General features: G+C 42.3%; 1 protein-coding gene and 1 long non-coding RNA gene across 2 annotated transcripts; one reads left to right on the forward strand and one right to left on the reverse strand.

Moving 5' to 3' along the window:
* Nucleotides 1-2953: 2953 nt before the first annotated feature.
* Nucleotides 2954-13101, forward strand: LOC119842129 (1,25-dihydroxyvitamin D(3) 24-hydroxylase, mitochondrial). The gene is made up of 12 exons (XM_038370045.2): nucleotides 2954-4001; nucleotides 4205-4395; nucleotides 5109-5202; nucleotides 5686-5782; nucleotides 6406-6497; nucleotides 7285-7396; nucleotides 8963-9108; nucleotides 9660-9826; nucleotides 10034-10112; nucleotides 10910-11104; nucleotides 11226-11337; nucleotides 12320-13101. Exons 1-11 carry the CDS (start codon nucleotides 3726-3728, stop codon nucleotides 11334-11336), a joined length of 1560 nt encoding a protein of 519 aa, XP_038225973.1. The 5' UTR covers nucleotides 2954-3725; the 3' UTR covers nucleotide 11337; nucleotides 12320-13101.
* A 21313-nt stretch (nucleotides 13102-34414) lies between these two features.
* On the reverse strand, nucleotides 34415-45298 carry LOC122456429. The gene is made up of 3 exons (XR_006275353.1): nucleotides 45174-45298; nucleotides 43786-44006; nucleotides 34415-34453 (listed from the first exon to the last, which is right to left on the reverse strand). It is a non-coding gene; the product is annotated as an uncharacterized LOC122456429 (long non-coding RNA).
* Between the last annotated feature and the right edge of the window lie 15650 nt (nucleotides 45299-60948).

The following is a 60948-nucleotide window of genomic DNA, read 5'->3' on the forward strand; positions in this document are numbered from 1 at the left end:
GACCAAGTATCATATGTGGCACAGAGACTAAACTCCCCCACCATTTAGGCCTGGAGCAGCAGGTGTTTTGAGTGGAAATGGTTGAAAAACAACAACAAATCACACAAAATTATCCACTTTTGCCTCCTCCCCTTTTTGGGAACCCTTTGACCTTCTCTAATTCTGAGGCATCTTGGCAGGGCATGTCTTGGGCATACTCTGATTCTGTGGCTAGATCACTTCATTCACCAGGGTAACCCATCAAGTGTCTTTCCTCTGCAATAAATTCACTAAAGGTGGGGGTGAATGTGGTATTTTGCTTTAATGTTTTAAAGAATTCATAGTAAAACTCAGGGGCTATGTTCTGTGTCTTTGCTTAACACTGCCCTCGTTGTGTTGTTGCTGTTTTATTTCTGCAGCAATCACTGGTTTCCCCCTCTCCCCCCGCCCTTCTATTTTCTTCGCTGGTCTGATTATGAGACACACAAACAAACATTCTTTATACACTGATCTCCAGTGAGATCTCATAGGCAACCCCCTTGTCTCCAGCTATTTCTGTCTGGTTATCCCATGTACACTGTAGCCATCCCCAAACTCTTCCATTTCACAGTAAGATAGAAAGAGGCAGAAGGGGGAATAGACATTGACACATGAAATGCAACCGGAGATAAAGTGTGGTAAAAAAGGGATCAAGCCTCTATAGTGTAGCGTCTGCCTTTCACACAAAGCCTCTGGATTGCACGTGACTCCCTCACTCACAGCTGCAGTTGCAGCCTCCGTGGCTCTTGCCCTGTAAGAGGGAGAGAGAGGAGAGATGAGTGCACACACATATACGCACACTCTGAACTGCTTCACCTCTGCTCACCGTCTCCAGTGCCAGGCCCTGACTTGAACCGCTGCCTCAGGAGTGGGATAGCATAGTGTATTATCACAAACTGCTTCACATCAGATTTTGCTATAGCAGCAGTATCAGAAACAGCTTCTTATCAGGGAATTTTCTACTGGTAGAAAAACCTGACACTGCAGGTGCTCAATTTTTAATTGTCCTGGCTTGTTCATAGGCATTTTGGTAGCAAATTATGAAGGAGGCGGAGGAGGGTCTCTGTGTCAGAATTTGCTACTCACCTATATTCATTGCTTTTTTAATTTTAGACATTTTAAATCTGAATTTAAAATTTGGACATAAATAAAATATATTTGACAACATATAAACATTTTAATATAGTGATTCAACTTTAAGTTTTGCTTGGTTGCATGTATATTAAAATATAAATGTTACAATTGTTTTTAATGTGTATAATGTCAATATATTAATAAAATATGTATCAACAAAATAATTATTAAAATTTAAGACTGAGTTAGTCACAGAAGTATTACATATAAATTCCTATACATAGCATTAATCGGACTATTTCAAGCAGATATACTCTTTCATTATTAAATGACTTTGAAAAGTAACCAATCAATTTAAAAACGATGACAGAGAAATAGTTCAAAATATTATTGGGATAAACTCATACATTATTATATTTTTAAATTTTGCTAGAATTAATGCACGTGCTTTTGTTTTTCTCTATACATATGATCTGTAACCAAATTATGACTATTAGCTGCATTTCAAATGTTAGTATTAATTACTAATTGTCACTATTAATACACACCTGATCATTATCCTGATTTTTCCATGATGTCCAGGTGTATACATTACTTTCTGGATACTGGACTGTGACCTTTATTCTTATGCTCTGATAAATTATTTTCTGTTTCCTAATCTCTACAAGATGGTATGCATATACTTCATGTTTTTTCTCTTTCTCTCTTGACATCATCATCTGCCCTTAAGACAGTTGATATAGTTGCAATAGGTACAGCAGCTCTCCAAGCAAACAACACAATAAATATGATTGAATCTGGTTTTTTTTATAATGAGAAAAGTTATGGAAATAGAAATCCAACTTATTGGTAAGATGTGAAATTTATTTCAAAAATGAAATGTCATAGAATTCTTTTAATTTTGGACAGCATATTGAAAATCATAAATGATACATCTCTCCAGTTGTCTTAAACTGTTCCTTTCATGCTGGTAATTATCATTACTGTAGCCCATTATTTTGAATGCTTTTTCAAACACTGCAGGGAACATAAATCGATGAACTGCCATGAGGTTATATGCAGGTATGTCACACCTCCCTCAGCTGACTAGGACACCAAAACACCAAAGACAGCTATAGTAACCATGAACATGTTTAGGCTGGTGTATGTGTAAAATATTTTGCTGAATCGAGTCTCCTTAGGCAGCTCGGGGCAGACTCCAGATAGAGAAGATCTGTCTTCCCTGGGCAGTAGGCTATACTGTACCTTTACTAGCACAGCCCCCGGGGAGGGAGTGCTGAGATGCACCATCCATCCAGGAACACAAACCCCTCTGCCACCCATACTCAACCAGAGCAGTTTGGTAACTTATCTCCTGCCCCATCCCAGGTTTCGCCCACTCTTCCGGGCACCTCTTTTCCTCTCTTATCCCCCGCTCCTGCCTCTGACATTGTCTATCTGTCTGACTTTCTCCTTCCCCTTCCTTCACCTGTTGTACCGTCCTCTGGGGGCTTTGGGGGCTTTGGGGCCTCTGTCCCCTCCCCCCCCTTCTAGCAGCAAGCGGATTCTGGCAGAGTCAGGGCAGCGCCTGCAGCAGATGTTGCTGCGCGCTCAGCACCGGCGCGAGAGAGGCACCGTCTGACAAAACACTCCCTGCCCCGCAGTCAGCTGACCCCTCTAACGAACCGCCCGCTCCGCCGCACGGTCCCGGGGCCACCGGAGTCCCGCCCCGCCCCGCCCCGCCCCACCCAGCGCTCCTATTGGTCCCAGATTAAAGTCCAACAGACATCCCCAAGTGCTATATATACACATCCCCGCCAGGCTATGGGAAACCACAGAGCGGGAGAGAGGGCAGCAGCATCTCTGGGAGAGCAGCTTGCAGCCAGGGACCCTCCGCACCTGAGAGCCAGGGACCCTCGGCCACCTGCAGCCAGCGCCCCTCGGCCTCCTGCAGCCAGGGACCCTCGGCCACCTGCAGCCAGGGACCCTCGGCCTCCTGCAGCCAGGGACCCTCGGCCACCTGCAGCCACCGCCCCTCGGCCACCTGCAGCCAGGGACCCTCGGCCACCTGCAGCCAGCGCCCCTCGGCCTCCTGCAGCCAGGGACCCTCGGCCACCTGCAGCCACCGCCCCTCGGCCACCTGCAGCCACCGCCCCTCGGCCACCTGCAGCCAGGGACCCTCGGCCTCCTGCAGCCAGCGCCCCTCGGCCTCCTGCAGCCAGGGACCCTCGGCCACCTGCAGCCAGCGCCCCTCGGCCACCTGCAGCCAGCGCCCCTCGGCCACCTGCAGCCACCGCCCCTCGGCCTCCTGCAGCCACCGCCCCTCTGCCACCTGCAGCCAGCGGCCCTCTGCCTCCTGAGAGCCAGGGACCCTCGGCCACCTGCAGCCAGGGACCCTCGGCCACCTGCAGCCAGGGACCCTCTGCCTCCTGCAGCCACCGCCCCTCTGCCACCTGCAGCCAGCGGCCCTCTGCCTCCTGAGAGCCAGCGCCCCTCGGCCTCCTGCAGCCAGGGCCCCTCGGCCTCCTGCAGCCAGCGCCCCTCGGCCACCTGCAGCCAGCGCCCCTCGGCCACCTGCAGCCAGCGCCCCTCGGCCACCTGCCTGTCCCGGCCAGTTTCCTGCGACCAGCCCCTTTGCACCCACGCCGCTAGTCATGAGCTCCCCCTTGAAGAGAGCCCCGCTGCTCAGGCCCTTCCTGACGCTGCGAGATGCCAGCGCGCAGCAGCAGCATCCTCCGCAGCCCAGGCGCTCCGCATCCTCCGCCTGCGCCTTCCACCCTAAGGCGGAGGAGGTGGCGCCGAGCGTGCCGGCTCCTCACTGCAGGGGGCACCCCCTCTCCGCCCTGCCCGGCCCCACCAACTGGCCCCTGCTGGGCAGCCTGCCGGGCGTCCTCTGGAAAGGGGGGCTCAAGAAGCAGCACGAGACGCTGGTAAAAATAGCCATCAGCTGGGGCTGGCGGGGAGGCGGGGAGAGGGCTCCTGGGGTGGGCAGCCCGCGCGCCTGGGGTCTGCCTTGCTCCCGGTGTCCTTCGCCTGGGGCCAAGCATGCGGGAGCGGGGAGGGGATGGGATGGGCTGTTCCGTGCACCTGGGACTCCCCCTGGGACTCTCCCGCTGCTGTCTCCTCGCCCTAGGCTGATTACCACCGGAAATTTGGGAAGATTTTCCGCATGAAGCTGGGCGCCTTTGACTCCGTTCACATCGGAGCCCCCTGCTTGTTAGAAGCTCTGTACCGGAAAGAGAGCGCTCACCCCCAGAGGCTGGAGATCAAGCCCTGGAAAGCCTACCGGGACTACAGAGACGAGGGCTACGGGCTGCTGATCCTGTAAGCGGAGCCGGGGCTCGGAGCATCTCGGAGCGGGGGTGGTGGTGGGGGGGGGGGCAGGGAAGATCACCTGAGCCACAGCCCAGTGAAATCCGTGAGCGGGATGTGAGAAATAACTTGCTGCACCGCTTGAGCCCGTAACCTCCCTGCTTCACTGCAAAGATGAAGACAGAGACCGTGCGGGATTCGGTGAAATCTAGGACGCAAAGCCGCACAGCCGCACAACGCTGCCGGGCATGCTGTGTAAATAGAGCAAGGTGCCAGCAACGATGTCAAAGCCCCATTTCAGAGGCTGGAACATCGATCTTGTTTGCAATGACTCTGCCTTGCTCAAGGCACGTCCCTACCCCGGCAAAAGGCGATTTCCAGCCTGCTTACACTGCAGTGATGCTATAAACCTCCCGCTATCATTAAACGTGTAATATTTAGTTTCCATTCAGACTAGCTATTCTTTAGCTTCTCTTTGCATCCTTACCCACTGGAAGCTGAAGTGATGACATGATCATTAACCAGAGATAATTGTACTTAGTACACATTTTATCTGTTTCTTATTCTTTTTTCCCTACCTTTTGATGTGATGAAGTATTGATACCTTAATGCTGTTAGCAAATATGCTTCCAATTTGCAATCGTTTGATTAAGCTTGCAGCATGTTTTGTTGGACAGCTTTGCTTTGTTTTTAACTTTGCTCTTTTTTGCTGTTATTTAATCTAGAGAAGGAAAGGACTGGCAGAGAGTCAGAAGTGCCTTTCAAAAGAAGTTAATGAAGCCCACAGAAATCGTGAAACTGGATGCCACAGTCAATAAGGTACTTCATGCTGAAGGATGTGTGACCTGTCTTTTCCTCTTCAGTTTAATCTTTTTGTATGCAACTAACTCTTACAACAACATTAGGTAGTGCACTTTTTAATATCACTCAGGATAAAACTGTACACAAAGACTATGCAAGATTCTGATCCCAAAGCAGAACAAACTGAGAAGCTGATGGCTAAGGCCCTGGTCAACATCTAGATACCATAAGAAGCAGTGAGAACTACTGTGGCACTTTGCAGTAGTCTTCTCTTAAATGTGTTGCTTTAACTACTCTGTGCTTTGGTGATCTATTCTGATACAAATCCACCAGAATTTACAATTGTAACTCCCCTCTATAGAATAATCCTTTAAAAATATATATCCACTCCTTTGAGATTCTCTCTGTTGAACTTGAAGAGTACTAAATAAGCAGTTCAAACACTCTGCTTAGGATCAAGAAACTAAACTTGGCTCCAAATCTTTTTTTCCCATCATTTAGGTCCTGGTGGATTTCATGCATAGAATAGATGATCTTTGTAACCACAATGGTGAAATTGAAAACATATATTCAGAATTCAACAAATGGTCCTTTGAAAGTAAGTTTTCTTCTTTATAATTGAAAATTACATTCATATTAACACCTGTTAGGACATTTAAATTTGGACTAAATGTTAGTGACTATACTATAGGCAACAATCCTGTGCTAGTCCCAGAGGGTTGGATTGGATATGTCTAAAAGGTTTCCTCAATCTCTAACTTCTGATTTTATGTTGTTTGCTAACAATGGCAAAAAATTAGATTTTCATAGTAAAGCTCTGATGGAAAAAAAATACATATGCATCTTTAATAGGACATTCAAAATCCCCTTAGATGTGCATTAGGGAATCCCAATAGCTCATTTGGCAAATACGGTGATTGTGATGTGCACAGTAAGAGATGCCAGTTAAAGGGCAAGCCTTCACTGGAAAGAGCTCCAGTTCCCATGGGTGTCATGACTAGATTTCCCTGCTGCAATATTGGAGCCACACTGAGTCTGAGCCAGCCCGTACAGAGGGAATCTTGAACTACCCTGAAGTACCTAGGCTTTTGTTTGTGCATAAGAATGTATTTTAGGACTAAGAATATTTGTCAGAAAGGTAATTGATTAAGTGGTGGATACTAGTTTAGATGCTCTTGTGTAACTATATATATATATATATATATATATATTAAATGACAGGTATCTGCTTGGTATTGTATGGGAAGAGGTTTGGACTCCTGCAGCAGGATGTGGGAGAAGAAGGCCTGAACTTCATCAAGGCTGTAAAAACGGTATGAAGAAGGTTTAGGCCCAGATCCTCAAGGGCAATGAGGCACCTAACTCCTGTTGAAATCAATGGGCATTAGGTGTCTAAATGGCTTTGAGGAGCTGGACCTTAGTCCTTAAGCATGTTGCTCATCATCTGCTCTATGTACAAACACAGTTCCTGAAAGAGTACTGTTTTGTTTTTTTTAAATCAATGCAGTGAATTAGTGAGTTTTATTTTGTTGCTTCACTACGTAATTTCCAGGGCACATAATAAAACAAACATGAATTCCAGGCACATTTTTTCAAACACGGCCTATACACTTACAACTTTGCACTTGCAAAGTCATATATTTGTATGTCCAAAGCAGGTAACTGGACAACTAACTGCCAAATTTGCCTTCCGACTAAACTGTACCAAAAAAGGGTATAAAATAATAAACCAACCCTAGAAACATGTTTGGGCTACTGATTAAATCTTTTCTCTATAGAATAGGCACATATGATGCAACATCATTACCTTAGTTGGGGAGTCTCTGTGAGATTGTTAAAATTGCTCATTTGCATGTGCAGATATAGGGGATTTTGTGCATAACAGGTGCATGCTTACTCACTTTTTGCAGCACACTTGCTGTGGTCCTAGTTCAAATGTGAATCCTTTCTGTCCAAGATAGACACCCCATCAGAACTACAATTCTGAGTTACAGTGAGAATTTTTTTTCTTTTTGTCAATCCACTTTTTTTCACAAAGCATAATTGGTTGGTGATAACTCAGAGAGAACAAAGGTGTGTTTTTTTCCTTCTTCATTACAGATGATGGGTACTTTTGGGATGATGATGGTGACCCCAGTTGAACTTCATAAAAGTCTGAACACAAAAGTCTGGCAAGCTCATACCAATGCATGGGACAATATCTTCAAAACAGGTAATTTTTAAATACAAATCCCACATGTTTATGAATGCTGGGAATTCCTACTAGGAATTCACTCATTTATAATTGTTACTGGATTTCAGAGCTGCTGGTTGCTGACTGTCTCACAAAGTGCAACAGAAGACACTTTTGCTTCTTACTCCAAACCTCTTCTACTCAAAGTGTGGGAGCACTGTTTACACACTCCCACCAAATTTACTTGACTCTGACTTAGTTATGACTAACACTTTGCTTTGTCTGTAACCACATGACGCATAGAGAAACCCCATTAGTTTGGGAAAGGCCCAGCGTCTGGGAACAGCATAATCAGTGGTCCCACCTTAGTCTCTAAAGAAAGGTAAATAGACTGAAAGCAGGATATTGCATAAAACTCAGTACATTTGAGAGAGGTAGGTAGCAGAGTGTACTATGTTCTTAACGCTGTTCTTGAGAGACAAGAAGTTTGCATGCTACAGAGAGATGTATGTTAAGAGTTAAAGAATTATGATGGAGCTGAAATTCAATAACCTTATAAATGCAGGTTCTGAGACCCCCAAAGTGACAGAGCACTGTATGGTTCATTTGAACAGCTGTTCCTGTTGGTTTTGGTTCTATTGGCCTTTGAAATTAACAAAACATATTGTATCCTCAGATATTAAGATGGGGTTTTCCCCCTTTCAGACAGCCTGTGAATATTCAAGTTAAAAATTAAGCAAGGTTTTGTAGCTCAGATTATTGTAACACTGACCGGAATATTAATTCCCACAATTATACAGTGATTCATATTTAAGGTTCATATCTGTTATATGATAGAGGAAAATATACACCCCTTCACCATGTCCAGTTTGGTGCATGCTCATTTCATTGCTTTTTAATCTGTGTGTTTTAAAGAAACAAGCTATAAAAACTTGTTTAATTCATAAGGGGCAACTTCTGACACCCTGGCTTGTGTTCAATAATGTCTTTCTCAGAACTAGTCCCAATGAGGCTACTCATGGAACAAAAGTTCTACTCACTGTGAATAAGGATGGCAAAAACTGTCAAACTATGTTCAAAGAAAAATGACTTATCAGTTTGGGATCTGGTATTTACCGTCACAGGATAAACACATTGCAAAGTTTCCAGTAAAAAACAAAACAAAACAAAAAAACCACCTAGGATATTTTTATGCTAAAATGCCCAACTCTCAAATCCCATTGTCTTTCAAATCCCATTGTCCATTTTGAAAACCCAAGCCAATGAACTTTATATTTAAGTTAGCTACAACCCATGTATCCATAGCTGAATGTGTAGCTTACATCAAAGGTCATTGATTTCTTTCATAGTCTACAAGGCAGAATGCCTTCTAATATTCAGTAGTTTCTTCTGGCCATCCCTGATTTTTATTATGGAGAGAGTGTGGTTGTTTCAATGCAGGAAGGGATACTCACACAAAAACGGCAATATTAGTTTGGTGGTGGTGGTGGTGGTTCAATAAACATTGTCTCCTCTCTCATGATCAGTGATGTAAATACGTTTTTCCTTTAAGTTTTGATGAATTTTTAGTAACTTTCTGATCACTTCCTCCCCATCTATTCCCAGCCAAGTGTTCAATTGACAGCAGACTGGAGAAATATTCTGCCAATCCCAGTGAAGATTTCCTGTGCGACATTTACTTTGGGAGTCAACTCTCCAAGAAGGAACTGTATGCTGCTATCACAGAGTTCCAGATTGCAGGAGTTGAAACGGTAAAACTGGTTTGTTTTCAGCAAGTTTTTTGTTTTGCTGTAGTGCTGGCATTGTTGATAGCTATCACATACCAGACTGAGGGCCATTCTCTCCATTCAGTGCATATCAAGATTACACACATGGAGCTGTGAATGTTTGTTGTTAGTATCATTTTTAATATGGGCATCCTCACAATCACTGAAGTTAGTATCATAGCAGTTACCTAATTTTCCAGGTCAATCAAACCTTTCTGCCAGTAAGGGCAGGATATCAAATATCTAACAGTGAACTAATGTTGCATAGTCACTTAAACTGAGTTGCAAGTATGCATGCACAATTTTACCTAAAAGAACTACATGGCGATATTTTTTACATTCTCCTTTCTCCAGTTCTTGTTCTCTTTTAGAGAACAATGGGCAGAAGGATCACATTATCTTACGCTTAGGCAAGACTGAAGAGTTTTCCAGTGTAAGGCAGAAGTTTGGCCATACTATGCACATAATATAGATAGTCATGTTGCTTGATGTTCTGGTGTCTTAGTCATCAGTGTTCTCTTCTGGTCATGTTTCAGACTGCCAATAGTCTACTGTGGGCTCTGTATAACATTTCACGCAATCCACACGTTCAACAGAAGCTTTTCCAGGAAATACAGAGTGCAGTGTTTGCTAATGAGAGTCCAAATGCTGAGGACCTGAAGAAAATGCCTTACCTAAAAGCATGTCTGAAAGAATCTATGAGGTAGAACTCTTTAAATAACTTCTGAGTAAAGCAAAATGGGCTATGTTTGATCACAATGGCCATCTAATATGCCATAATGAGGACAGGTATTCTAGTGGGTATAATAACTTCAAAATGACCACTAAGGTATTCAGAGTAAAATATTGCCTATACCTATGAGGAGACAAAATCATGGTAGATTAATTCAATTTATGTATTTTACTGTAGGATAACACCATCTGTGCCATTTACCACTCGCACTCTTGACAAAGAAACAATGCTTGGGGACTATGTGTTACCTGAAAGGGTGAGTAGAATTTGTTACTGTAGGTAGCGTAAAATAAGTATTTTACAATATAATTATCAATACAGGGTAACCATTCCAGTCTGTAAACGACTCTTTGTCATTTGCTGGTTACAGACAAGTTCCCATTGCTGAAGGTGGTGATAAGCTTTTCTGAAGCATTCAGACAGCATAGTCATGAGCTCATACCTAAAAAGATGAAGGAACAGAATGCTGACTTAATGATAAAATATTAAGATTTCCCAGAAATTGAAAACTACTGAAATGTAGGATAAAATTAGATTAATGAAATTAATGCCTGAAATTATAAAGGGGATAATCTCAGACATTTATTTTTCACTGTTCTCAGTCTGCTCCTCCCTACATTCTGCTATTCCTTATTTTTCATCTTAAATTTGGTAGTTCTCAATAGACTAAAAAGCTAGCATGGAAGAAGTACAATAATTCTCCATCTAATCTCCTCTCTTAAAATCTGTCCTGATGCAACTTCACTGGCTTCAATGGAGTTGCACCTGCTTACATTGGAACTAAAGTTAGATCATATTTCCAAAGAATTTTAGTGTTGACTCCAAGACATTCTTCATATTTTCTGTTATTTCATATCTGCTGGGTGGCAGTGTCTGTCTGCTCTTTGAAGATTGTTTCATCCATCCAGAAAAGTCCTACAGTACATTACTTTTTTGAGAAAATAACTTTTGCTTCACTTTTTTTAATCAGCTTTTTCCATTAATACAAAATGACTCACTCAGTTATTCCGAAACTGTTCCAAACTGAACTTTTCCTACTACCTTTGTTTCCAGACAGTGTTGATGTTAAACAGTCATGCCTTGGGATCCAATGAAGAGTACTTTAGTGACTGGACTACGTTTAAACCAGAGCGTTGGCTTGAGAAGAATATAATAAATCCTTTTGCTCATATTCCTTTTGGCATTGGGAGGAGGATGTGCATTGGGCGTCGCTTAGCTGAACTACAACTTCATTTAGCCCTTTGCTGGGTAAATATTACATCACAACATTCTTTAAACAAGTAACTGGTCTGATTATATGATTAAAAAATTAGGCTAGTGAGCCAAAGTCATGCTTGGCATTCTGTAACTCATGTTTTTGTCTTTACAGCTTGTTCGCAAATATCAGATTGTTGCAACTGACAATAAGACAGTAGAAACTCTGCATTCAGGAATACTAATCCCCAGCCGAGAACTTCCCATTGCATTTAGAAGACGATGAGGTAAAGTGAATAAGTGCCTTTGGAACATAGTAGACTCCATTCTGCTCTAAGTAGTTGTATGCACTACTAAATTCAGTGCGGCTGTTCAGGCATAACAGAGCAGATTTTGACCTGTACAATCTAACATCATTGCATGAAGAATCATATTTCTTAGAGATCATTATGCTTCATTGCCTTTAAATAACTCTTGTAAGCTACAAAAGAAGCTAGGAATTGCATAATATTGATATAGCTTTCCAGCCTTTGATTGTATTAAGTACAATGGGCCACAACAGTCTGCTTCTGTCCTCCAGACTGATAACGAAAACCCCCCCTTCCCTCCCCCCCCAAGTAAACATTCATTAGCTGGAATCCAATAGATGTTTTTCTTCTGAATTTCAAGAAGGCATTATCCTGAAAATAACATTAGATTTTTCCAATGTACTAAATCAGAGAGTTGGCCCATCTAGTTTCACCAATGGCAAACAATTGATCCCGACAATAAAGGCAAAACACACCAAGACAAGCAATAGAACTGCTTGATCTTCACTTGTATAGCACTTGAATTATTAAAAAAGGTGGGCCAGCCCAGGAGGCTGGATTCAAATTAGAGTTTCAGATTCAAGGTCAAATAAGGCTACTCTTTGATTTTGACAGTGCCAAAGTATCATTAATTTATGTGAGACTTCAGCTCCAAATAGCCAAGATACTATAAAATCAGCTGTACACAGGCCTGATTTAGCTTGTACTAAAGCCAAATGTAAATTGGAAAATTAGGTTTCTTGTGGATTTAGATCTGAGCCAGAACCAAGCGCTCAAAATAAGGTTTAAATGGAACTTAAGTGGCATATAGGCTGTTTACTATAGGCTGTCTACTGAACAAGAGCAAAATTCACCCTATGTGAATTAAGTAGGGATATTAACCATATTCTAAGCTGTGCTTAACATACAGTTAGATTGTACAAAACTGTTCATTGTATGAATGGACTCTCTGTTTATCCAGATTGTCTTCTGTGGACTAAGGACCATGCTATTGCTGCCTTTTCTGGTGACAGTACATGTGAATCTGGAATGCCAAAGCCAATAGGCACTAACCACTGGGGAAATCTCCATGGACATGCCTTCAGCAATGCACTGATGAGAAGGACAGAAATACAGTCAATAAAAGTCATGTAGTCCTTACACTGTATGACAATGTGTCAGTTAGCAGGTTTTTCTAAATGCATTTCACAATCCTAAAATGAAAGAACAAAAATATTGTGAATCTTTGCTTCTGTGGGCCCATAGACCAGCAAAGTTGAGGGAAATTCATTGTTTGTTTGAGAGTTTTATAGTGGGCTGTGGAACTCAATATTGGGCGCCAGTCAGTACTGAGTGAAGTGTGTTACCAGCCGGAAATTGTTCAGTGTTTGAGAAAGGAATTAGGCTCAATCCTGTGTGTGTCATAAAGGGTACCTGGGAATAATCAGGCATGAGTGAGATGGTCCTGCTAGGTTGGGGGTGAGATGGGACAGTGTGAAGAAATCTTGCCTTAGTCTTTCCCAGGCTGTTCCAGTTTTGTGGATTCAGTTGAGGATTTCCATCTGCAGGGCTGTCAATTTGTGACCTTTTAACAAAAGAACTAAAGAGGAAAATAATAAAAGTACATTTCCCCCTTAAAAGATTTTCCTTTTATAAAGCATAGAATAAGATCAAAGCCATTTAGATGGACTTGTCCATGTATTTGAATCCTGCTTCTCTGTGATGCCTACACAAGGGGTCCTCAACCTTCATTGCACAGCGCCCCCTTCTGACAACAAAAATTACTACATGACCCCAGGAGCAGGGACCGAAGCCCAAGCCCCACCACCGGGCCTTGAGGGCATGTAATCTGATCTCCATCACTCAGGGCTGAAGCCAAAGCCTGAGCCCCACCACACACGGCTGAAGCCCTTGGGCTTTGGCTTTGGCCCAGGTGGTTGGGCTCAGGCTTTTGCTTCAGCCCTGGGCCCCAGCAAGTCTAACATCAGTCCTGGTGACCCCATTACAATGGGGTCCTGAACCACTTTGGGGTCCCAACCCACAGTTTGAGAACCTCTGCCCTACACAATACTTGAAAATGGCTAGGCAGCTAATGTGCTGTGACTGCTGCTTATTACACTAGTCATAATCTCTCACGGTTTCTTATGCTTCTGTTCCCTCACCTGCCCCCATCCCTTCCAATTTGTGTCTCATTACATCCTTAGATTGTAAGCTCTCTGAGCCTGTGACTTTCTTTTTGTTGCATGTGTAAACAGTACAAAGCACTTAACTAGGGCCTTGAGGAGTTACTGCAATACAAATTAAGATCTTAACAGGGGCAGCATTTTGTCAGATGAGCAATATAGAATACATGCATTTTTCAGATCTTAAAGCACCACAAACAATAAAGAACCTAAATATTTCAAAGGGGGGTTGTTTATTGTGGCGATCATAGTTTGTAAAATTACACATGGATTTCAATATCTGTACCAATTGATCTGAAGTGGTAATTGCCCTGCATGTGATGCAACACCTAGTAACTTTCATGGCTCACTAGCATATTTCCCCTTATGTCATTAAGGTGTACCTCATTTCTAATACAGAGTTTGTATATTATATAAATTGCTTTTTTTAAAAAAAAGGAAGCCTATTTTGTAATTTGTATACTTTGAAAAGATGTAAAGTCTTAATATCTGTTTGCCTCCTAGAAAGGCTTGTTTCCCTTTCTTTAGGAGCTGGTTATGTTCATATTTCAAAGAATGTATTATAGTATATAAAGAAACTTGTGAACATCCTGCTCTTCCCATGCAATTTTGTAATAAAATAGTGGGTTTTTTCCAGAAATAAAGTCTTCCATTCTTATTAAACATTTGTATTAATATAATAAATATGGTGATTCTTTCATTGTATTTTTATATAAAACAGTTTCTCTAGCTTATTGAATAATTATTTTCCTCCACTCTGGAAATCACTAATTATCAGTGGTGGGGTCCTATTTATTCCCACAGAATGTGATAAAATCTGATTCCACTATATCACACACAGAGCTCTGGTTGAGCTCCCTCTGGCTTCACACTCAGCAGGCTGTTGTGTTTGAGGCCCACCTTACCGGGCATTCTGTGCTTTAAGCTTTCTGAGTCTGAAAAATCCAAGGTCTGCCTCTGTCAGGAGTATCTAGGCACACGCCTGGGGTGCGGATCCTCTGTCTACCATTCTCTTCTGAGAGCTGAGACACACACATGCCAAGGCCCTGAGACTAGTTCTGTGCCCTCACACTTCCCTTTAGCTTAAGCATATCCTCTGCCAGAACGCCAACTGTGTGGTCACTCTGGTTAACAGTTCACCTCTTCAGGGGTATGTGATAGCAAAACAAACAGACACATGACCTTTGCACAGGATTCTAAAACAAATTACTTTTTACTTAGATAGCACAAGACAGACAAAATAATAAACAGACCAATATGCATTATTCTGCCTCAGTTTCTTCACGACTCTGGAGACTTCTTTGGTCTTAGGACAGAGACCTCTGAGGTGGCCAGGATCCTTCTCCTGCAGTGCATAACTTCTCTTCAGAATCACGGAGTCTCTCTCTCTCCCTCCCTGGTCCCTCAGTTAAATCAGACCCTCTTGATACTAACACATATTCATCTCTTCCTCTCTCCAGCCCAAAGCTTTCTGAGAATCTCAAGTTCATGTCCCACCATTGACACCTGGATCATTTATTCTTTTTCTGGGGAATTTCCACTAATCATTTCCCCTTCATTGCAGAGAAGTTGGAGGAACTAGTCTAGCTTCAGCCAACTCATTTTTCCAAGAGTACATAAATGACTCTTGTCTTTGGTCTAGCAGAAACATGCTAAACAGACAGCCCCCACACACTGAGGCATTCCGCGGTATAACAATTTCATATCAGCTCAAATTCATAAGTTGTACATAAACTGATTCCCCAAATCATTACACAGTGCATGTAGAATATCAAATGCAGATCAGCTGTCACATAAACCCCCAATCAATTAATTTTCTGTCTCTTCCCAAGTTATTAAAAATGAGGGAATGTATACCTTTCATGGGCAGTTGCCCATGTTATGGGCCTTTCACCAAGACTACATTGGAGCTAGTTACAAGTTAATCCCCTAAAAGGATTTTGGTTCTCACATGTGCAACATTAAATCCCTGACAAAGCAGAAGTGATGAGGCATATGCCCTTAAAAGCCTTGCAATAAGTTGCTGCTCTTGATGTTCACACTAGCAAGGAATGCTTGTTTCTAGAACTGTAACTTTCACTCATGCAGTGATATTTTTATCATACAAATTCATAGCATTCCCTTTGGGCTTGATCCTGACAATCTACATCTTCCACTGACCAAAATTCCAGCTTTGGAAGTTCAAAAATTTAATGATAGCTCTAAACTTTTTAGTGCCTTTGATCTTAGAGTGGCTACATTCTAAAGGGTTCCTGTTAGTATAATTGTGTAAATTACATAATTTTCTGGGCCAGATCAGTTGCTGTAAATTGGTGCAATTCCACTCAAGTCATGGACTTCAAGAGTAATGGGAACCTCTATCACTCCTATTACATTACCTCCTCTGATAGAAATAAATCATATCACCAGAGTATACCCTTGAATTACAATGCATGAACAATTAAACAGTATTGCCCTGAAAGTACTGGACTTACCTCTACTAGCTGTAGAGATATACTATAAGCTTGAATAACAATTTCTAAAGATATTGGGAAATAAACGGAGCAATCCATCCTTCAGTCTCTTAACCTTCACTCCATTCACAAAACCTGTACTAGCCTACAGCTTAGGCCTTTGCATGTTTTGGAACTTGTCAAATTACCCCCTGCAATCTCTTTCACTATTTGCATTCTTATCAGGCCTCACTGCATACCAAGTCAATCATCTGACTCTCTGACTCTTACATCTACAGCAGATATTTCAGTCTGAACACTGTGGTTCTCCCCAATACACACACTAGTGCAACCTCCCTCACTAGATTGGACCTGTTCACTCTCTCCAAAATTAGCTAACATCATTTTAAAGCCTTGCAGGAAGGCATGGAATAGTTTGAGTTCTTGCAAGAGCAGAAGATATAATCCTACGTAAAACAACATGTCCATCCTACTGATATAGACAGTCTGAGGGTTACTTTCAGAACAAGCAGCACATTTGCCAAAATTGATCCATGTTTGCTGAGTCAAGGATGTCTCTGGCTGAATGAACTATGGAGTTAAAACTCCACCTGTTCTGTTTCAAAATCTCTCTTTTCTGATAAACACATTCAGACTTAATATGCTCTTGCTTACACTGTTGTAAACCAGTTGTTACTTCATTAATGTCAAGGAAGTTTCACCAGTGTACTAGTTAATGTTAATGGGAACGGAATCAGGATTATTGTTTCATTTCTGAGAATACTTTAGCTGATCACATATGTTCCTGCTTAACTTTTAAAAGCAATCACATGAGCTCTTATCTATCTATCTATCTGCTTTGAAAGACCCAGAGTGCCCACCAACCAACTCTCTCTAAGGCTCTTTAACACTTCTGCATTATCAGTTATTATCCACATTTACTGAGTCAAAAAGTTTAAAAGACAATGGATCAAATTCTGCTCTCGGCTGCATTGGTGTAAATCAAGAATAATTCAGTGGGGGTCACTCCAGATTGATACCGTTGTACCAGAATGTTTGAGCTATGATGATCATACATGTCCTGTCCCCCAGATTTCTCAACGATATAATAATTATTGACCTGGAAATTTTCATTCCTAGAGCTTTGCGATTTTTCAAGTTTCTGAACAGTTAATTAATCTGCTAACTCCAAGTGACCTTAGCATCAGTTTACCCAGAATGTTCCTCAGTTGGTCAAAGACAGGAATACTTTGCAAAGAAGAGACAAAAATATATCAGGCATCAACATTACAAGGAACTAGGAAAATGTCAAACTAGGCAGATAATGAATGACCAGCCTAGACATTCATATTAAGAAATCTCTGAGGAATTCAGGGCAGCTAATTCTCATATTACCCCCCTCCCCCCAAAAAAAAACAAAATAAAAAAATGGGATGGTTACAAGGATTAACAGTTGGCTCTCGAACCTTTCACTTTTAGGGCACCTGTTTAAACATAATTGACCCAGTTAACTGTTTGAGATGATTCACTGTGTGTGGATACTTATTAACTGAAAGTCAATAACATCTCCTGGCAGCTTGGTATCCTTTTCCTCAAAGGAGTTAATGGTGCCATGCCCTTATCAAGGGGAAAAGGTATTTAGATTCTAAAATAAACGGTGTTATTTGGCACTCCGGTTAACATTCCCAGAGATGAGAGTGTAAAGGAGGCTGAGTTAACTTTTGGGACCCAGAGGTGGTTTTTCCAGGTAGGTTTCAGGTGCACTTGTGTGGTGATTTGGAAGAAGCTAGAGCTATTGTTAATTAAGCTGTATGGGTGCTGTATGGGTATATGAAGGTATTTAGACACTTTTTAGGCTCCACTGTGATCCACAAAACTCCCACCTCAGCTGCCACCTAACCCTGTAGGTGCCTAAGTTTTGCCTCTGAGCATGAGCGCTACAACTGGGGCACTATCTCCCGGCTGAGCATGCACACTGCTACCTCCTGATGGGGTCCAAATGCCTAAGCTCAGATTGATTCACAAACCGGGAAAGATAGGTGTTTGGCCGCCTAACTTGCAAGATTTCAAAGTAGCAGCCATGTTAGTCTGTATTCACAAAAAGAAAAGGAGTACTTATGGCACCTTAGAGACTAACAAATTTATTTGAGCATAAGCTTTCGTGAGCTACAGCTAACTTCATCCGATGCATTCAGTGGAAAATACAGCGGAGAGATGATTTATATACACAGAGAACATGAAAGAATGGGTGTTATCATACACACTATAAGGAGAGTGATCACTTAAGATGAGCTATTACCAGCAGGAGGGGGTGGGGAGGAAGAAAACCTTTTGTAGTGATAATCAAGGTGGGCCATTTCCAGCAGTTGACAAGAAGGTCTGAGGAACAGTGGGCGGTGGGGGGAGAGGGAAATAAACATGGGGAAATAGTTTTACTTTGTGTAATGACCCATCCACTCCCAGTCTCTATTCAAGCCTAAGTTAATTGTATTCAGTTTGCAAATTAATTCCAATTCAACAGTCTCTCGCTGGAGTCTGTTTTTGAAGTTTTTTTGTTGAAGAATAGCCACTCTTAGGTCTGTAATCGAGTGACCGGAGAGATTGAAGTTTTCTCCAACTGGTTTTTGAATGTTATAATTCTTGATGTTTGATTTGTGTCCATTCATTCTTTTACGTAGAGACTGTCCAGTTTGACCAATGTACATGGCAGAGGGGCATTGCTGGCACATGATGGCATATATCACATTGGTAGATGTACAGATGAACAAGCCTCTGATAGTGTGGCTGATGTGATTAGGCCCTATGATGGTATCCCCTGAATAGATATGTGGACAGAGTTGGCAACGGGCTTTGTTGCAAGGATAGGTTCCTGGGTTAGTGGTTCTGTTGTGTGGTGTGTGGTTGCTGGTGACTATTTGCTTCAGGTTGGGGGGCTGTCTGTAAGCAAGGACTGGCCTGACTCCCAAGACCTGTGAGAGTGATGGGTTGTCCTTCAGGATAGGTTGTAGATCCTTGATGATGCCTTGGAGAGGTTTTAGTTGGGGGCTGAAGGTGATGGCTAGTGGCATTCTGTTATTTTCTTTGTTGAGCTTGTCCTGTAGTAGGTGACTTCTGGGTACTCTTCTTGCTCTGTCCATCTGTTTCTTCACTTCAGCAGATGGGTATTGTAGTTTTAAGAATGCTTTATAGAGACCTTGTAGGTGTTTGTCTTTGTCTGAGGGGTTGGAGCAAATGCGGTTGTATTGTAGAACTTGGCTGTAGACAACGGATCGTGTAGTGTGATCAGGGTGAAAACTGGAGGCATGTAGGTAGGAATAGCGGTCAGTAGGTTTCCGATATAGGGTGGTGTTTATGTGACCATCGCGTATTAGCACCGTAGTGTCCAGGAAGTGGATCTCTTGTGTGGACTGGTCCAGGCTGAGGTTGATGGTGGGATGGAAATTGTTGAAATCCTGGTGGAATTCCTCAAGGGCTTCTTTTCCATGGATCCAGATGATGAAGATATCATCAATGTAGCGCAAGTAGAGTAGGGGCATTAGAGCTGAGGAATGAGAGCTGAGGAAGCGTTGTTCTAAGTCAGCAATAAAAAGGTTGGCATACTGTGGGGCCATAGTGGGTACCCATCGCAATGCCGCTGATTTGAAGGTAAACATTGTCCCCAAATGTGAAATAGTTATGGGTGAGGACAAAGTCACAAAGTTCAGCCACCAGGTTAGCCGTGACATTATCGGGGATACTGTTCCTGACGGCTTGTAGTCCATCTTTGGGTGGAATGTTGGTGTAGAGGGCTTCTACATCCATAGTGGCCAGGATGGTGTTTTCAGGAAGATCACCGATGGATTGTAGTTTCCTCAGGAAGTCAGTAGGGTCTCCAGGAGAGGGGCAGGTTTAGCACAACCCCCTCTCATCAACATCTCTCATTGGCTAATTTAGGTTGCTCCCTGCCAAGCATGCTCGCATTGTGGATTGCAGTTTAAGGTGCCTATCTCTCCCATTCATTGTATAGAGAACCTAGGCACCTCACAGAAGTTTTGTGGATTGCAGTGTTGTTCCTGTGATTTTTCTAGGTGCCTAAAGTTAGGTGCCACAAGACTTCACATTGCAAGGCCTGAATTTCTTCAAGGATCCCATCCTACCTGTTTGTAGGCAAATAAAGAAGTTCAGTTTTCAGGGCCACCAATCTGGTGCTTTTAATGATTATGTTTATTTTAAATCAGGTATTATACACTATTTTACATTTTTAGTGCAGCAGTCACACCCTTAGTACTTTGTACTAGCCTAAATTTTTCGTACTAGAAAGTATATTAATTCCTTATTCCTTTGAAATAAACTCCCATCTATGTTAATGTTGATTTTAATGGAAGTATGATGAAGCTCATGTTGTATTTGACTGCCAAATAATCCAAGTTATTTCTTGAAAATTCTTCAAAGAAATGTTAAATGGCTAAAGTTTGCTTCAGGTCAAAGACCCTGATGCAGCAAAGCACTTAAACACGTTTAATTTTCAAAGTGAGTAGTCCCATTGGCCGCAATTGGACAATTCATGTTCTTAAAATTGAGCATATGCTTAAGTGCTTTGTTGGACTGGGACCAAAATAGGAACATTAATTGACTTTCCTCTAATTTTAACAGACACAGACCCTAAAGACTTTGCAAACAAAGGGCCAGATGTTCAGCATTAAAGTCAGTAGAGCTATACTAACTTGCTCCAGCTGAGAACCTGCCCTGTATTGTCTAAATACACATATCCCCAAAGATGTATGAAGCACAGCAGTTAACTTTCTGCCCCCCACCCCCCACATGTACATATGTGCCATGAATCTTGGATTAGAATCTGGTCACAGCTATTAAGAAAGAAGTGGATATGGCAGATAGTCAACTTCTTAGTGTTATAAGAGTGGTAAACAATGTCACCAGATTAGAGAGGTAAACAATAATGTCACCAGTTATGAAAGCAGTAAGAACATCTGATCATCTTCCAGAATAACATTCCATCCTTGTGTGCTGTCTTTGAATTAGTTCTGGGGAAATAATTCATAAGGAATCATTTATCTGGCAAATTTGGGTTCTCTTTCTCTTCACAGACCATCCATAAGCCGATGACAGTTTTTCCTCAACTTATTTATTTCAAACCACAATTTCTGTGAAAAATCCTTGCTCTATCACATAGTTTGCAAGCTCTTCCTTTTGAGCATTGGCTGTGTAAAATTCAAAGTTTGAGCTGTGTGGATTAGCTTTAACTAGGCACATAGAGGAGCGTAACCCCTGCAACCATCTCTCGTGCAGTTTATAAATTCAAAATTCACTGTTCATGAATATCTCCTGGCTTAAAATTTGCTATTTCCATGAACATTCCTGCCTGTAAACTTATTTGCTAACATATTTCTGGGAAATGAACACAAAGGAGTGTAAATTTGCAGTCAAAACAAAGTCAGCTGAAATTTTGAAAACTCTTCACTGAGAGCTGCTTTGGAACCTTACCATCCAGGCCTCAGCAGACTAGAAAGTAGCTGGTCTGCTCCAAGAGCAGGGTATTACCTATATTGTGACCCAGCTTCCCACTCTGTGCTGGCTCCCTGGAGGAAGTAGAGGAGTTGGAGCCAAGACTCCACCCGTCCCCCCTCCACATCCACCCACATAGGAGGATGAGTCTGAGCCCAGTGGTAGCTGCTTTCCCCTGCATGTGGGCTTTGGTGGTGCAAGCAGACCACAAAGGAGAAGTAAGGGGCTGGTTATGCCCCCGCTCACTCCCATGCAGCTGGGCTCATGTTTGAGGATCAACTCTTATGAAAGTAGTAACAAAGGGCAAATTCCACAAAAGTATCTAAGCACCTAAGCCCCCATTTTGGCTCCGCTACAGACCACAAAACTCCCACCAAGTGTGCTAAGTGCCTAAACTCACTCAGTGCCTACATTTTTCAGGGTGAAAGTTCCCTAGATACCTATGCTCCCAGTGGTGGATTTCGAGTTAGTGGGGCCCTGTGTTCAGCTTCCTTTTCGGGCCTCCCCCGCAGCCAAGAAAGGCACCTATTATCCCCCACCGCCTGTCTCGATTTTTGACACTTGCTATCTGGTCAGCCTACGGGGTGTGGAGGGAGGGAGGCAGCCTGGGCAGAGAGCCGCCTTAGCCCTGCTGCGGGCACATCTCTGAATGCCCCTTGGGGCGAGGGGGTAGCGGGTCTCCATGCGCTGCCTGGGGCGGGGACAGCACGTGGAGACACCTCTCCCCCGCCCGCTGCCAGGGGCACGCAGAGACATGCCAGCAGCTGGATTCAGTTCAAACTAAATGGAAGGATTAACAAAAATAAATCTGCAACTAGAGTTTTTGATTTCAAAAGGGCTGACTTTCAAAAATTAAGGAAATTAGTTAGGGAAGTGGATTGGACTGAAGAACTTATGGATCTAAAGGTAGAGGAGGCCTGGGATTACTTTAAATCTAAGCTGCAGAAGCTATCGGAAGCCTGTATCCCAAAAAAGGGGAAAAAATTCATAGGAAGGAGTTGTAGACCAAGCTGGATGAGCAAGCATCTTAGAAAGGTGATTAAGAAGAAGCAGAAAGCATACAGAGAGTGGAAGATGGGAGAGATCAGCAAGGAAAGCTACCTAATTGAGGTCAGAACATGAAGGGATAAAGTGAGACAGGCTAAAAGTCGAGTAGAGTTGGATCTTGCAAAGGGAATTAAAACCAATAGTAAAAGGTTCTATAGCCATATAAATAGAAGAAAACTAAGAAAGAAGAAGTGGGGCCGCTAAACACTGAGGATGGAGTGGAGGTTAAAGATAATCTAGGCATGGCCCAATATCTAAACAATTACTTTGCCTCAGTCTTTAATAAGGCTAAAGAGGATCTTAGGGATAATGGTAGCATGACAAATGGGAATGAGGATATGGAGGTAGATATTACCATATCTGAGGTAGAAGCAAAACTGAAACAGCTTGATGGGACTAAATCGGGGGGCCCAGATAATCTTCATCCAAGAATATTAAAGCAATTGGCACCTGAAATTGCAAGCCCATTAGCAAGAATTTTTAATGAATCTGTAAACTCAGGAGTAGTACCGGATGATTGGAGAATTGCTAATATAGTTCCTATTTTTAAGAAAGGAAAAAAAAGTGATCGGGTAACTACAAGCCAGTTAGTTTGACATCTGTAGTATGCAAGGTCCTGGAAAAAATTTTGAAGGAGAAATTAGTTAAGGACATTGAAGTCAATGGTAAATGGGACAAAATACAACATGGTTTTACAAAAGGTAGATCGTGCCAAACCAACCTAATCTCCTTTTTTGAAAAAGTAACAGATTTTTTAGATAAAGGAAACGCAGTGGATCTAATTTACCTAGATTTCAGTAAGGCATTTGATACTGTGCCACATGGGGAATTATTAGTTAAATTGGAGAAGATGGGGATCAATATGAACATCAAAAGGTGGATAAGGAATTGGTTAAAGGGGAGACTGCAATGGGTCCTACTGAAAGGAGAACTGTCAGGTTGGAGGGAGGTTACCAGTGGAGTTCCTCAGGGATCGGTTTTGGGACCAATCTTATTTAATCTTTTTATTACTGACCTTGGCCCAAAAAGTGGGAGTGTGCTAATAAAGTTTGCAGATGATACAAAGCTGGGAGGTATTGCCAATTCGGAGAAGGATCAGGATATTATACAGGAGGATCTGGATGACCTTGTAAACTGGAGTAATAGTAATAGGATGAAATTTAATAGTGAGAAGTGTAAGGTTATGCATTTAGGGATTAATAACAAGAATTTTAGTTATAAGTTGGGGACGCATCAATTAGAAGTAACGGAAGAGGAGAAGGACCTTGGAGTATTGGTTGATCATAGGATGACTATGAGCTGCCAATGTGATATGGCTGTGAAAAAAACTAATGCGGTTTTGGGATGCATCAGGAGAGGCATTTCCAGTAGGGATAAGTGGTTTTAGTACCATTATACAAGGCACTGGTGAGACCTCACCTAGAATACTGTGTGCAGTTCTGGTCTCCCATGTTTAAAAAGGATGAATTCAAACTGGAGCAGGTACAGAGAAGGGCTACTAGGATGATCCGAGGAATGGAAAACTTGTCTTATGAAAGGAGACTTAAGGAGCTTGGCTTGTTTAGCCTAACTAAAAGAAGGTTGAGGGGAGATAAGATTGCTCTCTATAAATATATCAGAGGGATAAATACAGGAGAGGGAGAGGAATTATTTCAGCTCAGCACCAATGTGGACACAAGAACAAATGGGTATAAACTGGCCACCAGGAAGTTTAGACTTGAAATTAGACGAAGGTTTCTAACCATCAGAGGAGTGAAGTTTTGGAATAGCCTTCCAAGGGAAGCTGTGGGGGCAAAAGATCTATCTGGCCTTAAGATTAAACTTGATAAGTTTATGGAGGAGATGGTATGATGGGATAATGGGATTTTGGTAAGTAATTGATCTTTAAATATTCAGGGTAAATAGGACTAATCCCCTGAGATGGGATATTAGATGGATGGGATCTGAGTTACCCAGGAAAGAATTTTCTGTAGTATCTGGCTGGTGAATCTTGCCCATATGCTCAGGGTTTAGCTGATCGCCATATTTGGGGTCGGGAAGGAATTTTCCTCCAGGGCAGATTGGAGAGGCCCTGGAGGTTTTTCGCTTTCCTCTGTATCATGGGGCATGGGTGACTTGAGGGAGGCTTCTCTGCTCCTTGAAGTCTTTAAACCATGATTTAAGGACTTCAATAGCTCAGACATAGGTGAGGTTTTTTGTAGGAGTGGGTGGGTGAGATTCTGTGGCCTGCACTGTGCAGGAGGTCGGACTAGATGATCAGAATGGTCCCTTCTGACTTTAGTATCTATGAATCTATGAATCTATGAGTGATGTGAGGCCACTGGCCACGGAATGCAGGCAACCTGCCTGTCTGAGCCCTGCTGCACTGCCAGCCAGGACTCAGGGGCAGGCTGTCAGATGAGATTTGTCCTGAATTTTGGGGCCCTTCCCCCATGTCATTTCAGGTCCTGTGCCACTGCACTGTTTGTTTCAAGGTAAATCTGCCAGCATAATGCTCCTGACTCTGAGCATGCACACTGCAGCTTCCCTCTACTCATCCAGATACCTATCTCCTGCCTAAGTCACAGAGTGATTGATGAAGCAGGGGAAGATCGGCATTTGGCCACCCAGCTTGCATAAAGGGGCCTGATCAGGTAGGCATGCTTAGAAGACATCTAACCAGTCAGGAGCCAGTCAAAATCTGGTCAACGGCAGCAATGGTGCCCACCTGAAAACTTTTAGTCCAGTGATTAGAGCACACAGCTGTGAAGTCAGAGACTCAAGTTCAGTTCCCTCTTTCTGGTCCAGAAGGGAGAATGGATTTGAACAGGCATCTCCCATCTCTCACAGGAGTACTCTAGCTACTGAGCTAAGGGATATTCTGCTGTGAGACTCCCTCAGTGTCTCCTGTTGTAACAGTTCTACTGAGATTATCTAATGAAAGTGTCAGCGGGCCAGAAAGAGAATGGGAATGACTGTATCCGAGTGATTAGGGCATTCACGTGGGAGACCCTGGGTCCAGTTCACTTGCTTCAACCACTCTTTCATTGTTTATCCACAGTGGAACAGCTTCAATAGAGGAGAGACTGATGGGGCATCTGAGGCCATAGCTCAGCCTCCTAAGAGGTGGAAGACCCCATTCACATCCTTTCTCCATCCCTGCCAGAGAGGGACAAATTGAACCTGGGTCTCCCACATCCCAGGTGAGTACTTTAACCACTAGGCTGCAAGTTATAAGTGAGCTGTTGCACCACCACTCCCTCCTTCCCAGCACATTGTTCCATCCACATGTATTTGAAAGCCTTGAGATGAGAGGTGATTTTTTATTAGGGCGTGCTGTATTTTGCTTCTGGGAGCTGAAACTGTAAGGACTTATTTATGGTGAGGCAGCAGGTATTCTCATTAATTCTCTATCAAGCAAGAACATTGTTTGAAGGTAGTTCAAAGATATTAGAGAGAGATGTACCAGCGTGTGGGTGGCTTTATCAATAAGCAAATTCCAGACGCTGGCTTTGGAAAGAACCTTTTTCAACCACAAGTGTTATGAAACCAAAATTCACTAACATCTACACCGGGCTTTTTAAGTGTTAACTGGAAGAAGTGTGAAAAATACAGAGAAAAGCTGGACTGTTCTGTGACTAAAATAATCTATGACCTGACATCACTGAAGGTGCAGCTATTATTTTTAATTCTCTATAAGCCTTCTCCATAGTCACTTCCACTCTCTGGGCTTCAGTTCCCCATCAGTACAATGGGAATAATGATACTGACCCCCAGAGGTGAAAGTAAGCTGGTATGGTCCAGTACGGCATACCGGCAAGAGCCAGTACGCCATGCCAGACCGGACCGGCTTCCCCAGGCTGGCGTTTTAAAGGGCCCCAGGCTCCCCGCAGCGGCCCGAGCCCTGCTGCTGGAGCCTCTGGGGTAGCGGTGGCAGGGCTCCGGTGGTGATTTAAAGGGCTCAGAGCTCCGCTGCGGTAGTGGCGGCCAGAGCCAGGGGCCCTTTAAATAGCCCCTGAGCCCCGGGGCTCCCAGCTGCCTCTGCAGCTGGTAGCTCCTGGGATGATTTAAAGGCCCAGGGGCTCCCAGCCACAGCCGGAGCCCTGGGGCCTTAAAATCTTGATTAAAAGGGCCCAGATATTTAAAGGCCCTGCCTCTTCCGGTCGAGGCCACACCTCTTCTGGTCGAGGCCACACACCCCAAAGTTACTTTCACCCCTGCTGACCCCTTGCTTTGAGATTTGCTGATGAGATGAGCTAGGTATTATTTTGAGATCTGCTAAGTAAGAGCTATGTATTATAAGCACTTTATCCAGGGCTGGATCCCATGGGCTTGATTCTGTTCTCATTTACAAAGGTGTAAATCAGGAGTAAATTCACTGAATCTAATGTAGCTATGCTCGTATAAGACTGGTGTAGTGATAGGAGAATCAGACCCTATACATTCTTTATGAAAGGCCATCCAACTGGTATATCTTGAGACTATACTCGGGACTTGGTTCTCCACTGAGTTGCATCAATATATATTTTCCAGAAACACCTGACCACTCATATATGAATTTTATTGTCCACTTGTTCTCCACCCAGTCATCCAGAGTTACTTTAGAAGCCTGTATTTAATTCTGTTACCAAAGGAGCTATCCATTCTCATATCTTACCTATTAGTTCCCTTGGACATGTAAGTGCTGTCCTATGGCTTTAAAACAACATTAAAATAGAGATGAAATTCAGTTATAACATTTAGATCCAGAATTAAACCTTGCAAAGATTTGCAAATATTCACATCCTGGGTTTCATTTTGGGCCCATCTCCATGCTGAAAAGAAGAAAAAGGCTTCCTTATGAAACACAAAATACCTCGCTCCAAGGAACAGCGTCAAAACAAGAGTGGAATGGAATGTATTTTACAATCACAGCAAATTATACTTTGCTTTCTTGGGCATGTTCCTGCTGACAAGTTAGAACGCTTTGCCTTTAATTGTTAAACGTGTTCAATGAACTCAGAGCAAACTAAGCCAGTAACTTACATGCAGTGTATTGTGGCAATAGAGCAGAAATTGAATCAAGGAATGACCTCCCATTCCATAGACCACTGGAAATTAGTATGCATAAAAGTGATACTTTTAGCCTCTGCCATCATACTTCAATGCCCAGGAGCCTGGTAATATATGAAACAAAGCACAATTAAAATAGGATTCATAATGTTGTTGGTCTGGCAAACAACTAAGTGTTCCACATTAAAAGTAGGTAGGGGAGAAGAAGAGGGATAGTCCAGATCTTGCTTGCTTTGCACCAAAGAGTAGTTTCACTGTCAAAGGGAACATCCACAGGATTAAGACACGCACAACTTGCCGTAGATAAGATGGGAAAATGGTCTCTACATTTAGAGGAAGCCAGGTCTCAAAGCAAACCATACTCTGCACTTACCCAGATACTCAAATTCCTACCATAGAGCCAGATTCTGACCTCAGTTAAATCAATGTAATTCAGTAATAACACCATTGGGCTAGATCCTCAGGTCTAGCTAAATCCTACTTGGTGAAGAGGCAAATGTAGCTGTACACCACCTATATGCCACCCCGATCCTGGGCCAAACCAAAGGCTGAGGGAGTTCAGCCCATGATATGAGCAAGAGCAGCCTCAAGACTCTACACTATTGAAGAATTTACAACTGACCACCTAAGCCAACTTTAAATCTGCTTTGCACAGCTGGAACAGCATAGGTGGGCCCAAGGTTCTGGCCTGTTGGCTCCATGAAGGAGATAAGAATACTTTCTTTTACATTCAGATTTTGCTGGGTTCAGGAGATCCCATATTCTGATACTCAAGGCAGGACCTTTCTTATCTCCAGGCTACATTTGCAAGTTGGTGGTGTAAAAAAAAAATAGTCAGCTCCAAAGGTACCTTGTGAAATGTGAGTCCACTGTCTTAATTTCAAGGAATGAGCTAAAGCTTCAAAGTGCATTCCATTTAAAAAAAAAAGACCAAGAGGCTCTTATCTGTAGTAACATGTGCTTTATATTTCTCACTAATTGGACATCCTAGACCTATTATTAAACCATTACTAGTAGCCTCAAGAGCAGCCTCTCCCTGATAATTAATTTACAAGTGGTTGGCATGCCACTGGGATATTTTTAATCATTAAAGGCTAAACCAAAGAGCATCTTTGATTTTCCACTCAATTGAAAAACGTTGCTCAACTTGCGAAATCTCTGTATGCCTTCAAAGAATGCAAAAGACCCATTTCTTTTTAATAGCCAGCATTAACAAACCAAACATGTTGTTTCACTTCTGTGCACATCTACTGTATGTGAAGCACCGTTAAAGGGCATGTGTGTTTTGTTGGTCCTAGCTACAAGTTCTAACTTTGAAAAAGGAGCAGATGTTTTCCTCTTTAAAAATAGAGGTGACACAGATATTCATCTTGCAAAATGTTCACTAGAGGTTTATAGATTACACTGTCAGAAGGGACCATTATGATCATTTAATATGTTGTCCTGTAACACATTGGCCGTATGACTTCACTGAATTAATTCTCATTTGAATTATAGCATATCTTTTAGAAAAAATATCCAATCTTGATTTAATACTTTCCAGTGATGGAAAATCTTCCCTAATCCTTGATAAATTGTTCCAATGGTTAATTATAGACATTTTTTAAATTGGCCTTATTTCTAGTCTGCAATTTGTCCAGCCTCAACTTGCAGCCTTTTGATCTTGTTATATCTTTGTGCACTAGATTGTAGAGCCCTCTATTATCAAATTTAGTTTCCCATGTAGGTACTTCTAGACTATGATCAAGATACCCCTTAACTTCTTTTTTTAAGTTAAACAGATCCTGGAAGCTTTCACTACCAGCCTTTTCCCCCCATTCTTGTGGCTTTTCTCTGAAGCCTCTCCATAGTCCTTCTTAAACAGTGAACACCAGAAATGGACACAGTATTCCAGTAGCAGTTGCACCAGGTGATGAACATGTATTTATTTTAGTATCTCACAGCCATTAGTACTACAAATGACTGGTTTGTACAGAACTTTGTGCAAGAATCAAGATGCTTTACCCTATTGCTAACCATGGGTAAGGTGCTACCATGGGGACACAGGCCTGCTTTGGGAAGGCTGTAGAGGTGTGCTCTCCCTGAAATAGCTTTTGGGAGGCATTGGGCCTCAGGCAACCATTATGTTTCCCACAGTTGTATGAGATGCAGTGGAAGAATGACCCCTGCACCAATTTCTGAATGGCCAGTGCATGTTGGACCATAGCTCTGGCTTCTCCCCACATTTGGAATAGTTGGTGCTCACAGGATGCTAGCAGGGAACGATCCAGAATGTAAGGAACATAACTGCAACAGGTCCCTGTACAGGCAATCCTTTACTCTGTTCCCTCTGTGCACCCACACAAAGGCCAAAGCCATGCACAACCTATAGGTAATTGCTGTCAAATTCAGTCATCCCAATGCAGCCATCTCTGGGGTAGGATATAGCAGTAGTTAGTTAAACTGTATTCCTAGCATTGTTGTGATAAGGACAAGAGGTGATGCTGTGTATTAGTATCAACAAACCCACTTAGACACAGAATTCTAGATCCTCAGCCAAGGTGCATTCATAACAGCTGAGGAAAAAGGGGCAACTATCAGCCAGCTTTACTTTTCTCCAAACCCAGGACCAACCCAACAGGTGAGTGAGGGCTGGACCCTACAATAACTAAAGGCAGCTCTAATTTACACCTGATTATCCACAACCCAAACATCTGTTCAAACAGGTGGCCAGCTTGGAGGGATACCCTGGCCATACCCTATAGCCACTTTTTTGTAGGAATAACCCCAACGTGCTGGGAGTCAGAAGAGGAGTGACTTAGGAGCTGCCCCACCCATACTTCACCACCTGAGGAGTCTGCTTACATAAGGGGAACCCTCAGGATGCCAGGTAACCTAGATTTCTACCAGCTTAGTGCAAAGCAAACCAAAAATTAGACCCAACTGCCACATAGTGACTGGCCCCTTTAAAGGGACATTGTAGCCAGCCGCACCTGTGGCATAATTAATTAGCTGCTTCCCAGCATGAGAGAGCTGGACTAATTGGGGTCAGGTACACCTGGGCCTCATAAAAGGGCTGAGAAAGCATACTTTAGGAGACGAGTTTTAGGGAGCATGTTGGGTTCCTGTAAAAAGTCCTGAAGTAGATTCTGGTTGGCTCTAGGGAAGTAGCTTAAGAGTCAGTACTTTTATCCTAGGGTAGGAAGACTCAAAAGTAACCCAGAAAGAAGTGGGAATTGAGTTTGGAGGCTGGGTTGAAGAGGAGCTCAAGTTGGATAAAAGTGCTTCTGGTTTGTTTACATTCTTGTTCCCTGGAAGGGGATTGAACTTTGAGAGTGATCCAGCTGGAGGGCTGAACTATGTGACCCTCTGGGAGATACAAAAGCTGCATTAGGGAAACTGAGGCAGGGATTGCCTGAAAAGATGTGTTTGACTAGCAGGAGGTGCTACAGAGCAGACATTCCCCCTACAATATCAACCAGTTTATGGATTAACAAACTGATTACAACAACTTTTCATGCAAGAGTCTGATAATTCTTTTAAAGCCTCATAGTAGCCTTGTGAGGTATTTCTGTAACTCAGATATTGTTTCCTGAGTTAATTGCCCTGATTTTAAGTGCCTAATTGAGCAATTAGTTTTGGATTCCCAGCAGAAGATAGCAAATTCCATCCAGCTTGGGCATCCAAACTTAGTGGACACTTGATCAAAGTAACGTATGGTACCAAGCCAGTGTGATTATTTGGGGCTCCTCCTACTCCTGTGGTCAGCTCACTAGATTACACCTCTCTATGTCCTGCTTCTGGTAAATCAGCATGCAAAATTAACCCCCACCTGCAAAAAGAAAACACAGAGTGTAAAAGCTACCTTTATAATCATGGGCGGTGGGTATCATAGGCTGGGGGAGGCTGAGCCTCCCCAAATAGAGTGGTGTGACCCCACCCACACTCCACCCCCAGACTCCCTCCTGAAGTTCTTGCTCTTCCCTGGCCCGGGCTGGAGCTGTGGCCCCACCACCCACCCAGTGCTCAGGATGCTGGGACGGCACTGCTGGGGGCTCTGCAGCCGTGCCACCCAGTCACCTGGCACTCTGGGGTTGGGAGAGTTCGGGTGGCCTGAGATGGAGGGGCTGGCAGCTGCGGGTGGGGGCTTACTTTGGTTTCCTGTTTGGGAGGATGGGGAAAGGCAGGGCCTTGGGGCAAAAGTGATGGGGACTAGCTTCCCCCAGTGGCCAGTTCACCAGCTGCCTATGCTTATAATTGACTGTGGAATCACTTGTAAACCGATTGGTAGCAACATAGAAACATATGAATCTTCTCTGACACAATGACAGTAATTTATTCAGGGAAGGGAATATTGTACTATTTGATAATGTAATCCCAGGTATACTTTTAAAGGGCAAGCAACCCAAATACCTAGATGATACTTTGTCTTCAGGAGCGAAGATGGATGGTGGTGAAGATTGCAAAAAGCAGAAAGGGTGAAAGCTTCACACATCTACAGACAGAGGGTGGTGTCAGGAGCACATATGGGTAGGTAAAGATCCTGGAGGTAGCAAGTGAGAGAAGAGAGTATGGGAAGGAGAAGACAAAGGGAAGGGACATGGGCTTGGAAGCCAAGACTGACCTCCCTCTCCCCTTTCTGCCACACAACCCATTTGACTAACCTTACTCTCTGCCCAGCCTTTTCCCATGTGGCCTCTTACACCTGGACCCTCCTTTCCGGGTCATTAATGCCCCCATTATCTCATCCTTCAAGTTCCTCCATGTGGCCTATGAACCCTAGACTTCCCATCAAATAAGTGTCAGCTAAACAGTGAAAACACTAAAGAAAACTATGTCCCTACTCCACAGAATAAATGTACAGAAACACCTGATGTGCTGCTTATCTCTTGCTTTTTGTTTCTCCACCCCACTGTATATTTTCTATTTAAATCATCTGTTTTGTCTTTATATGTTGTGGATGAAGCATAAGTTTTGCACTGTGCCCATTGTAAATAATAAATATGTTAATATTTGTACAGGGCTTTGAAGACATGAATAATAGTAATAATAATATGGGTAGAAGAATTCAGATTTACCAAGAAGTTGCCTATTCCCACAGGACTTCTCTCTGATCAGGATAATTGCTGGTCCAGTCACTGTGCAAGAAGTGCTAAAGCATCGGACTTTCTGACTTTAAGGTCTCCCATACAGCCTCAGTATCATGTCATCCTTATCAGGCACAATTCAGCAACATCACAAAGCTGTTCTGAGTGTGGTAACTGTCTAGGAAAACTGTTGATTCCTCCTTTCAAACTCTCCCTTCATGCTTAAAACTTGTAATACACTGGTTCTCTCCTTCTTCATTAATGATCACTGAAAGCACAAGGGGCATCTAAATCTTACAGAAGCTTGGTTACAAGATAGTAATAACATTTCTCTGTTTGAAAGCCCTAGTGACTTACACATCTAAACACAGAAACCTCCTTGATCTATTTAATGTCTCCTACAGCAAACTTCTGATTGATCTAATTAGCTCTCTTGCCCAGCAAGACTACTTTGTCAATGTAATTTAGCGTGAATTAGAACCTTATTAAGTACAGACTTGATAATGGAAGGGGACATTTTTATAGCTTTCCCTGATTGTAAATCCTAAATTTGTTATTAAAAGACATTTAAAATATTAGGCACACTTCTCATATACATGATCCTGATCCTAAACCCACTGAAGACCATACAAAGCCCTCAATGACTTCAAGCCAGACCTAGACTAGACTTCTATCCAGTGTTACATCTTGTTGTCTATCTGTTGACATATCTGAAACCTCGGGGGCAGGCAACGACACCCTCTTTCTCTTACACACACAGCATGTAATCAAGGGACTGCAATCCTTATTCATATGAGTGGTGGAGTACTTGTGCAGGGTTGCAGGATCATGGGGGGAAATCTGCCTTCCTGAGTTATGTTTCGTTTGGAACCTGATGTATGAGTATGTTGACAGCCAGTTTTATTATATTCTTAACTTGCATAGAAGCAACAAATATTATTAATAGTCATTAAAGAGAGGAGTTTTTTTAAAAAATCCAACAACAGCATTTGACCCTATGTTGCAAAAGGAAGCATTTTCTTTTATGAGCTCTGAATGTATTGTCCTTTCATTTCATGGTGTCTCCTTGTTGTGACCAGGTGAAAATCAAGGATTAATCACTTCTCACTACAATTCCTAATTTTCTCAGTCAATCAAGTTCCTTCTAGCTCTTCCCCTTTCCATCCAAATAATCCCAGTTTTTGCCAGGCTTTCAGACAGCACGAGCCAGTCCGGACATAGCCCTACCCATGTTTGCCATCATTCTCTAGATCTTTTCAGTCTTTGCCATAACTTTCATGATGTGAGGTAAGCAAAACTGGGGAGAGTAATCAAGATGAGGACAAACACTGCATACACATCGCTGAATTGTCACATTGTGACTGTAATGCCTATGTTTGTTCAGAGGTATACTGCCCTAGCAGCCCAGTGTGCAGGAAGGTGAGGGATGTACATGAACCTGTTACCCTCAGTGCACTATATGTTAGGACTGATACAGGAGGAAATATGCCAAATGTTTTGAATCTTCCTCAAGGAGCTGATGAGCAAGTAGTATGCTGTGCATGTCTAGACAAAATGATGATTCATGACTTGTGCAACTTCTTGCTGCAGCAGCTAGTAGGGGAAAAGGTGGGATATAGCCACCATGCTTCTGTTCTCCGTTTATTTATCCTTGCTTTTTCTCCTGAGTACTTTCTGCTCTTCATTTATTTATCCTTGCTTTTTCTCCAGAAGATTATAAGGAGAAGTTAGCCAAGCGTCCATCCTGAAGTATCTGGATCAGTTCTTAGATGTGATGCTTGTGAAGGAGCCAGAGTACATCTAGTTCAGCACAGGGCCGGAGACAGAAGCTCTGGTTTCTTTACTGCGTTAAGCACTACAGTTCCAGATAAAAATGAAAAGAACTTAAAAAGAGTCATGGTATATTGTCATGGCACAAATTACTTGTGACTACTCTTTATCATAGCTATAGATAAACAGCTTGGCTTATATTAGAATGCACCCAGAGACTGCACCTGTATCTGAGCACTGAGAAAATATTTTGGATGGCCTCAGATTAAATAAACACAAAAGTGCTACAGTGAGATTAAATAGACGGGTCAAAGCCTCCTTAACTAACATAATCTTTATTAGAAGAGATAAGCACTGACAGTAGGAAAGCTAGCTAATGACCTCTTCATCTCAGCTGCACAGGAAATATGAGGCTTTACACTGTGTTATCAACCTTATTTTAATTTCAGCCTTATTCTGCTTTTAGCGCTGGTTATAAATGCAAGAGATCACTCTTTCTGACACCCAGGAAGGTTTGGTGGGATGACAGGCTGGTCAATAACATAGGGTGGGATGGGATGACCTACATCCCCTTCTCCACAAGTAGTCCCTGGAGCACACGAGGGAGGTAACGTTATAGACACATCTGTTTCTTCAATCTGCTTTGACTTTGTAAAAAATAATTGAGTGGGTATAACCTAGATGTATCCTGCCTAAAGTGTCACCTGCAGAGTTTTCCTGAAATTGTTTCAATGCCCATTGAAGTCAACCCTAAAAAAAACCTGCAAGGAAGCTATTGTATTTGTGGAACACCTATCACCGTTACTTTACGGGCAGTTGCCCTGTGTTCCACATAGAGACAGAGATTCCATGATTTCACCATCCTTCCATCTTATTCTTTTCCACTAGGTCTATACATTTGACTCCTACAATGCATTCATGGCTGATGTCATTCTTCTCTGCATCTCTGGCTATCAGTTTTTCAGACTTGGAGAAGATGTTGCTGTTGCACATAGGATTTGTATACTTAAGAGCTCAATCCTGCATACCCAAAACACTCATCAGTTTCACTAGGAGTCTGGAGTACGCAAGAATGCATGTCTAGGTCCTAAATGGGCAATTTCTAAATACAGCAGAAAATATATTGGGCTGAATTTTGATCTCAGCTGCTCTGGTGTATCTCTGTAGGACATCCATTGACACCCCTGAATTAACACAGCTGCAATGGAGACCAGAATCTGCCTTAATGAACATTTTTTTGCCTAGTTTTGACTAAATGGAAAGTCAGTTGCAGTGAAATATTCACTACTTATATATCAAAACCTTCTGACCCTGTCCTTGAGCCACATTTCAGCCTACTGGCAAAAATATTAAAACTTCACAGTAGAGAACTGTAGTAAACAAACCATGTGTTGAGCTATTTTTGGTCTGGGGAATAATATCAAAAGAGAGACTAAAAACAGAAGAGACTATGCACCAAAAATCATAATTTATTCTGTAGTTTAAAAGGGAACTGAATGTGTGTACTCTTGAGCAAAGCTTTTAGCATGACAAAGTTATATAGTTAGTATAGTACATATTATTAACTCAGAAATTAAAGTTCTACTTGGATTGGACTTTTGCAATTCTATTTTTAGCTCACTTTTACAGCAAATGGCACCAGGTGAATTTGCACCCCTGACAGCCTCATGGTGCTATACTATTAATAGAAAAAGTCTTTAATGAGTAACTGGGATCAGTGCACGATAAACATAAACACATTTCTTCACAACATCTTTTCGTGAACTGTATTACTTGGTACCTAGTTTTTTTTAAAAATAGACAGTTCCGCTTCGATCCTTGAGTACAAAGCTGTAGGTGGCTGCACTGCCCCAGAGTTAACAAGAAGGCAGACTGTGACTCTGAGACATGGTGTGCTACCTGTTTCTCTTTGCTCTGTGGGGGAAGAACCCTTTTCTAAGCTTATAACTGGGGTAGCTTATTTTCCTTGTTGTGTTAGCTACCATACCCTGCACATTGCACATCCCAAGCTCTGCCTACCCCCTACCCCATCCCATCTGCTTATGCGAAAGGAAGGAGTGGAATGTAGCGGCCTTGTGGAAGCTACTGTTGTCCCTACACTGTTTCCTGTGATCCAGATTGTGTCATGATCAATGGAACTGGAATTAGTGGGCCATTGTTGCCTGGAGGGACTCTTATTGAGTCGATCCCCATGGAACAGGGAATATGGGGAGTTTAGGCTGGAAGCAACTCAACCATATGGACAGCAATGCACAGGATTTAATGAAGTTTCACTTGTTCAACTTAAACTGCATTTGGCTTTGTACTGTGTGAATGAAACATGGTGGCAGTGTCAAAGCTGTGAGTTCTCTGCAGTGCAGCAGCTAGCACCATGAGCCATGGACCTTGGACTGAAGCCCCACCCCACCCTTGAGCCTGAATTTTGCAGGCACAAACCTAGCCCAGTGATGGTGGAGGGAGGAGTTCAAGCTGTACAATGACCTGGTCATGCAGGAAGATCACAACACCAGCAAAGTAAAACTATTATTTTACCTTAGTGGGGTACAAGGCAGGGAGATCTGGACCACTTTGAAGCTCACCACTGCCTCACAGCAGTCCTAGGAGCCCTGGGGAACTGTTACTCCCCAAAGCAGAACAAAACGGTGGAGCAACACACTAAAGACCAATCTGAAGCAAAGGGAACAGCTCCCTATGTTACTGCCTTATGCACTTTGCCTGCTTCATGTAATTTTGAGTTCTTGTCAAAGACTCCCTGATTCAGAACAAGGATAGTCTCCAGCATTTGGGAGCACTACCTCCGGGAAGGCAATCTCATGTTAGACAGATGCTCAGACATGGGGTGTGCAGTGGAAGCCTCAAGAGAAGGAGTGAAAGTCTTAGGAGATACAGCAAACTTGAAAGTACAACCCATGAGACAACAGCAAAAAGCAGGCGGCCAAGGTCCTCTACCCATAGTGAGATGCACTTACTGTGGGAGACAAAAAGAAAAGGAGTACTTGTGGCACCTTAGAGACTAACAAATTTATTTGAGCATAAGCTTTCGTGAGCTACAGCTCACTTCGTCGGATACATTCAGTGGAAAATACAGTGGGGAGATTTATATACATGCACAGAGAACATGAAACAATGGGGTTTATCATACACACTGTAAGGAGAGTGATCACTTAAGATGAGCTATTACCAGCAGGAAGGGGAGGGGGGAGGAAGAAGACCTTTGTGGTGATAATCAAGGTGGGCCATTTCCAGGAACATTTGAGGAACAGTGAGGGGTGCGGGGGGAGGGGGGAATAACATGGGGAAATAGTTTTACTTTGTATAATGACCCATCCACTCCCAGTCTCTATTCAAGCCTAAATTAATTGTATTCAGTTTGCAAATTAATTCCAATTCAGCAGTCTCTCTTTGGAGTCTGTTTTTGAAGTTTTGTTGTTGAAGAATAGCCACTCTTAGGTCTGTAATCGAGTGACCAGAGAGATTGAAGTGTTCTCCGACTGCTTTTTGAATGTTATAATTCTTGACGTCTGATTTGTGTCCATTTATTCTTTTACGTAGAGACTGTCCAGTTTGACCAATGTACATGGCAGAGAGGCATTGCTGGCACATGATGGCATATATCACATTGGTAGATGCACAGGTGAACGAGCCTCTGATAGTGTAGCTGGTGTGATTAGGCCCTATGATGGTGTCCCCTGAATAGATATGTGGACAGAGTTGGCAATGGGCTTTGTTGCAAGGATAGGTTCCTGGGTTAGTGGTTCTGTTGTGTGGTGTGTGGTTGCTGATGAGTATTTTCTTCAGGTTGGGGGGCTGTCTGTAAGCAAGGACTGGCCTGTTTCCCAAGATCTGTGAAAGTGATGGGTCATCCTTCAGGATACGTTGTAGATCCTTGATGATGCGTTGGAGAGGTTTTAGTTGGGAGCTGAAGGTGATGGCTAGTGGCGTTCTGTTATTTTCTCTATTACAGACCTAAGAGTGGCTATTCTTCAACAAAAAAACTTCAAAAACAGACTCCAACGAGAGACTGCTGAATAGGAATTAATTTGCAAACTGGATACAATTAACTTAGGCTTGAATAGAGACTGGGAGTGGATGGGTAATTACACAAAATAAAACTATTTCCCCATGTTATTCCCCCCCTCCTCCCGTTCTTCAGAAGTTCTTGTCAACTGCTGGAATTGGCCCACCTTGATTATCACTACAAAAGGTTTTCTTCTTCCTCCCACCCCTCCCTCCTGCTGGTAATAGCTCATCTTACGTGATCACTCTCCTTACAGTGTGTATGATGAAACTCATTGTTTCATGTTCTTTGTGTGTATATATAAATCTCCCCACTGTATTTTCCACTCAATGCAACCAATGAAGTGAGCTGTAGCTCACGAAAGCTTATGCTCTAATAAATTTGTTAGTCTCTAAGGTGCCCAGGACTCCTTTCTTTTTGCGAATACAGACTAACACAGCTGCCTACTCTGAAACCTGTGGGGAGACAGCATGAGTGGATAAAGAAGTGCCCCACACTAAACCGGATTGCAAGGAATGTGGCAAGTTGAACTATGTTAGGCGTGTGTGCAAGAGCAGAAGGAGGTTCTCAGGAAGATTCAGTCACACATATACAAGAGGAAGAGGGCACTCAACAGCAGTGATGACTCTCAACTCTCTCCTTGAGTCTGAGAGCGTATCAGTTCAGCTCTCAGGACAGGAAAGCAAGAAGGGACAATGCCCCATCTCAGTGTACGTTAACTGGGAAAACATCCTGTGCAAGTTCTGCTGGCTAACAGGGCCTGCTTGCAGTATGATTCTTTGGGGGAACTGGACTTTTGGCACACCCATTACAAAGAGCAACACAATCTAAGGCTGCACTAGCGGAATCCATACAGTCAGTTCACAAGGCATGATGTTGAGGTGGACTGGGCAGTCCCCAACAGCAAGCATTTGACATGCCTTGAAACAAACAACAGACACCCTTCCTGACGTACTATTCAGCTAGGAGAGCAACTGACCCTCTAGCCTGATGAATCAGTGGAAAGATTGAGTGTAGCTCTTTCGCCAGAGCAGTCAGTCACTTATGCCAGCAGAGCCCTGCCAGAGTCTGAACAGATATATGCCCAAATAGAAGAAAAGCTTCTGACTGTGGTATTTGGAGTGTTGCATTCCCTCAGTACAGCTATAAGCCACTAGCAGTAGTGCGACCAGACCCTCAGCCCCTGGAGACAGCCATGGCAAAGCCCCTTCATAGTGCTCCAGAGTCTGCTGCACATGTTAATATACCTCCAGTGTTACCAGTAGCACTGAAATATTATCCAGGGGCAATTATTGGTGTTAACTGACACCCTGAGCTGGACATATATACCCAGCATCATCGAGTTGGGGGAAGGGGTCAGGACACTGAATCTATTAACACCATCTCTCCGCTTCAACAGCAAAGCTGATGGAAATCAAAGAGGGCAATGAAAAGGACATCCAACCACAGCACAAAAGCTACTAGTCTTTTAAGTATCCGGCAGCCAGGTACTGCTAGGAACAGAACTGGATCTTCAAATTAAAGATGAGCTGAGTATACAGGAAGGAATCATATTTGATGATAGAGAACTGCCGACACTGCTTCAGCCCATCCTTAGGTAACCCAAAAAAGATACATGCCTCACACCTGGCATGTAACATTGACAGCTGCCTTAGATGGGCTGGAGACTGTGTTTACAGGCCAGGAATGAATACACAACTCTGCTCCTTGAGAGAAGGTCGTGCAATAACCACCAGCAGAAAAAACTCTGTTACTACAATAGTTGATAACCTGACCATGGCAAAATGTGAGAGCAGACTTATTTATTTCAAAGAAATGCAGTACTTGATTACATTGAACTACTATTCAAATTTTGAGGGATCGATGCCCTACTTGATACAAAAAGCAAGTCAGCGATTGGCAAACTGAATGCCCACGTGTAACAAGATACAACATTCAGGATTATATCATGGACAAACTCAGTTTGCTTAGGAAGAATTAAAGGAATTTGTAAGCAAATAGGAGTTTAACCACCACAACACTTCTCTAGTATCCCCACAGAGTAAAAATAAGGTGGAATCAGCTGTGAAAACAGCTGAGAGACTGTTACACCAGGCTGTTTCCTTCTGGTTCAGAACGCTTGTTAGCATTTTGTGGAATACAGGAATACTCCAATCACAGAGGGTGCCAAATTGTTTCATCGGTGCCTGTGGTGGACTGAGGACCAAAATCCAGCTACTCCATGAGGGGACTTCTGTTTGCAGCCAGAATGGTGGGTCACTGCTGAGAGGGAAGGTGGTGTCAACAATCAGAGAAAGCAGGCACTAGGATATGAGAGGTCAGTCAAGTACCTACCAGCTGTGGGTACAGGCACTCCTGTGAGGATTCAGTCATTAGAGAGACACCAAAAGGAGAAGTGGGCTACAAGAATTGTGTGAGGTTCAGTGGCACCCACTTCATATCAGGTGACAACTCAAGAGGGACAAGTGATCCAAAGGAACAGGCACGGGTGGCACGTGAACTGCCAGCTAGGGGAGGCTGACCCCCAGCCCTGCCCCTTCTGCCCAAGATCCACCCCTTCCACCCCCCCCCCCCATCAGAGCCCCGAGACCTGCCTCTGCCACTGCCAGCGCTTGCTTCAGGCTAGTGTCCCTCCAGCCCACCCACCACTGGCACAGTCTCCCCCAGCCTATGATACCTGCTGCCCATGGGAACAGGTGGCACTTATGAGCCAGCAGACAACACCCAGAGAGAGCTTGAGATCATCAGAGAACAGAGAGGAAGGAAAACCATCCAGAGGCCAACCCAACAGGCAGGAGGAGATCTGACACAGAGAGTTTGCTAGACTAGGAGATGGGACAGGGAGAGAGAGAGAGAAGGGGGAGAGAGGTCATCCCAGGTATAGTTATCTGCTCAGATTTGTAAAATAGGGAAGATGCATCATGATCAGTGAAACTGGAGTCAGATGGCCAGTGTTCCCTGGAGGGACTGATATTGAGGGGACACCAATGGAACAGGGAAAGTTAAAGCTAGGAGCGACTCAGCCACATGAACAGAGTTACCCACAGGGTTGAATAAAGTTCCACTTGTTCAACTCAACCTGCATTCAGCTTCAGGCTTTTTGTCTCCAGCTTGCAGGGCAAGGGGGGTGATAGGTGACCCATTACTTCCTTGAGCAGGGCTACCTGGTTTCAGTCACAATCTGGCCCAGAATGCTACACAGACATTATAGCGATATTAATAATCCAACATAGATCATATTTAAAAAATAGAAATAGGCCCAAACTGCATAGCTGGGATCTAGTTCTGGGCTTTCCTGCAACCGGAGGTGTTTGATTTGGGTCTTTGGTGCCCAATGCATCCGGGAAGTATGGAAGGACAGTGATTCAATAAGCAAGCAATAAATAAGATGTCAGTAATTTTAAAAACAGCATGGCCTAGATCCTTCTGTTATTTTTTAATGTTGCACAATGATGACATGGTTAGTGTTGTAGACAAGAATGCTGCTATTCACCATGGCAAGGAACCAGCAGTGGGCATAGTCGCTGTCTGGATAAACAGCATATGTCAGCCATTCTAAACCTAAAGAAAATGAGCTGAATAGTAGCTCTATGTGGGACACAGTCAGTGGGGAAAAAACTGGGATAAGAGAACAGGAAAATATGTATATGATTTCAGAACGCTGCAAGTTTGACTGACATGTTTACTTCAAAAGTGAAGTGAGAAAACAGAAAGCGAGGATTTGCCTCGTGATCCATTTCCAAAGGCCAAGTCTAACCTGGATTCAGCACATTGGTCATTCTACTTTAAATAATGATTTGTAGAACAGTTTTTCTACACCTATGCTGTGCTTCTGCTCTCATTTACACTGGCTTTCATGTGAGTAGAGTTATTCCTAAATTATGCTGATATGGGACAGAATCATATCTGTGAAAGCTTTTCCAAACTGGAGTGAGACACAGGTCATAAAAGATACATATTGTAGCTAAATGTGGGAAAGGTATTCCCTGCTCTAACAAATTAAACACCTTTTCTCATTATTAGGAAAATATAGGCCAATATTTGTTCCCACTACAGTGAGAATTTCCCCAGTGAGCCAGTGTACACAACTCCCTTGCAGTCCTCCACGTAGGAAGTGTAGCTTGGGGAAAAGGACCATACTCCAACTATCGTAGCTGTCATAACGTGCTCTTGGGGGATATTGCAGCTGGTCAACTGGTTCTCTTAACTAGGATGTGGAGGAGTGTTGTTAGAATGTGTTAGCTAATGTGGTCTCAAACTTAGTACCATCTACTAAGATGGTTGAGGTAAAGCCCAATGCTTGAACATGTTAGCTAACTCCACATCTTAAATTTGTAGTCAAGGCAAATCCACAAAAGGTGGTTTAGAGTCACCTTTCCCCTCCCTCACCCCAATTACCCCAGCTGCACCGGTATAGGTCAGAGCAGCCCTCAGACTGTTCTAATCAACAATGGGAGACTGAGCCAGCTGAGGATCAGAAAGCTGTAAAAGTGGCCAAAAGCCCCTTTGCTCCCAACCATCCTGTTCTCCTTCAGTCCTGCTAGAGCTTTAGTTGGCTCAGATCAGAGAATCTGGTTGTTAGTATACTCATATATTTAAGGAGTACTTGTGGCACGTTAGAGACTAACAAATTTATTAGAGCATAAGCTTTCGTGAGCTACAGCTCACTTCATCGGATGAAGTGAGCTGTAGCTCACGAAAGCTTATGCTCTAATAAATTTGTTAGTCTCTAACGTGCCACAAGTACTCCTTTTCTTTTTGCGAATACAGACTAACACAGCTGCTACTCTGAAACCTGTCATATATTTAAGTTACTCATTTGTTGTGTGTAAAAACAGCAATCTAGCTGGGTGCTGGTTTCAGAGGGGTAGCCGTGTTAGTTTGTATCAGCAAAAACAATGAAGATTCCTTGTGGCACCTTGGAGACTAACAAATTTATTTGGGCATAAGCTTTTCTGGACTATAACCCACTTCATCAGATGCATAGAGTGAAAAAAAAAGTAGGCAGGTATAAATATACATCCATGAAAAGATGGGAGTTGCCGTAGCCAGGCGGGGGGTCAGTGCTAACGAGGGCCCATTCCCTACAGTTGACAAGAAGGTGTAAGTATCAACAGAGGGAAAATTATTTTTTGTAGTGACCCAGCCACTTCCAGTCTTTATTCAGGCATAATTTGATGGTATCACATTTGCAAATTAATTCCAATTCTGCAATTTCTCACTGAAGTCTGTTTTTGAAGTTTTTTTGTTGAAGAATAGCCACTTTTAAGTCTGTTGTTGAGTGTCCAGGGAGGTTGAAGTACTAGGCACGAAAGCTTATGCTCAATAAATTTGAACCCATCTGTATTTGCATGTTCAGTTTCTTATCAAATTCACCTAATGTTGGCGGAGATAGTTACCTGAGGATTCTTTCACCATGCAGAGCTTGCACCAACACAGAGCTTGCTTGGTTACTCTATTCCACCCTCCATGGAGCACTCTTATGTAGGGGACATGGCAGAGGGAAAGAAGATATGATCACAACATCCTGGCTGGTGGAATAACACCTTTGAGCTATAGGGAGCCACATGCAGTTTAGAGCAGCAGCCCACATGGGAGATGAAGTCTGGTGGGAGTCCAGCTTATAGAGGAGAATGGGGACAAGAGGTAGGTGGGAACAACTCCCAAGAGTCACAGCTGCAGTATTTACAATGGAAATATTTTGAGTTTGGGCAAAATACTTCAATTTATGGGTGTTAATTTTTTTTGATGAAAAACAGAAATTTTCCACAGGAAGCAGACACTTTTCATGAACAACTTTATTTTATCAAAGCTCCAATTTTCTACTGAAAAACAGTTTTGGCAAAAATTTTGACCATCCCTATTCTTTACTCATAAACCTATGCTTCTCCCTCCTGCCAACTGCAATATAATCCTAGTAGACAGCTAAATTATCTTTTTACACACACACACACACACACACACACACACTCTATCTTTTTCTCCTTTTATTTATTTTTGTAGTAACATTTGTGGGAGACCACTTACTAGAATTATTTGCAAACTGGCCCCGAACTGTGACTAACAAACTTCCAGGTTAAATTCTCAGCTAAAAAAAAAAATCACATTGTCCAAACAGAAAACTGAAGTGTCACATAATGACTGCCCCAAAATTTCATTATACCGTCACCTGGTTTACATACTGCACAAACAAGTGGTGCATGTACTTGCTTTGCACTGGTGTTTGTTTCCTAGGAAGCAGGCAGCTATAAATAACTCTTGAAAGGACAGTCAGGCAAATACAAGACCAATATTCCAGAATGTATTACTATACAATAGCCAAACCCACTAATGCCTGTTTACTAAAGGAGCTGTCTGTATTTCCAGCCTACACTTGACTGGAAACATTCAGCCGCCAGCAAAAGTGTTGCCCAATTAATTTCTCTCTAATATAACAAGGAATTGCATTTGTACGTGACTATCTTTAGACTATTATTAACATTTTCTAAGGAAGTCTCCCTGAGATGTTAATGGTTACCTCCAGGTCATATAGCATCCATGCCCCATAAATTGCCTATCCCTGTGTGGTAGCTCTTATTACTCAGTATTGCAACCTCACTTTTCTCTATAGACCAGAAACCCAACTATCACTCACACTGACAAGTTGGCAGGGGTAGAGTTCTGTGTGAGAGAGTATCCACCAGCACCTGTATACAATGTGAATTCAGGATTACAGTTATTTGGGGGTTTCTCAAACAATTTAGCTGTTTTAATGGCAAGAAAAAAAATAGAAGTGTTACATATCTACCGGCAACATTCAGTGGCTCCTGTCCATCTGTTGTAGTAGCCAGGCCAGGTACTAACACCACATCATCTGAGGACTCTAGTCTATGACCTTAATTACAAAAACAAGAAAGTAAAATATTATTTAAGGCATTCTATAAAATACAAATTACTCCTGTGGAACTGTTGTACTGTCTGTCTCTCTCTGCTACCCTGGTCTGATTTTAGGTATTAGGCAGGCTTCTTCACACGCAAACTGTGTGTGTAGTTTGATGGTGTTCTTATTTAAAATGGCAACACTTCTACTTGCACAGTAGAGGCCTTTTTTCCAAAGCTCACTGAAGTAATGGGATGCTTTCCATTGACTTCAAAGGAGCTAGGATCAGGCCTGAAATGATTCCATCATTTGAACTCAGTGACACTTGTCCCCTGGTGCACAGACCTATTTTCTTATCACTCATTACACACACTCTCCCTCTGATTGAAGTCACACTTTAACTTTAAATACAGTAACTACTCTGTCCTCTTTAAACCCAGGCCGCAGGCTAGAGTATACAGGTCAGTGCAGTATTTTTCTGATAAGCAATAGCTAATCATTTTATACAACAGGCAACAATACCACTCAAGACAATTGGAAAAGATACCATGAAAAACATACTACTTCCCTTTTAGAACCTTTTTTGCACTCTGAGCACACCATTCTAATGCAGTGATAAGAAGGCTGGGTGAGTCATCTGTCAGATCTGCTATGGCATTGTGGTGAGTTAACATTGACATATGAATCACATTAAATAATTAACCTCAGCTGAAAACTCCAACATGCACCTTATGACCCCATAGCTGAAACTCCTAGAAAACAAGTTTTAACAGCAATAAACTTTTTTTTTTTAAAAGGCAGTTTATCATAGAATGAGACTTGTTAAAAGAATAATTTTCTGGTGCACAAACCAAATCTTATTACTGAAACAACAACAATATAAAAAGGGTCAGCTTGTGATCTTGTGTACATTGATGTCGTTCTAGTGAAGTGAGTGGAGTAGCACCACTTTACACCAGGTTAGGATCTGACTCTATAGCTGTAGTAAAAATTTACAGCCCAGATTCTCTAGTACATGATGATTACTTTGTGCTGCTTGGCTAGTGTAAGGGGATTATAGGTCTTGTTTAACTGGCACGGTGAGACTAGCCAACTCTAGCTTCTATTCCCTAACTCCTCTGTTTTATGTTAAACAGTTAATAATAATGCACATGCTAGAACTAGAAGCTGACATGAAGCTGCCTTCAAACTAAAAAAAAAAATTATGTAATAAGGTGACTATTTCTCCATAATCTGAAGACAACTAAATAACAAAAATGCCACTTTGTTTGATTTTTCTATTTGTATCACATTCTACTATCTCTGTCTCTCTCCCCATCCCCTTATACACACACACATGGTTTTGCAGCTTAGCACAGTTGTTTCGAGTTGAAACCAACTGAGGGGACAGAAAACTCTTTCCCAAGAGGGCTGGGGAGATCCCTGGACTGGTCTGAAAACAAATTCAGCAGCCAGCTACAGAGAGTAGAAAGGCAGAGTATCTCATTTCCAATTACAACAAAATACCCAGAAACCTAAAATATAAGACCCTTTACTTCTTGCACGCTGCCACACGTGAGAAAAGGCACAAATATTTTTGTAGTAGGGCAGAGGCTTGCTTGGTGTCTGGCAATAGTGGCAGGACAGGAATGTTAGAAGAAGAGTTGTATAACACTTATCCTGAGACTCAAACCCTTGCCTGCTTTTAGGATTCATTACAAACCTTAATTAAGGCCAGGTAAGATGAGTTTCAGGTAAGTGTAGGCCAGGTGTCAAGTGTACATAGGCCAAGCTTCAAGGTAACATACATAAACCAATTTTCCAGATGCCCTGGATTGCATTTCTAATAATCCTGGGGCTGAGTTTCAGGCAACCTAGGGCAAAGTTTGAAGTTAGCCTGTAGCTAACTGATAGCTTCGGGTGAAAAACTCTGCAAAACTATGGTTTTGGACTGATTCCAGGAAAAACTCAGTACTTTTGGCTGAATTTCACTTGAGGTTTTGAGTTCTTTCTAATCTGAATTACATAAACTAACTCTCCAAAAAAATTACACAAAGGTCAACATAGTGAACTGCAAATGAAACTAAACATGTTTTTGATGGCTCTATTCAAAAGCCTTTCCTGTAGAGTCAGATGCATGGGCCAAACAGAGGTGGAAACTCCATTTGCACAGAATAAAGTCAGTTTACTCCACTTTTCACAGTTTAACAGTGTTATAGTTACTAGAACTGAGTGAATAGTAAACAAAAAACAAAACAAAATCCCACAGATTCAAAAGTGACAGAATAGCATTTTCTCAGGATATTATGCTATACCTTTGATAGAAATACTATGGAAGCAAACGTAGAATGTTACTGTGTTCCTTTCCCTGTCAATATATAGAATGTTCTTACAGCTCAGTTAGCAAGGGCGCAGTCTGAATTCTCAGAACAACCAAAACATAGGAACATAAGAATTGCCGTACTGGGTCAGACTTGTGGTTCATCGAGTCCAGTGTCCTGTTTCCAATGATGGTCAGTAACAGATTCTTCAGAGGAAGGTTCAAGAAACCTTGCACTAGGCAGACGTGAGATAATGTTTTCCTCACATTGTCTCCTCCTAATCGTTCCCTGAAAATTGTTTTAAAACCCGAAGCATGAAGTTTAATATCCATTCCAAAATTGGTTAACAAGAATATCCAGAGTTATAATAGCTCATTATCCAAAAAGATGTCCAATGTTATTGGAATATTGCTAAATTATTTGGCCTCAATGGAATCGTGGTTCAGATTATGTTTGTGTGATGGGTGCCATCTTGGCCAACTGGGGTTTGAACCAGGGAGCCTCTAGAACTAAAAGCATAGTATGAGCTAACACACCTTAGCTGGGGCCCTAACAGACTGATAACATTAGTGGGTTGGGCACCCCGTGGCCAGTGGGCTACATTTGCTTTAGGGTATGTCTACCCTGCAATCTAAGGTGTGATTGCAGTTCAGGTGGACATATCTGCACTATCTCTATCCATGTTAGCATGGCTAAAAATAGCACTGTAGATGCAGCAGTGTGGGCTTTGGTGTGCGCTGTACCATCCTGTTGGGGACCCTGGGTATGTATTAGTATTGCTAGCTCATGCTGAAATCTGTGGCCTCCTATCTACACCTTTATTTTTAGTGGCCAGCATGGACATGTCTACCTAAGCTGCAATCACCTTGGATTGCGATGAAGACATATACTTTGTCAAAACTTAGAACAGGGCACGTCTTTCTGTCTGTGCCACAAAGCTCAGTTTCCTAAACAATATTACTACTTTGGACTTGCTATGCTTTCCCATAAACAAAGGGCAAATATTTTCAGTCTAAAATACTTTGTTTGTTTGTTTGTGCATTAAGGAAAACAACAAAATAAAGGGGGGAGTAGTCTCAGTGAGAGCATGGTATGGGCATCTGCTTTGTAAACACGCTACTTCAGCCCTGCCTCACAAAATAGCAGTTGCCCCTGCAGATTGGCAGACTCCTTAAAAATTTAATAGTGCGGTGCTGAGAAAACAAACTGATAGCAACATACACCTAAAGCACAGCTCTTAACTTCTTTAATCCAAGAGCTCAGAGCACTTCACAAACATTAGCGATGAAGCCTCACACATTACTATAGCCAGTTACCTATGGAGGCCAGGAGCAGAAAGTATAATAATTGTCTTGACCAGAGTCATACACTGAGTCAGTGCTAGAGGAAGGAATAATACCATGAAATCTAGATTCCTAGTTCTGTTTCTCTCACCACTAGACACACCCATCTCCTTAAAATCATTGTTAAGGGGAGTCAGGCATAATTTGCTCTTTTGAAGAATACACTGCTTTTCAACAGCTCCTCCATGCCCTCTGACTTGCCTTCATCTTTATGTTTACAAAAACAAATATAGTAAGTGTCAGACTGTAGCTAAGAACTGCAGTTAGCCCAGAGGGACTCCTCCTGAGTTTGTATCTATGATACTTAGTTAAAGCTAAGAGAAAGCTTTCTCCTACCATCCATCTGACCCATTTATTTTGCAGCTAATGAGGCACACAGGTTCCCACTTCCATTTGCAGAATCCTCATAAGTGACAGTTAATAAAGGGGCTGCCAAATTAAAGGCCTCTGTTGATTTATTAGTACGTTTACAGTAAGTACAAACCAATGCAAGAGATATGGGAAACCGTTATCGCAAAAATGGTACTTCTGGCAGAATAGCCCTTGTAGTAATATACAGGGTGTCCCTTCCTCCTTCAAAATATTTGTTTAGCATCTGTGTTGTAGGGCCTGGGTCCAGCCACAAGTATGAGCAGAATCCACCAAGATTATATGTGTATACACACAGAGTGTAGGTGTCATAGGATTCTGTCCAAACATCACTCTGTCCTGAGCTTGTGTGCCTGAGGCTCGGGGGAGAGAGTGGGAGGTATGCACACACAATCATTAACCTAGTTTGGGGTGAAATTTTCAAAAATGGACAGTACCTTGCTTGAATGCATGTGTAAAGATTGTCTCTATTCATAGATGGGGAAACTGAGATGCTGAGTGTTGCCCAAGGTCTGGCAGAGTTGTGAAAAGAATCCAGGGTTCTTGACAGTCTCCCATTCCAATACCCTATTCACTAAATCTGAGGGCATGTTGTGCATATTCTAGATCTAGGGGATATATCTGACTTTCCAAAGAAGGAGAGAGGGACCTGAGCTCCCAAATTCAGACACATATCAGGGGGTTTGAATTCTGAACCCCAAAGTTCAGGGGTGTTCTGGATCAGTGGATTAAATACAGCCCATTATATAGATCAGGGGCAGCACTGAAATTCAAATCTGAATCTGAGTTCAGACAGCACTCTTTTCAAGTGTCAGGGTGTTCAAATCCAGGATTTTAGTTCAGGCCTGTCCCTAAGACACTATTTTTGGTTCAGAAATTCTTACTAGGCCACCAGCACACATAAGATTAATGATTCAGCACTGCCATCTACTGACTAGTTGCATGGTGACAATAATTCTGAACGCTCATCGTTCACACAAGGTATGACACACAACAATAATCTGCTTGCCAGAATCTCCTTTGCTTCCCCATCTCCCTTCTCTTGCAGTCATATTAAAGAAGAGCATTTCCATTAGGGGTGTTCAGTCCCCATTTTCACTTCTTAAGTGGTAAGGCTTGAAAGTCTTGTTTAACTCACTCATTTTTTTCAGGGTCTTATTCATTTGGAACTTACTTAAAATACTACAAAGGTGCAGCCTGGCAAGACCCAGATATAATTTTTGATTATAGGCCTTCCAAATAAAACCTGTAGAGTTAGCTAACCTTTGTCTACAGGCCCAACAATGGCTTTATTTCTTAAAACCTAATTTGTGTATTTTCACCATTTAATAACAAAGGTGCTCCTCAAATCTCTTTTAAAAATGCTGTTTATTATTTGTAGTGAACTAGTACCTAACTAGACAGGACCCATTGTGCTATTCACTAGACAAACAGAACCAAAACACTGTCTTTTCTCCAAAGAGTTTACAATGTAAGTTTAAAACAAAAGACGGGTGGATATGACAGACAGGGGAGCACAAAGAAACAATGTGACCATAGACGTTCTGTCAATATAAAAAATGACACACCTACGTGTGACAGGATACATTAGTGTGGTTGGCAGGGAGAAAGATAACATTTGCATCATTGCTGGCCCTAAATGGAGGCATTGCTAATGTACAGAGTATTTAGTGAAATGGAGTTGCATCCAGCTTAACTGAGCTACCTAATACCTTAATGAGGTAGGTGTTCTTGGGAGTTTGGTAGCTAATGTCTTTTTTTCTAGAAGACAGAATCTTCCTAGCAGTAGAGAATGTATTTTTTCTTGCCTATTTGTTCAGGCAGTGGTTTTCAACCTTTTTTCATTTGTGGGCCCCTAACATTTTTCAAATGGAGGTGCAGACCCTTTTGGAAATCTTAGAAAGTCTGCAGACTGCCCAGGAGTCTGTGGGTCACAGGTTGAAAACCACTGTGTTATAATAAACTTTGGGTGAAGTGGTGGAAGCATCATTACTGGGACATTTAAGTCTAGAATGGGTAAATAAGGTAGCATTACTACCAGAGGTCCCCATAACAATGATGACCCACTGTGCTGGGTGCTGTAGACACACATGAAAAGAGGCATTTCCTGCCCCAAAGATCTTATAACAGGACTCTGAGTGTATCAAACAATAGGAGGGAAGATGTGAATAGCGATAATAAGATTAAACCACACCATGTTACAATACTTAGGTGTGATTTACTTCTTTACTGAGGTAGAGAAGTTAGATGACATTTTCAAGGCCACACAGGAAGTCAGCGGCAGAGGTAGGTTAGAATTCAAACTCCTCATTTTCAATGTTGGTCCCAACCCAACACACATTTATGCATGGGAGTAGTCTTGTTGACTTCAGTGGGAATACTCTCTAATGTTAAAACACAGGCATAAGTTTTTGTATGTTTGGGGCCATTGTCCTCAGTTTTCCTCCAGACCATGCACTGAAATGTGTCTGGTATTTTAGAATGTCCACCACTAATCTTGTATTGAAGTTTGCTGGAGTACCACTATATCACTGGGGCCATCCCATAAACTAGGGGTAAAATCCTGGCTCCATTGAAACCCTCGGATTTTACCCGAGCTATGAATTTTTGGGGTGAGAAGATTAATCTAAGAATGGGGGTGCAAAACGTGCCTAATTACATTCAGAAAATGGTAATTGAGAAAACTCACCTTCCTCTCAGCAAGTAGTTATAAAGAGACAAAGAAACTTTTTTCCTTTTGAAAATACTAGTAAATGGTATTATTGTTTCAGAGCAGTTAAATCTTTGCCTATCCTCAATTTGCTGATACAAGCATTTAAACTCGGATTGATATACTTGCTCACCAGTGGGTAGAGGGATATGTTCTCCTAAGCATAAACTTGCTGATTCATTAGCTTTTTCTGGAATAAATGGTGTTTGCTGGCCCAGGTATTCAAGCCACTTCCTATTATTGAGAGTGTCTATTGCCAAGGAGCCTGGATTTGTGTGGATTGCATTACAATATTTAAAACCCTGTTTCATGCTTGTAACCGTTAAGTGACTGTAATAATGCATCTCATTTTCAGTCCAATGCAGCCAACGTGTGTCTAGAAGGAAACAGCTGTGACTATATTACAAAAGTATTTTGCTATAATTTGGGGTCTGTCAATGCTTCAGTTACACCTAATTTAATTGCTGGGGTTTAAATTCACTCAGTACTAAAATATTTGGGGGCATCTACAGAACACTCTCAATCCAAGCCAGGATTGAGGTCAGCTGTATAATGTGCTTTTCTACCTCCAGGCTGTGTGTCTATAATGCACTCAGTTGGGGGCATTCCTGAAGACAGAGTGCACCTAAGAAGGCTAATGTGAGCTCATAACTCCCATGTTCTCTGCTCTTTACTCAATCCACATTTGCTTCTATGTGCTATTCAAGGTGTTGATTACCTAGCTGGTTTGGGACCCAGGTTTCAATGACAGCACCTCTTCTGGGCTCTGGCTAAGCAGTCACAATCAGCTGGACTGCTTTCGCTGTATGTCTCCAGAGTTGAACTCCTGGGGAAATATACAGCGTTGGGATGCATGTCAGTGTTGGGGCTGGGCCTCAGGGTCTGGGAGTTATATTGCAATAAGCAAAGCTCTAGGATAGGAGAGAATTTGCTCTTAAACTCTCAGCTAGATTTGTAAAGGTATTTAGGCACCTGTGGATGCCAGGTGCTTTTGAAAATCCCACTAGATGTTTATCTGCATCTTTAGGTGCCTACATAGCTTTAAAAATCTGGCCCTCATTTCCTCTGTAGAAGATAACTGTGCTCCTTTCTCCCACCTTTCTCTATTTATATTGTTCTTGGCAGGCATAGAGTCTCTTACTGTATGCATGTACAGTGCCTTGCACAATGGGGGGGAGTACTGAACAATTTCTGTAGGTGCCTCTTTCATACAAATGGCTTTGTTGAAATGGGAAAATTCACTCTCCAGCATCCATGTCTTCAGTGGAGGGTGGTGTTGCAGGAGGCCCATGTTAGAGTATGGACAGCACGTTATTGAGGTAGATGGGGAGGGGGAAAAAATGACTGGGGCCCAGATCCTCAAAGATAGTTTGGTGTTGCTCTGTTCAGTGTTGTCTGCCTCCTAGTGGAATCCAGCCCTAAGCTAGATCCCCAGGCTCCCCATAGAGAGCATGGGGAAAATTAGGTGCATAAGAAAGAGATCCTTAGATGGCAGCAACCTGAGTGGGAAACCACTTAAGCTAGCCAGGAGTGAAAAGCTGAGGAGAGGGGCTTAGGTGCTTAAGCTGCTGACTGACAGGCTAGATATAGGCACTCCCCTTCTACTGAGGCTCCTTTAGCTGCAACTCCCCCCAGGAAATAGTCACCTAAATCTAGGTTAGCTGTTTAGGTGCCCATTCCCAAAAGTATTGTGGCCACAGTGGCTCACACTAACCACCCGAATATGTGCCCTGTGGGTTGGGAGGGTTTGTACTTAGATGGCTACCTGAGCTGCCACCCATGTTGCCATGGCTACACTGCTATTTTGAGGGTGCTAGCTCAAGCAGACCTAGTGCATGTCTGTCTACCTGTGCTGGCAGGCACTGGCCTAGCTGCTACATACACATACCCTGTCTCCACGCTCTCTCACCCTTGCTATGTTTCTCTGTGCCCTGGGCTGTCTTTTGTGCAGGTGCTGTGGCCTGCATCCGGCCCTCCTGCAGTGGGGTCTGACAAGTATGCGGTAAACATACCCACTGGATCATGCTCAGCTGGTACGGTAGCTTTCCCGCATCTAGGCTGAGAATTTCACTAGAGAGCCTCCCACATTTTGGTGTGAGCTAGAGCTCTGAGTTGCTTGTTAGCTGAGGGTGGTGAGAGGGCGTAGGTGGCTATGCACATACCTATAAGCAGAAATGCAGGCACGTAAGGGACTTGGGTGCCTACAAGGTTACATGGCACCTGAGTGCTAGTTCTGAAAATGTTAGAGGTGCCTAAATGGTGGACATAAGGGCCCAGAGAGACAGATAGGCACCTAAATACCTTTGGGGATTTGGGCTTGAATCTCTGAGGCATATCACTAGCCCATGGGTGGGGCTTGATCAAAATTTCTCTTTACTTCAGCTCTGACTCATGGGTATATCCAGTTGGTTTTGTGGGAGTGGACAGGTAGATTTGCTGTTTGTGGAGTCAATAAAGAAAGGGCTTTTCAGGTGAGAAGTTACTACCCTTAATGCTATCTATCCTACAAGGAAATATGATTGGAGGCTCTTCCTGTGCTAATTTAAGTATAAGGATACAGGATGTAATAATAGAGGGTAGTAGGTGGGCTCTAAGGACCCTCTTAGGTTGTGAAGCTTTCTTACCTTCAGTGTTGCTGTTTCAACACAATCACCACAAGAAACAGGCCCAAACATATGGAATCCAACAAGGTAATGCCGTTTCACTCAGGTTTCAATATCATACATGAAAAGATTCAGCTTCAAAGCACAACACTTGACTCATCACCTCAGTGCAAAAAGTCATTTCACTGAATTTCATTTAAAAGCTAAATTTGTAGGCCAGGAGACTTGGTTTTTGTTTCTGCTAGCTTTACAAAGTTCAACTGTCAGTTTAGGTCACAAATGAAAATCAGCTTGGTAGCTTTTTTCATCTCTGCCCCTACTGGAAATTGGCCTACATTGCAAAATTACCAGTGCACCATTTAGCACAGCTCTGCATACTTAGGGCACAGCAGAAATGTTGCATTGGTAGGTTAGAGCTAAACTGTAGGTGTCAGAGCTGTATGGGTGTGAAGGCTATGGCAATACTGTCTCTACAGGCAGGTAGAGGAAATAGTAGCCAGTGCTATTACCTCAGAGCCTTAAATACTAAACTCATTCATAAAATGTATATTAAGAAGCGATTGTATCCCCTACAAAAATGACATTTATGTCAAATATTGGTGAATTTATAGTGAGCTATAGCCATCAGGCATGCCCTTTTGCTCATTAATTGCAATATAATCTTGGATTAATGTGATGTGAGTATATTATGGTTCCTTTTTATGTCACTTTTGTACATTGGCAAGTTTTTTCCCCTTTTTAATTGATTTTTTTTAAATTAGGAAATGTCAGAGGGGGGAGAAAAACTAAATACAAATATATCTATGATGCATTTAAAACTTCAAAAGCATACAGTAAGTCCAGTCAGCTACATATATCATGGATTTTATACAGTACTTGTGTCATGTCCCTTGAGATGTGAAAGCAACCATTTCTGGAATTGGGAAGACTTTAGCAGAAAACTTTCTCATCCCAGCTGTAACTCCTCTCAACTCAGTATTTATGATTATGTCTATATGTTGGGCCAAATTCTCAGCTGGAACAATTCAACATAGTTCCATTGACTTCAAAGGGGTGTTAGAAATAGACAAAACAAAATCCAAAATCCTAACAATAGTAGCAAAATTACCTTTGTGCTTATAAAGCACTTTGTATCCATTAACTGAAAAAATATTCAAGTAATTAGTAATAAAGCTTTCATCTGACCAGTACACTACAGATACTGTTGTCTTTTTTGTGTATACTGTCTTGTATTTTTCATTATCTTTAACTTACTACACCAATATTTGAAGGGAAAAAATGGTTCCAGCAGCCTTGGCCTTCAGTGACTGAGTTCTCCACACTAGTAGAAGAGGCACCCATACATTCAATAACTATAGTATCATTTGACTGTAGTAGCTCACTCTGCAAAATATTCTGTGATATTTTGTGCACACTGCTTTCCTGGAGATTTTCAAAGACTTTTGTAAGCATGAACCATTCATCACTAGATCTCTCAGAGGCAGGTAAGTATTATCCCTTTGTGTAATTTTACAGAAGGGGAAACAGATTAACTTGCTGAAAGCCATGCAAGGAGTTGGTAGAAAAGCCCAGGTTAGAAGTCAGGACCTTGATGCTGGTAGTCTTGTGGTGCCTGTATGCACAGAACCCTCTTAGGTGTGATGTGCTTGTAGGGAGAAGACCCAAGTTGAGGATCTGAGAAAGTAATGCTGCTCCAATGACATCGTACTCCTATATTCATGTACATCCCATACTGTACTTGCACACCCTAAACTTAACAGACCTGGTCTTTTCCCAGTGTTTCTTTAGCTTGTGTGCCTATGATCCGTGCACACCAACACAGTCATGATCTTTATATTACCCACCCCTCTTGTTAATATTGCTGAATTGCTCAGTAGGAACTATTTGCCAAAAAGCTAGTTTCTCAGCAAAGTGCAGATTGATATACTGCAGCCTAGACATGAGTAAGCCATTTTTTCAGAAATTGGGTCTTTCATGTGTCATTCTGAGGGGGATGATGGAAGATATCAAAGAGAAGGCTGTAGTCATGAAGCTTCAAAAGCACTGACAGCTGGTGAAAATAATTATTTGGGCTTTGCAGAAGCTGTATTAATGAAGTGAAATATTTAACATAGTACTGTTATCGTCAGTGCATATTTGGTGGGAACATAAAATGCTCATACAGGAGAATGATTGTGGTTACAAATGCCTTTTCCACCCACTAAGCAACTGTACATACAATAACTCCTTGTTTCGGTTCTGACACAGTAACCTTTTATCTGTTCTGGAAGCTCCCACATGAAGAAATAGCTGGTTTATATTTTGTAACGCTCTTTTAAAGACAGAAAAAACCTTTTTCTGCTGGGGAGGAAGAAGAAAACAATCTTTCCCACAAAATTTCCCATTTTACAGCATAGACTATGAATTATGATTGAAATTGTAACATCACACTCCAAACCGTCTGTTAAAGAACATTAGCAAATGCTTTTTATTTTCAGCCATATTTCAACTGAAATATCTAGGCCAAATTCTGCTCGTACCCCAAAGTAAACTTGAAAAGACTTCCTTGAGATCAGTGAAGTTACTTAGATCAGTGAGATCTAAACGGAGTTTGGCTCTCGGTTCCCACAGACAAATAGTGGCAGTATGGCAATAATTACTGATGATTCAGCTTTCGTAGAGCTTCCTGTGCTGAAGCAATTATTCTCTGTTTTTCATTTCCTGTTTAAATGGCAGTGTCTAAATAAAATACATAATTAACAATTATTATGGTTTCAGAGTAGCAGCCGTGTTAGTCTGTATCCGCAAAAAGAAAAGGAATACTTGTGGTATCTTAGAGACTAACAAATTTATTTGAGCATAAGCTTTTGTGAGCTACAGCTCACTTCATTGGATGCATGCAGTGGAAAATACAGTGGGGAGATTGAGATACACAGAGAACATGAAACAATGGGTGTTACCATACACACTGCAACAAGAGTGATCAGGTAAGGTGAGCTATTACCAGCAGGAGAGTGGGGCGGGGGGGAGGGACCTTTTGTAGTGTTAATCAAGGTGTGCCATTTCCAGCAGTTGACAAGAACGTCTGAGGAACAGTGGGGCAGGCAATAAACATGGGTAACAGTTTTACTTTGTGTAATGACACATCCACTCCCAGTCTTTATTTCAAGCCTAAATTAATTGTATCCAGTTTGCAAATTAATTCCAATTCAGCTGTTTCTCTTTGGAGTCTGTTTTTGAAGTTTTTTTGTTAAAGAATTGCAACTTTTAGGTCTTTAATTGAGTAACCAAAGAGATTGAAGTGTTCTCCGACTGGTTTTTGTATGTTATAATTCTTGACGTCTGATTTGTGTCCTTTTATTCTTTTACATAGAGACTGTCCCGTTTGGCCAATGTAAATGGCAGAGGGGCATTGCTGGCACACGATGGCATATATCACATTGGTAGATGCGCAGGTGAACGAGCCTCTGATAGTGTGACTGATGTGATTAGGCCCTATGATGGTGTCCCCTGAATAGATATGTGGACAGAGTTGGCAACGGGCTTTATTGCAAGGATAGGTTCCTGGATTACTGTTTTTGTTGTGTGGTGTGTAGTTGCTGGTGAGTATTTGCTTCAGGTTGGAGGGATGTCTATAAGCAAGGACTCCCAAGATCTGTGAGAGTGATGGGTCATTCTTCAGGATAGGTTGTAGATCCTTGATGATGCGTTGGAGAGGTTTTAGTTGGGAGCTGAAGGTGATGAATAGTGGCATTCTGTTTTCTTTGTTGGGCCTGTCCTGTAGTAGGTAACTTCTGGGTACTCTTCTGGCTCTGTCAATCTGTTTCTTCACTTCAGCAGGTGGGTATTGTGTCTATTAAAAAAAATCAACTGGTTGCTAAAAGCTGAAATTCCTCTGGTTATTACCAGGAATCACTAAGCATAAAAGCTATAGCAACTTTATCCATTGCATTTCATTTGGTTATCTAGAAAACTATCCCAGGGTGGGTTAAGTACTAAGTAAGGGATTTATGTTCAACTGACAAAATTGTCTGACCCTGGGAGTTCCCAGTCTCACTCTCCTAGAAACAATGTTACAGCTGGGAAAAAAAGACAGGCCATTATTTTTTATAGTATAATTTGTAGGGCTTTATCAAGCCTAGATGTAAATGTTAGCAAGGATAGAGCCTTTACCACTTCTATTGCAAGATCAGGCAACAGCCCTCAAGGTGAATGTTTTGTTTTTTTTCCTGATATTCAGTATAAAATTTCCTAGCTTTCTTAATTCTATGGGGCTAAATTCTAATGCCTTTAGTAGGGAAAAGTCTCACAGAGACATTCAAATACCTTGGTGTTAAATGTGATATAGAAAAATTACATAGAAGTCAGTGGGGACGTTGTTGAGTGAGTTCCACTAGCTTTGACCCATTATCACTAGTGACACCTCCTTATTCACCCCTTGCTTTCCTTTAGCCCTACACTCCCTTCAAATACTTGTAGAGGGTGATACTGGAATTACCTAATATGTAACTAAAGCTGCTCAGGAATTTTTGATTATTTTTTTAATTGAAAGACCAAAACTTTTTTGGGGAATATATGTTTGAATAAACTTTCAGGGGGAAAGTTTCTCACGTCCAGGAGAGAATTCGTAGTCTAAGAGAGGTACTCATGTTAGTCTGTATCAGCAAAAACAATGAGGAGTCCTTGTGGCACCTTAGAGACTAAGAAATTTATTCTAGGTCATTGCAGAACTGTATCATGATTTTTTAGTCTCTAAGGTGCCACAAGGACTCCTGGTTGTTTTAGTCTAAGAGAGTGACCCATCCCCAGAATAGTCAATAGCCCAGTGACTAGGACATTCGACTTAAACCTGGCTCTCCCACATCCCAGGTATGTGCTCTAATCACTGGGTTAGAGAGACATTCTCTGTATAAATAATTCAATATTCATTAGTCCAGAGCAACTTGCTCCATATCCCTGTGGCTAGGGAACTGACTTGGGCTGGGGATCCAGATTCAAGTTGAGTGCTCTAACCACAGGGCTATTAATTATTCTGGGGCTGTCTCTTTCATATATTCTTGTGGAAAAATTCCAAAGGGGTTTGGTTTCATTCCAATCGGAAAGAGAACAAATTTTGTAACCTCAACATTTTGTGAAACAGAATTATTGATTTCTTGCCAGACTATTTGTTGTAACCATATCAGATTCATTCCAGTTAAGTTACTTTTGAAGAGTTCTGTGAATTTTAACTGGTTTTCTTGAGATGCACCTAAAGGTGTCAGAAATGCCTACAGATTACACTATTCAGTCATCTTGGGTGATAATGCACTTGAACTCAGTGAATCTGGAATTTTTCATTGTGGAAATCCTTTTATTTTGTAATGGCCATTAGTAATTGTGAATTAAACAAGTATCAGTAGGAGCTGACTCAGACTTCATAGCTGAACTTATGAGTCATGCCACAATAAACTTAAAGACCTATCAAGGGACCAATGAATGTTGATTCTTCTCTCACTTCATGGTCAGTGACTGCTTAGAGAAGATGGAAGGCTTTCGGCATCACAGGATCCTCTCCTTTGGAGTCTCTATGGAGGTTTCAGAGTAGCAGCCATGTTAGTCTGTATTCGCAAAAAGAAAAGGAGTACTTGTGGCACCTTAGAGACTAACAAATTTATTAGAGCATAAGCTTTCGTGAGCTACAGCTCACTTCATCGGATGCATTTTTTTTCCACCAAATGCATCTGATGAAGTGAGCTGTAGCTCACAAAAGCTTATGCTCTAATAAATTTGTTAGTCTCTAAGGTGCCACAAGTACTCCTTTTCTTTCTATGGAGGTTGGAAAACAAAAGAGTTAACTCAATCTTAGCCCTACTGACAGAAGGGGAGGAGGTGAGACACTCATGACCCCACCCTATCCCTCTGCCAATTGGATTGAAGGGGGAAGGACAATTTATAGCCTGTGTTGCACTTTGGTTGAAATAAGCAATTATTCAATAGGATTAAACTGAATCACAGCTCCACCTCGTTTTTCTCCACCATTCTCCTCTGGATTCCTTACTTAGCTCTCCCTCTAGTGTTGATATGTATGTATTATTACCTACTTACTCCTATTCCATTCAATCAGCTTTAAATATAATAGCCTGTTAACAATCCGACCCCCATACCAAACCAATGGGCTGGCCCTAATGCAGGGAACAAAATAGGAGCACAAATGGACTAACTTTTCAAATCTCTCTTCAGTTGTAAACATTTGATTTGTGCTGGCATAAATTTTGGACATGAATAAAAGAAAATGACTAGCTAGTTGATTAATGGTCCAGCGCCCCTTTATAATTTAAGAGGAAGATTTATGAAGCTGTCAGATGCACAAGTTTGAGCTGCTCTGGGAAGTACCTCCTAGACAAGATTTCAATAGCGACA

Source organism: Dermochelys coriacea, chromosome 13 (genome assembly GCF_009764565.3).
Source record: "Dermochelys coriacea isolate rDerCor1 chromosome 13, rDerCor1.pri.v4, whole genome shotgun sequence".
NCBI lineage: Eukaryota > Metazoa > Chordata > Testudines > Dermochelyidae > Dermochelys > Dermochelys coriacea.

What these genes read in the sequence shown, in the direction of transcription:
- LOC119842129 (XM_038370045.2), top strand. Translation starts at nt 3,726, where the DNA reads ATGAGCTCCCCCTTGAAGAGAGCCCCGCTGCTCAGGCCCTTCCTGACG. An exon ending in TCATCAAGGCTGTAAAAACG is followed by an intron (nt 6,498 to 7,284) that starts GTATGAAGAAGG and finishes TCTTCATTACAG; the next exon opens with ATGATGGGTACTTTTGGGAT. An exon ending in AGATTGCAGGAGTTGAAACG is followed by an intron (nt 9,109 to 9,659) that starts GTAAAACTGGTT and finishes GTCATGTTTCAG; the next exon opens with ACTGCCAATAGTCTACTGTG.